Below are 58,688 nucleotides of genomic sequence, written 5' to 3' on the forward strand. Positions count from 1 at the left end.
GTATGGGCCTCCAAAAAATATTTACAGCCTAGTACCCCCCACTAACATACCAGTTCCTATGCTGTTGTAGCATGCTTTGCTGTTGCTGTTTTGGTATTTTGGGAGGGATTTTGTTTATTTTTCTTTTGGTGTATGGCTTTTTGGTTTCTTTCCTGTTGCTGGCCTTTTTTTCTGCTGTGTCCTTTGCCGCTGTTTGCTTTGGTATAGTAGGCTGGGCACCTTATTTTATCTGTTGTAACAGTTTGCCATTTAGTGCACTCTTGGTGCTTGGCACTTGAAATATATGCAGTTTCAAAAAAAAATTAGCGTTTTCCCCTTTCCAAAACACATTGTATGAATGAGCCTCATTTTACTTCCGGCACCGAGCCTCCAAATTCGTTGGAACGGCCCTGCTGTTCCTTATTGGTTGCTGAACGGTGGAGCATGTTGGTCCTCCATAACCTAAGCTTGGAGAGGCTAACATTTTTGTTTTGTTTCTTGTTTTTTTTATTTGTGCTAATAATGAAATTTATTGTTGAATAACGTACATGTTTTTTTCTTCTTTCTTCATAAGTTGAAACATAGAGTAATTACATTGGTTAGAAATTGGAAATTAGGCAGAGGATGAATGATACTCGTTGTATGGTGGAGAAATGAGATAAAGTGGTCGGTGAAAGAGAGAGGAATCTTGTCTTTGTAATCTTCAATTAGAGAGATAGTGACATATCATCATGTGGTGAAACTATTCACTTTTTTTTTTTTGAAACGGCCAAATTATATTAACCAACGAGCCCGTGCGAGAAGCACTAACAAGCTAGGGTGGAGAAAAACATACAAAAAGGAGAAATCGGTTGTCATTCAATCACCAGGCTCGAACAAAAACCCCTTTAAAAACCACCCAAAAACCCCTTGAAACTATTCACTTATCACTCCTATTATTTGTTTTCACCTATGGTATCATATGGTGAAACTTTTCCTCCACCTTTACAACAAAGACACACAAAAAAAGAGTGCATTCTTATTAAATGCCAATTTGATGTGAAATCTCCTTCTCAACCTTTCGCGGACCATCTTTTTTCCCCAAAAATACATCTATTCTTTTTTTTTTTGGTTACAAAAATACATCTATTCAAATTCTAGAATCCTTTGTGTTTTTAGTTTCAGATTTTAGAATTCGGAGCTTGTTTTTATGATTTGGAATTCATAATTTGTATGCATAGTGGAACCGTAAAACAGAAAGAGTTGTGTTATTTGAACAACCATTTTTATGACAACTTTTGGTACAGACATAAATTTACAAAGAAAATGAGGTATTGACACAAAAACCAAAACAATATAGAGATAAATAAAAACATAACGTGAGTATCAGAAAGAAAATTGTCACAATAGTTGTAAAAAAATAGTTGTACAAATATCATTTCCCAAACGGAAAATACCATGACTAACACTATTAAATAAAATTAATTCAACAACAAAAAAATTCATGGATTATGATAAACACGCAATTGATTTAAATATCATGAGATGAATTAAGAAGCTAAATTAGCACCGGAGACAATTGAACTTGAGACCTTCAGGAGCAGCACACTCTCAGGTCTCAAGTCAATACCACCATACTAACCCAAATGGGTTGACATTCAAAGACTTAATATGAAACAAATACAAATTCTTTCACAAACCATCACTTTAAATCCTATAAAAAAAATCCTAAATAAACAATAAAAGACTCGATAAATACTAAAATATATGCTATATGACTAAATGTAATCACTTATCGGAAGCGTGGTACATTGACTAACTAATATTGTGATTATAATGGATTTCAATAATTAGCTAATTAACCTTTTAAAACAAAAATTGCAAATTAACCATTTCCACTGTATTTAATACACCTAAGAGCATTTAGGTGATATGATAAGGGATCTCTTCCAACTTAATCACATGTCATTGGTTCGAATCCAATCCCATGAATGTAGTAGTTTTAAATTTTATTGAAAGAGAACTTTGCTACGAGTTGTTGTTCTATACTCAACGAATTAATCTTTATAGTTGTGCATTGGAAACATCTAGTTCACACCAAAGAATATTCAATACAAAATCATGGCTCATTTTTTCAAACAATAATAAATAAATAAAATTTGGTACAGATAAATAAAATACTACAACACATTACATCTTGACTTTATTTTATTTTAGAAATTGATTGATTCAAAACATTGGCATTACATGATCCTGATAGAATTTGGATAGAGGAAGTTCTTGGGTCCATTAACTTGTATCATGACAATTTCATTAACTTATATCTATACTTTATATAAAGAAAATGGGTTCAAAATACATGATTTTGAGTTGGCTTTTCTATTACCTATTTTACCCTTCATTTAAATTATTTTATTTACTATTTTATCCTTTAATAATGTATTATTTTAAATTTTAATTAAAAAATTAAATCTCATTAAAATTTGAAATATCTCAGTACAATAAGAACAATATTATCAATTCTTTCAAAAACAAAACAATATTATCAATATTATATATGAAGAGGATTGAGATTTTGAGCTAAATTTTTTATAATTTCAATTATACACTTAAACAAATTTTCCTATATTAATGTTTTATTGTTGGTGGTATTAAAAAAAACAAGAATTTATATTATATTTGTTAAATTACAGTTGTTATTGAAAAAGATAGACATGATTTTTTGGGTTTGTTACAATTTGAAAGTCACAAATATTTATATTTATAAATTTAATCTGATCAAAATCAAAGATTCATACAAAATAAAATATCATTCAAAATTTACACACGTTAACGCAATAAAAACAGTGGAAAAACGGACACGTTGGTACCCGTCTTTCGCTAGTAAAAGTAATAATAATATAATAGTCCCCTTAAGTGGAATTCAAGGTGGTTGGAACCAAACTTGGGCAATCAACGCGTTCCTTGAATTTCGTTGCATGCTAGTTTGCACAAATAAGAAAATACAACAATTTAGGCTGACATTTTCATTTTCCATTTTTATCCTTCATTATTTTATCTTTTTTATAATATTACTTAAATTACTAATTAAAAAATAGTTAAATCCCATTAAGATATTTTTCTATGAAAATTATATATTGATGGTGTCCTTTAAAAGGATAATCATATTGATACAATTTAAAATCACAAATATCTATATGTATAATTTTAATTAAAAAAAGCGGATGAACCACCTTGTGTGAGATGAACCATCTTTGATGATTTAATATATTCCATTTTGACTTGTTAAAACAAAAACAAAAAAAACAGACAAACGGGTCTAAACGCTGGTTAATATAATGTTTCTTTGTTTCCGGAAGAAAAAAATGTTAGGTACCAGAGTAACAAAATATTATCACGCAGCTAAAATAAGAGACGAGAAAAGAGGAACTGAACACACAATATTTTACGTGGAAACCCTTCAACAAATAAGGGGAAAAAACCACGGGGCAAGAGTAGAGAACTTTCACTAAGTGGAAGAAATTATAGGACCTCTCTCTAAGTACAAGGAAAGTACAATTATCACTCTCTCTTATAAATAGGAGAATACTAACTAACACAAACTAGGAGAAACCTCACAAGAAACTATTTTTTCTCTGTATATTTTTCCTCTTGCTACTCTATGAGAACAAGTACTAGTTGTGTTACTTTGTTCTGGTGTGTATTTGCTCATCACCGAAGCCTTCTATTTATAGGGTGATAATCCATTGCCTCACCCACTTACATTTATGGCACGGTAGAAAATAAACACTATGCCACCAATGTGTTTGACTATTTATGCACCGAACACTATGCCAACCATTTATTTACTATGTTGCATGCAAAGTTCAACAAAAGGTGGCTTTACAAGTTCACACATGTTCACAATCTCCCACTTAAAGTCACTTTTGTGAGCATTCAAAATCTCTCTACCTTGCTAACTCCAGTTGTTACGTTTCCAATAGGCCATATGAGGATCGACACCATACAAACTTGTCAGTGTTGATCGGCTTTGTCATGACATCTGCTAGGTTATCATTGGTGTGAATCTTTTGCATATCCACACTCCCCTCCTCTACTACTTCTCGAACAAAATGATATTGAACGTCAATGTGCTTCGTCCTTGAATGAAAAGCTGGATTCCTTGCAATATGCAAGGCACTCTGACTGTCACAATACACAGTAATTTGTTGATGCTTGTGCCCGAGTTCCTCCATTAACTTTTGCATCCAAATAGCTTCCTTGCATGCTTGGGTAGCTGCCATGTACTCAGCTTCTGTCGTTGACAGAGCTACAACACTTTGTAACTAGGATAACCAACTTATAGCTCCTCCTGCAAGCGTGAACACATAACCAGTAGTAGATTTTCTTTTATCATGATCACCTGCAAAATCTGAATCAACATAACCCCTGACGGTTAACTCTGATCCTCTGAAACATATTGCAACACCTGAGGTTCCTTTAATGTACCTCATGATTCTCTTAACAGCATTCCAATGCTCTTTTCCTGGATCCGCCATAAACCGACTAACCACTCCCACTGCTTGTGCAATGTCTGGTCTTGTACATATCATCCCATACATAAGGCTTCCCACCGCCGATGCATACGGTACTTGAGACATTTCCATCCTCTCTGCTTCATTGCTAGGACTCATACCTGAGGATAATTTAAAATTCACAGGAAGTGGGGTAGAGATTGGGTTACAGTCTTGCATGATGAAGCGGCGCAAGACTTTCCTTAGATAATTCTTTTGAGAAAGCCAAATCTTTCTATCTTTTCCGTCTCGGTGAATTTGCATCCCTAAAATCTTGTTTGCTGGTCCCAAGTCTTTCATATCGAACTCCCTAGCCAACTGTGCCTTCAATTCCTGGACTCGATCTTTGTTGGGGCCTACCACCAACATGTCATCCACATACAACAGCAAAATGATATAATCATTATCTTCAAACCTTTTGTAGTACGTACAATGGTCTGAACTCAGCCTATTGTAATCGAGGCTAATTATGAAAGAATCAAATCTCTTGTACCAACATCTGGGCGCCTGCTTTAGACCGTATAGAGATTTGGTCAACCTGCAAACCAAGTTTTCTTTTCCTTGTTCCTTACATCCAACTGTTCAAGATGTAAATCCAATGCAGCACACATTGCCAACACAACTCTGATAGTAGTAAGTCTGACAACCGAAGAAAATATCTCATTGAAGTCAATACCTTCTTTCTGAGCATATCCTTTTACCACCGGTCTTGCACGATGCCGTTCCACTTGATCATTGCCATCACGTTTGATTTTGTATACCCATTTGTTTCCAATGGCTTTCCGACCCTTTGGAAGTTCAACAAGTTCCCATGTCTTGTTCCTATGTAAGGCCTCCATTTCTTCATGCATTGCTGTCATCCAATGAGAAGCATCTGAACCATTCAACGCCTCTTGAAAAGTTGAAGGTTCACCTTCTTCAGTTATAAGACAATATGCATCGTGGCTCGTCATAACATAGTCTGATTGCCAAGATGGTTTCTGCGTCTGACGCGTTGATCGACAAACACCATCATTGACCTCATTTGGTCCTTTTTCTTCGTACACTGGTTCTGCTTCAGAAGAATCACTTTCTTTGGAATTTTCTTCCATCTGCACTATAGCAGTCTCTTTAAAAGTGCTGTCATTTTTCTGCTCACTTTGCAGTTCATTTTCTGCAAAGACTACATCCCTGCTAACAATAACCTTGCGGGCAGTGGGATCCCACGGGTGATATCCCTTAACATTATCAGCATAACCCAAGAAGATACATTTCCTAGACTTTGGGTCCAACTTCGTTCTTTATTGGGAGCTGTACATTACATACACAGGACAACCAAACACATGTAGAGAAGAATAATCTACTGGCTTTCCTTTCCACATCTCCATTGGTGTCTTCAAATCAATCGCCGTTGATGGTGAGCGATTTATTACATAACAGGCGGTTTCACTGCTTCTGCCCAGAATGAATTGGCCATTCCAGCTGTTTTCAGCATAGCTCTTGTTCTTTCTAGGAGAGTTTTATTCATCCGCTCTGCCACGCCATTCTGCTGAGGTGTATTTGCAACAGTGAATTGCCTTACAATACCCTCTTATTTACAAAATGCTAGAAACTCGCCATCTACATATTCTCCTCCATTATCTGTCCTCAAGCACTTAATCTTCTTCCCAGTTTCAAGCTCTATTTGTGCTTTGAATGCCTTGAATACTGGAAACACATCTGACTTCTTCTTGATCGGGTACACCCATAATCTTCTGGAATAGTCATCAATGAATGACACAAAATATCTTGCTCCTCCCAGAATGTATGTGTTTGCTTCTAGTAGTTAGCAAACTTCAATCTATTTTGCTCGCTTATCACACAGTGCTCACAAAATGGTAAATTTACTGTCTTGAGCCCGTGAAGGAGATTGCGTTCCGCAAGGACTTTCAAGCCACGTTCTGACATATGGCCTAGTCTTTGATGCCACATCATCGTTGTTTCTTCATGGCTTGCTGCTGCAACTGATGCATCCGCCTCTTGCAATGTATCTCCTAGAAGCTTGTATAGATTACTTGTGATCTTTTCTGCTTTCATCACCACAAGATTGCCTTTCACTACTTTCAAGATTCCACTTTCAGTGTGGATCTTACACCCGAGATCATCCAATTGTCCAACAGACAATAAGTTCTTCTTCAACCCTTTTACATGACGTACACCTTGTATATTTCAAACAGTACCATCATGCATCTTTAATCTGATAGTACCGACTCCAGCAATTTCTAAGGCATGGTCATTTCCCATGTACACTGATCCTTCTGAGATAGGCTCATAAGAGTAAAACCAATCTCGGTCTGGAGTCATGTGCCATGTTGCACCTGAATCCATTATCCAGACATCGTTGAGTCGTCTTCCGCCTTTAGAATGGTTGCTGCTTTGCTATACAGGATTTCCCCATCATCTGAGGTACTTGCAACACATCCTTGAGATGTTGAAGCTTCAGAATTCTTCTCTCCATTCTTCTTGTTATTCCAACACTCCTTCTTTACGTGCCCTCTCATGCCACAACCGTAGCATTTGATATTCTTCTTTCTTCGAGATTTTGACCTACCATGATTTTGACTCCCACTGGGGCCACGTTCCGTTGATCTGCCTCTCGTCATCGCCAAAGCCTCTGCTTGCTTTGAACTCTCTGACCTTTCTTCCTTATTCTTGCACCTGGATTCTTCTCCAAGGATTGCACCGGCGACATCATCAAAGTGAAGAGTGTCAGGTATGTTATTATTTGTAATTTTGATGATGAGTTGATCATACGAATCTGGTAAACTCTGAAGTAGAAGTTCAGCATGCTCATTTTCTGCTATACTGAAATCAGAAGCCGTGAGTTGAGAAAATAGCGTATTCAGGGTTTTGATGTGATCTGTTACGGATGTGGATTCACCCATTCAAAGAGTGTAGAGCATTCTCTTTAAGAATATTCTGTTATGGAGTGATTTGACCTCGTACAATTTTATTAGAGTATCCCATATCTCCTTTGTTGTCTTCTTTTCAGCAATACTTGACAATACCGAGTCTGCCATCGCTAGGTGCAAATTGGCAACGACATTATCATCCATCTCTTTCCACTTTTCGTCAGTGATATCTGCAGGTCTGCCATCTATTGCGTCTAGGCAATTATCTTTTCTTAAAATTGCCCTTATCTTCAATTTCCACAGGGAAAAATTTCTCCCGTTGAACTTCTCTATCTCAAATTTTGCTGCCATGGTTTTACACCAAATATTTTTTTTTCCTTCAAACTAGACCGGAATAATAAGAATTCTTTTCTGATGTGGAAGATCAGTTTAAACCGCAACCACAGAGCATACTAAGATTTTTCTTACCACACCACTAGTTTATCGCAGCGGAATAACAACTACAAACCAATGGCTCTGATACCACTGTTAGGTACCAGAGTAACAAAATATTATCACGCAGCTAAAATAAGAGACGAGAAAAGAGGAACTGAACACACAATATTTTACGTGGAATGAGAACAAGTACTAGTTGTGTTACTTTGTTCTTGTGTGTATTTGCTCATCACCGAAGCCTTCTATTTATTTTATAGGGTGATAATCCATTGCCTCACCCACTTACATTTATGGCACGGTAGAAAATAAACACCATGCCACCAATGTGTTTGACTATTTGACTATTTATGCACCGAACACTATGCCAACCATTTATTTACTGTGCTGCATGCAAAATTCAACAAAAGGTGGCTTTACAAGTTCACACATGTTCACAAAAAATGCCATGTGGACCAGCTAGATAATTTCTTGATGGAGTTATATTTAACCCTAAAACCTCAAAAACATAGTTCCATAGTCTTTTGCCCTAGTTCCTAAACATGAATTCCAGTTTATCAATGTTATTGCGGCCATCACACCACATTCTCAAATTCTTCACGAAGATGATGACAACACAAACCCAGGGTTCCCCATTGGATTCCATCAACACAACCAGGCTTTTTGAAAAACACCTCATGAAAGTAGATTGGTCCTCCATCCTGTTTCAAATGACTCTCTACCCTGGTAACCCGGATGATCTACTGACTCCACCTTTCGATTGAATGATTCCCCTTGTCAATCGCCTCATTCGCCATTATAAATCATTTGACACTATTATCTCAAAGTTGAGAAATATTCTATATTTCTATCCAAAGGAAAACTCTCATCTACATGGTTTAGCCTTGTTAAGGTTTTTGTCGCATACAGGTAACCACGATCTGCTCGTTCATACTTATCACCACTTGGTAAAATTTGATGCCTTTGTTCCAAATACCTATGCTTCAAATTTACTTATGGATTCTCTCTTTACAACTGGTCAATCCCAATTTGCTTTTTCTGTTTTCGAACAAATCAATTCCCCTAATTTTTTCACTTTGGACATTGCACTTTTTCATCTTTCCAATTTGAATGACATTGCCAAAATTTCATATGTTCTTGCACACATGTTGTGGATGCCTTATTTCCCTAGTCACGATACTTTAAATAAACTTCTGTATTCCTTTTGTGAAATGAATGCCATGCCGCAAGTGTACCAACTTTTAGGTCTAATGGTTGTTAAGTTAGGGCGCCTTAAAATCCATGTCAATGTTTGGACTTTACTCATGACTAAGCTCATTGAATTGGGAAGGTTCAATGAGATGAATGCCATGCTTTCTGAACGTTTTGTGCCGAAAGATAAAGCTAGTTGTGTTGCGCACATACAAGCAGTTTGTGGTGAAGTTAGGAATGTTGCGGTATCTGGTGTGCCCGTTTATTTTATTTAAAACAGGTGGTTGAAATAGTGAAAAAATGGTGAAATAATGCTTCAGGAGCTCTTTTTTAACCAAAGATTATATTTAAAAGAGTATTTTTTGAAAGAGTATTTTTTTTTATAGAGTGATAAATTAATGCTTATGATTAATATATTTTTAATTTTAAGAATATCATAACAACATATATTAAATTGAGTAAATTACACTCCCCTCCCCTCAAAGATGCTTGAATTACACTCCCCTCCCCTCTTATGTTAAATATACACTCCCCTCCCCTCTTATTTAAAACATATTATAAAATATTTCACTCCCCTCCCATAAAAGAAGCTTCAATTACATTCCCCTCCTCTCTTATGTTTAAACCTACACTTTACTCCCTCAATTTTTTTTCTTTCTAATAATCTAGCAAAAATATTAATAATCTAACACACTTAAAAAAAAAAAAAGTATTGTGGGTCTATTTTAATACAATCAAAATTTGAATACATATTTTCCCTATTTTTTATTCACAATTGCATTAACATTTAGTTTTAAACCCTATTATAAAATATGAAATAACCTAAAATAAAATTAAAATATGTGAAAAATTACTAAAGACAATAAAGTATGGTTATTTAAGGTAAATTATAAAATTAATAGGAAAATATTTAAATTTAATTATCATTGACATTTGAATTATAAAGAAATGAATTTATTTTTCTTAATGGTTGTTCAAATTTTTTATATATCATAAAAATAATTATTTCTATTAAAATAAATTAAAGTGTAGTGCATATTTAATTATTAAGGGAAGGGGTTGTGATTCAAGCATCTTAAAGGGGAGAGGAGTATAATTTATCTTTTCAAAGGAGGGTAGTGTATATTTTAACATGAGAGGGGAGGGGAGTGTAATTCAAGCATCTTTGAGGGGAGGGGAGTGTAATTTACTCTATTAAATTTGAAGAATTCATATAAACCCTCCAAAACCCTCCTCCAATACAATTTTTTAGTTCCCCAAATAAAGAGGGTTTTATATTTTGAAGAAAAATAAGTCCCCCAAAGCTCCAATACAATTTTTTAGTTCCCCAAATAAAGAGGGTTTTATATTTTGAAGAAAAATAAGTCCCCCAAAGCCCTTCATTCCAATGTCCTCTATTCTTCCTCTTACTCTTTCCTTATTTTGTAAGTCTTTCCTTCCCTTCCCCTCCAAACTCGCAAACAAAGCTTTAGAGAACTTGGTAAAATCTTTTGGAAACTGTGACCTCAATTCATATATATGCAGTGTGTTTCATAAAGTTTCATAAAGAGAAGTTGCCAATAGGCCGTTGCAACAACTATGACATATGGTAAATGTTATAACTATTTAAACCATTTAGAACTTCGAGTACAAAATTATTTGAATTGTTGTGTCTCTTCACCAAGTGATATAAGTTTCTATATAAATTGAGAGACACTTGGGGAGAAGTATGGTAAACAAATTTGGCAACAACTCAAAGCATTTTCTCCCCCATTTACATTATTCTAAATCATCCTTCATTCTTGATAAAAAAAATAAAAATCATCCTTCATTTCTCTAATGCATGAGTGAAATGTAGTAAAAAAAAAGTTGTCAACTATTATCAAAAGATAAAGCTTGTTCTGTTTGTGCACATCATATCAAGGTTTCCAAAGTATCCTGAAGAGGATTCGCTAATTAACTCGTTTGCATCCAATATATTGAGATTGGTGGGGGGCAATGGAACCTAAAGTTTAGTGTGATACACGCTTTGGAATTTCTTCGAGCAATACTAACAACTTCGTACGCTAAACGTCATCATCTTCTTCTTATTCTTGGTTTTTGCAGCAGCCCCACAACAAATGTTCTTACTTTATCTGACCTTCGTACTCTTTTTCTTCCTCTACTTCTCTTCCCGATTTGTTTAGTAGCTACCTCTAAGGATTGCAAAAGTGACCGATCCGAGACTAGGTCGATTGTTGACGGAAAATGAAGATTAGATTACGTAACCTACAAGATTTGATATTATCTTGTATTCGTTTGCTGATTTCACATTTGGTTATTAATATGTATTTATCGGAACCTCCTTTCCTTTTGGATTAGATATGGTACATGTAGCATTATGTAATGCCTCTTGTTATTTAAATTATTGCAAATTCAAGGATAAATTTAAGTGAAGATTTTTATATATACAATGATTATAGAATTTCAAATGAATGGAGTTTTATCTCCTTCCCTGAAAATTGTTTGTAAGACCAGTGAAATGTTATAAAAATTTTGTCTATCATATTTAAAATTATTATCAAGTATAATTTTTGAAGACATAGAAAATGATGATTTTACAGTGAAGTCATGCAAAAATTAACATTTTATTTATCATTTTTTTATTTAATTTACTATTAATTAAAATAGGTGTTAGACTAATAGTTTTTTTATATAAGAAAAACTAATAAATTATTTTGTCTGCAAAGACTTTGTTTTATTTTATTTTTTTGGTCTAATAAGTTGCTATCATTTTATTACCCTGCATATCTAATTTTTATTTAAACTAGAAAATTGTGCTTGACAGTGAGACAAAACAACAACAAATTGCGGTTTGTAGTGATGGAAGTTGCAGAGCATCTAGATCTTACATCGAATGTAATGTTGATATGGAGATGAAGAAAGAGAAGAAAGATGGGTTGGAGGTTGGGAAAGAGTAATATGATATGAATCAAATAAATATATTTTCCATTTAATATGAATAATATAACAAATTTATCTTTATATATCATTATTATAAAAAAAAAATTGTTTAAGGGTATAATTGATATAACAAAAAATCCAGCTTAAAATCCCCCTAAATCCTCCTGTTTTCCTCCTGTTTTCTTTATATATAATATAAATACAAATGCCATTGTATTGATAAGTAGGATTGAACTACACTAATTTGTACTGCAAGCTAGCTACTATACTAAACTAACTCATTTGTGTATATTTGTTCATGGTGTAATATCCACCTACAAGTTGGAGGTTGATAAATATCTATCATGGCTAACATGGATAGTAGATTGTTAAAAGGTTGAGGAAGAAAAGTGTCAAGTGTTAGTATACTTTATTAAGTAAATGACACCCAATTGAAGATACTACAGGCTCCTTCGTTAAACGGTTAAAACATCTACAATAAAAGATGGGAAAAAACGGAAACTATATGTTAGATACCTCTTTCCCGTAATATTAAACAACATGGTGTGGAATCGGGATAAACTGATCTTGGTGTGGGAAATTCATTTGACTTCAGCACAATTTTGTTCGTCTGGTCAAAGTTTATCCTTCATATGTATGGAAAAATCTGCAAATTGGGTGATTTGGAGGGGCACGAGAAGTTGGGAGGATGGGAAAAGAATTTATGTAGTGTTTTTCATTTAACACTAGCGAAAAGAAGGGCACTCACGTATCTGTCTTTATGCTCTTTTTATAGCGCTAACGTTTGAAAATTATGAACGGTGTTTTTTTTTTAATGAAATTCTGATTTTGATTAAAACTAAAAAAACATAAATGTTGTTGCTTTCAAGTTATAAAAAATCAAACTAACCATGATTATCTATTTCAAATGACACCGACAATAATACAATATAACAAAAAAATATAATCTAAATTCTTTTTTTAATGACACCAACAACAATTTTATTATAGAGTTTAAACGTATAATTGGAATGATGAAAAAGTAAGTATAAATATACTTATATAATGTGTTACACTTTTTAAATGATAAAGGTCAAAAAACAAAAAAATATACATTTATATCGTGTTTGTTACATTTGTTTTAATATTTAAATTTATTTTTATCTATTTATTACATATGTTATTTGTATTGAAAATTAAGGGTATTTTTGGAAGAAAAAAATTCAACAAAGGAGTATTGAAAAGGTAGTTTTCTTTATATATATAGTATAGAATATTATAGATACTACGTGCCCGTCTTTCTGCTTTTTTTTATTGCGCTAACATTTGAAAATTATTAACGGTTTTTTTTATGAAATTTTGATTTGGATTAAAACAAAAAATATAAATGTTTGTTGCTTTCAAAAAAAACATTATTTATTGCAATGACATCAACAATATAACAAAAAAATATAATCTAAATTCTTTTTTTTAATGACACCAACTACGATCTTTATTATAGAAAAAATTTGTTTAAGGGTATAATGGGGATAATGAAAAAGTAAGTATAAATATATTCATCTAGTTTGTTACACTTTTTAAATGATAAGGAAAAAAACAGACATATATATATTCATATCATGTTTGTTACATTTGTTTTAATATTTAAATTTATTATTATCTATTTGTTACATGTGTTATTTGTATTGAAAATTGAGGGTATTTTTGGAAAGAAAAGTCCAACCCAAAAGTGTTGAAAGGAGTTGTTTTCTTTATATATAGTATAGATATATAGTATAGATATCCACGTAGGTAGTTATAAATGATAAGCAGACATATATCTTTTTAACTGACAGGATTAATGTGGTTTTGTTTTCCACGATTTACGTTGGTTAAAAACCATATAAATATCAATCAACTATGGGCAAAGAAACACAATTCATTCATTCATTCACTTAATCGAAGTTAGGGTTAGGGTTACGGGTAGAAGAAAGAATGGCATTCAGAAAAAGAATTGCAGCAGGAGGAGGTGGAGGTTTACCCGATGATTGCTGGGAATACGTGATATCGAAACTCGTCAACAACGAGAACCTTAGTGTCGAGGACCGTAACCATTATTTGGAGACTCTATCCCTTGTATCCAAACAATTCCTCTCAGTCTCAAACCGATTCTTGTATTCCTTCAAATTAATCTACAATCAAAATCTCTATCGCCCGTTTCAAAGGTTCCCAAATCTCACCTCCCTCGACCTCTCCACCTTCCGCGGTGACCTAAACGTGCTCCTCTCTCGAATCCCGGGTTCTATTTCCCTCACATCCCTCAACCTCTCCAACCACCCCACCTTCCCCGTCTTAGGGTTGCAAACTTTATTAAAAAAGACTACTACTAAATCCACCTTGACCTCTCTCACATGTTCCAACATGGCTTCCTTATGCCACACTGACATATCCTTGATCGCCGATTCATTCCCTTTCCTCCAACAATTGGATATCAGTTTCCCTAAAACAATAACTGGTAATGGCGAAAACAGCGACATTTATAACAATGCTTTACAGCTTCTTACTCAAAAGCTTTTAAAACTCCGCAAGGTTAATCTCTCTGGTCATTCCTACATTAATGACTCCTTGTTTTTTCAACTGTGTGTCAACTGTCAGTTTCTACAACAAGTGGTTATGTTCGATTGCCATTCCCTAACACATGCTGGTATTGCTTCTGCAATCTACCAGAGACCCACTTTGAATTCTTTATCTGTTAGTAATTTTACGGAAGCAAAGGGATTCAATAAAATTACTCCATACTTCGTTGATTCATTGGGGAGTTTGAAGGGATTAACTTGTCTTGATTTCTCTTTCTCACGCATTTCTGATTTCATGCTTTGCTCTTTAGCACTTGAATCTCTTCCTTTAACCAAACTCGTCCTCCAAGGTTGCTTGGATTATACATATTTTGGAATCTATTATCTACTCTCAAGGTCTCGATTTCTACAGCATCTAGATCTTCAAGATGCAACCTTTTTGAATGATCAGTGTATCAATGACTTGTCTGTTTATCTTGCTGATTTGGTGTCTATAAACCTCAGCCGTTGTTCCCAGCTTACCAATTCAGCCTTCTTTTCACTCTTTAGGAACTGTCCTTTGCTCACGGAGATCAGGATGGAGTTTACAGATATTGGAAGAAGACCGTCCGCGGATTTGGATTTGGATTTTGTATACAATCAAGTGAAGTCTCTCCATTTGGCTGACAATCCACGTTTGCAAGATGAAGACATTAACATGTTTGCTTTCATGTTCCCTAACATGCAACTTCTTGATGTGCGCCGTTGCAATTCTATATCTGAAATAAGTATTGATACAGTCTTAAAAAGATGTCCTAACATTAGGAATTTGAACTTTGCCTTCTTCTCACAGGTTAATTCATTTTCGATCAACCATGAAGCTTCCAAACTGGAGGTCTTGAACTTGTCACATTCAAGAATTGATAATAGAGCATTGTATGCAATCTCAAAGATTTTCCCTCGCCTTCTACAACTTGACCTGGAACATTGTTATTGTGTCACAGAGAGAGGGGTTAGGCTTGTGGTAGAAAAATGCACAAACCTAAGAGAGATTAATCTGGGATCTTGTCGTAAAGTTTCTGCTAATGTTGTTTCCTGGATGATATTTTCAAGGCCATCACTGAGAAAAATAACGGCTCCACCTCATTTTCGTCCCCATGACTGTGATAGGAAACTCTTCTTCGGCCGATGTCTTGTTTGCTAGTTGTTATTAATAACGGCTCTGCCTCATTTTCGTCCCCGTGACTGTGAGTTTTTTATGTTTCAAATGTTATTTCTCTTAGATTTTTTTCTTTTCTTTATTTTGTCGAAAATGTATGTCAACTTCCATTGCATGATAACTGCACGTTTATGCGTTTTATTGCTATTATATATTTTATTAATAATACATTTATTTTCTTTTGAGGTGCTAAATTGTTGTAGGATCCTCATTCATACTTGCCAGAGCTTTGAAATCTATATTGTGGAAGCGATATAACATTTCATCCCTACAGTAGAAAACCTATTTTAATTAGAGGGGTTATCACAGTGTAAGTATATATAAGTCACATGAAGTCATGCTTTCCTTTACCTTCAAGCTAGCTATACTCTATAATATGTTTTGCTTTAAATAACAACAATGGTGCTTGCTTGATTTCAGCGTCGTTTTCAACACATTGTTTGGTTTCAGCACAAATCTATAGATAGAAATGTCAGCATTCAACATAATTGGCCTTGCTAGAGTCGGTGAGTTTCCCTCTGATTTTTGACCTATTATTAAAAACAAAAAAATGTTATTTGGTGCTGAACTCATAATGTGCCCGAAAATGTTGAAAACGAGATTGATAAATGAAATGTAAAAAGTTTTTTTTTTTTTTTTGAAGAAAAATGATATGTAAAAAGTTAAATGACAAAAGTGGTAAAAAAAATTATTTGGTGCAATTATTGGAGCAGCAACAGGTGGCTAGATTAATGACGTTTTCGGACGTAAGAAGGCCACACTTAGTGCTGTTGTTGTCTTCAGTCTTCACTCTTGGATCAGTTGCTATGACTGCCGCGCCAGATGCAATATTCTCATTCTTGGTTGTTATGACTGCCGCGCCAGATGCATATATTCTGATACTTGGTTGTCTTCTTGTTGGCTTTGGTGTGGCGTAACTTTTGTCACTGCTCCTGTATATATCATAGAATCCTCACCATCAGAAATAAGAGGTTCATTAGTTAGCACAAATGTGCTTATGATAACTGGTGGATAGTTTCTTTCTTACTCATAAATCTTGCCTTTACCAAGGTTAGGTCTATCTTTCTTTGCTCTCTTTAAATCTCCTAGAGTCCTAGTCATGCTCAATGTAGTCATGTTCGAGTTTTTAAGTAGGACAAATATTTTTCCAAAACAACTTACAATTTAGGACAGAAGGAGTAGTTTGTAGGAATGTGTCTGGGTATGTTTCCTTTGATTATTTTTTAGAAGTTTAAAGAGGTTAATCTATCTATTTAGACTTCCCAAAAGGTTCGAGGCAAAAAAATAAAAATATAATAAGCAAATATAATGAAAGAATAAATCAGATATTTTGAGGTCATTGATGACACTCTATCATCTCTCTTTTGTTGGTCATTTTTATGCATTTTTTGTGTTGAAACTCATTATTATTATCGGAGTTGGAGACTAAAAAGAACACAAAGCAGGAAGCGCAAGAAGTCACAATCGGGTGTTGCAATCGGGCGCTGATTTTAGGCCTTAAAAGACCATTTCCTTTCGACATTTTTCGGGCGCCGATTTGGACAAATCGGGCCCCAATTTTGTAGGAGCAGGCAGATGAATTTTGAACTTTTAATGATTTTGGGCGCCGATTTGGACAATTCGGGACCCGATTTTTATTGTATCTATATAAGGCAAACAAATTTTTTGAAGAAGGGTTCGAAATTTTAGAGAGAAAAAACATATTTTGAAGCTCAAGAACTGGAGATCCGGTGGAGACCATTAGTCAGTCCTTCTATACATGTATGAATCTTTATTTTGAATTAGTTATTTGTACTTTAGCTATGAGTAACTTATCTCCTTGCGGTTGAGACTTACTCCCTTCGTTACTAATTATAAGCAAAATTCACTTTTTAGGTTCATTCAATTAATGATGTATGTGGTCCATATTAGAACAACATACATCATTAATTGAATTAACCTAAAAAGTCAAATTTGCTTATAATTAGAAACAGAGGGAATAGATGAATCTGATGTAATTGTATGGCTTCCTAATTTGTATGAACTCTCTGTAATATCAATGAAGTTCTAGTTTTATTCATATTTTCTTGTGTTTAATGTTGTTTGTATGATTATGACTCACTACTAGCACTAGCATCTTGTATCTATGAATTGATCTTAGAACTTGAATGACCACTAGCCATGGCTTTTGAATATGACCTAGGAAATATGTTTAACCTAATTAATTAAGCTAGAGATAGACAATTATTAGGTTATGATTTAGGGATTAACGGATTGTTAGAACCTCCAAAGGTTTCGAATTCTCTTAAGAGATTAAGGGTTCTAGGTCAAGAGATTGAGTAAAACTATTTTGTTAATCTATCGTTAAATTAGGTGAACATTGATTGAACAGTGGTGCAAATTATCATATAAGAACATCAGAGGATTTGAATGTCTTAACAATAATACTCATAAATTTCTAAAACCATATTTATTCGTCTTTTCAATCGCTTATGTTACTAAAACCAACCAAACTGCCTGGAGCAACCTTGAGTTTAATACATCCTTTCTGTTAATGACATTTGATGTGAATCCGCAAGCGTACGGTTCTATCGAAGTAATAAAAGACTATCGATCCACATGGAGTTATATGTAATTATCGATTTCCTTTTTAATTGTGATTAGCTAGAAAAATTAAAGTTTAGAAATTCAACAGTTTCAGGATTAAATTCAGATTATAAAAGCGTCTAGGGATTGTTGGTTAGTGGTAATGACAAATCACTAACATTCCAAGTCTAAATTTTTATCTTTAGGTTAAATTCTTTTCAAAAAGCAAGAGTCTCTCAGGTATTTTATGTTTCCTTTCAGAATACATATGTATCTCAATAACAACCAATCTTATTCTCATGGTTGATTATTATTGAGACCTTTAAGTGCGACCCGTATTACCTCAATACTTCACAAAACTATTCACTTGGGGTGTTCCCATCAAGTTTTGTGTCATCGTCTAATTTCATTTGTTCCAATATCAAACTTCATTTTTCGATCTTTCGTTTGATATTTGAGATGATGAAATAACAACTATTAAACTTCACCTTTCGGTCCTTCGTTTAACGCTTGTTACCAAGTTTGAAAACAATGAAATTAGATTAGAAAAAAGAAGTTAAACAAATAGATATTTAGACTTGGTTTGAATAGGATTAAGTCATTAGTCTATTCCAACAATCTCAAGACTAAGGGTCTACTCACTCATGTTCATTGATTAAAATTAAAGCGACGGAATATAAAGGCCTGGAAAGTAAATTGTTGAATGTAAAATTGCAGAATTGTAAAGAACAAGAAAGTAAAGAACAAGAAATTAGGGTTGCAGAAAATTAAAAACCTAAAATAAAAATGCAAATTTGATTCAATGGAAACAATTGTCAATAAGTATTTATCTAGTAGTGAAACGCGGGAAAAAAAATGAAATGAAGAGCTAACAAAATCACAACAAGGAGCAAAACAAGTTCATGATGTATTTCGTAAGGGACCCCTTTTCTCATATTATGCCTAAGGCCCGTAAAACGCTATGAACGACCCTGGTGAAGTGGAGTGAAGTCGACACACCATTGTTCAAGTGTACGATGTCACTCCTTCGTCTCATATTAAGTGTCTCCTTTAAGTTTTACACCCTCCGGTCACTATTATAAGCAAAAATCCACATTATAGATTCATTCAATTAATGATGTATATGGTCGTTATTATAGACCACATACATCATTTGATGAATGAATTTAAAATGTTAGATTTTTGCTTATAATAATGTCTGGAGGGTGTACATTGTTATTAAAGAAGTGATTAATAATGCTGATTTTAATGCCAAAATATGTACATCATTTACTAAAACATTCATATTAATTTTAGTTAGTGGAATAGTTATAGATGATTGAAATGCAATAAATAAAAGTATGTTATTGGAAGGAAAAAAAAATACTAAATGTTGTATTTATATTGTAAATGGACAAATAATTTGAGACAAAAAAACTAGGAAATATAATATACCTAATGTTAGATGGACGAAGTATTTGTCATCGTGAGCTTAGCACAGTTCAGTTGGGGTAGGAATAATGCATAATATATGTAAGGTCCGGTGTTCAAACCCCGGCCACCACCAAAAAAGATGGAGGTTGTATTTTTTTTATTAAAAAAACGATATTCATTCATTCAAATTGATAGAAAACATCGATACAATATATATTCTTTCAAAACAAAAAGAATAAATCATCAAACAAACTCACAACATTCATATTAATAACACAAAACAACAATATGGCACAACACAAAACAACAATATGGCACAACACAAAAACCAATACTCTCTCCGTCCCAAATTGTAAGGAAAAAAAAATAATCACACTTATTAAGAAAACTAAAACATAAGAATTTGGAGTATGATTTTTTGTGTTTTTTTGGAAAAAAAAGTTTTATAAGAAGATGTAAAAACAATTTTCATTGGCTATTGGTTATAAAGAAAATGAAATAGAGAGAAAATTGAATGTAATTTGCATTTAATTTTATGAGAATAAACAAAAGTTTTTCTTGGAAAAGATGATTTTTTTTAAAAACAAGATTAAATAGGATAAAAGTTTGTCTTTTTTGCTTACACTTTGGGACAAAGAAAATGAGTTTTTTTTACATTTTGGAATGGGTGAAGTATATGATTGTATTCAAATGTATATATTGTTTTTAGAAAAATGATAGTTGAACATTCATTTTTAAACAACTCTTATTATAACTCTATTTCTCTTACTCTTATCGTTCAATGAAAAGAGAAGAAAAAAAAATATCATTAAAGTTGTTTAAAATTGATTGTCTAAATTTTTTTCCTGTGTTTTTAATTTGACAAATGCTTATTATAGTGAAACCGCGTATCACGGTTATCGAGCGAATGGTGTGGCATAATGCATTGATGTCGCACTAACATTCTTTACTTCAACCAATTCATCTTGCAACCCCACAACACAACCCCATTTTTCTGCGTAGTTACCTCTTGTTCTTTCTTAACTTCCTCTCAACTTCACCCTTCTTTCCCATCTCTTTCCTCTCTATGTCACCTTTGTTTTTTTTATTTTGTAAGGAGACATTCGCTCACCTTTATTGATATTTATTTATATTCATAAATGTTAGGAGAGTTGTTTATTTATATTCATAAATGTTAGGAGAGTTGTGTTAACAACAATATCTTTTCAATTTCTTTAAAAAACAATAAACAATATCTTTTCAATTCTCTCTTTAACATTCATTTTATTATTGAATTTAATCAACATGGGTTCTACATTCTAAAAATAGGACCCATATAAACGTTGAGACGTATATGATTTTATCCAATAAAATAGTGAGTATTAGATAAAATGTTAAAAAAAGAGTGTCATGTACAGTAGAAACTCTTTAATTTAATACTCGGTAAATTAATAAACTCTCTAAAATAATAAATTTGTCCGGTCCCGACTTGGGCCAATGTAAAAAATTGAAAAACTCGATAAAATAATAAGATAATAATTTTTTGGAAGATCCCTTTATAATTTTCGGTCCCAAGAAAATCATAAATTAATAATTCATAGAAACTGAAAAAAATATATTAAGAATACATTGAACACATTTGTTCATCTTGTTTACATTTACTGTACTTCAAAAGTCATTATTGATTTCCAATGCATATGAACACAATAATTACTAATTTACGTTGAGTCCCAAGGTTCGCTGCAACGTAATTCTAAGAGGCATAGACTAATTTGCCTTTTTGTTTGGTATGTACAATATAATTACTTAAAAACTCTTTAAATTAATAATTATTAATTTATCAATAAATTAATAACTCTCTAAATTAATAAATTTCTCCGGTCCTGACATTATTAATTTATAGAGTTTTAACTGTAGTTAGTACTACTCTAATAGGTCTATCAATTATTTGTGAATATTTAAATTAGTCTTGAAATTGATAAAATTTTAATTAGGTACCAAATTATATATTTTTTAAATTAAGTCCTTCCATTATATGTTAACTACATGTTGATTAACGATTGACTAACAATAGTGTACTGGAAGGATCTAATTACCAAAAAACATATTAATTTAATGGTCTGATTACAACTTATTTTGTTTAGGAGCCTCTTTAATAATTGTCAAATGGAACCCACAAAATAATTAAACCTAAAACTAAGAATTCACTTATAAATTCAACACATAAAATTTTAAAACTATATTGAAAGAAAAAAAAAATCACAAGTTTCTTTTAAGATGAGTGGCATAAACACTTTATTTCCAATATTTATCTAACATAGATTTTTTATGGAGAGAAATCTATGGTGGGATACCTATGGATTTCATCAAATAAGATTGTGTGTATTAAAAATTAGGGTAAAATATGCTTTTCGTCCCTGTAATTATAGGCCATTTGAATTTTCGTCCCTGAGCTTACTAATCCTCCCATTTTGTCCCTGTAATTATTAATCATTTGAGATTTCATCCTAATTACAAAAATTTGCTGAGGTGGAGGGTAATTAGTGACGTGGCATCTGTTTAATTGATGAATTTCGAGCGAAATTACGTTTTTGCCCCTGTCTTCTTCTTTTCTTCTTTCCCTCCCTCTTTTCTTCTTGCCCGTTCTTCTTTCCTCTTTTTCATTCTCTTCCACCACCACCAACACCAGATCTCTTCCATGTCCACCACCACCAACACCATCGAACTCTTCAATCAACACAACCAACACCGTCCATTCTCTCTCTGTTGTCTCCTCCGCCGCACTCCGTTGTCTCCGCCACCGTTTCCGAAGAAATTGAATTGTGTTGTTTGCATCCTTCAAAGTAACCTTGTTTCGTCTTTCTTCTTTCCCTCTTGTGGCTGATGGAAACCTCTGTACTGGTGTTATCAGAACACAGTCTTCTCCACCGTTCGTGTGGTTGTTATTGTTGGTGTTGCCGTTGTTGTTGTTTTTGTTTTTCTTGGTCTTTTTCTTCGATTTTGTTGCCCATACATTGTTATTTTTTTCTTTGTCGTCGCTGTTCCATTCACCGGTGTGGTTGTAGCCGGAATTGACACAGCAGCAGCAGCATTGTTAACCTCCGGCAACGAAATTGGTTCTTCCTTGACAGGGTTCAGAGAGGAAAGTTGCTTCTGCTTCTTCGGAAGCGGTTCTTCTTCATCTTCATCAGGTTGTTCTCTTTTCTGTTTCGGTGAATTCTTCTGTTCGGCAGAGTCGTCGGAGGGTTCATCGGAGGGATCGGCGGGAAGCTCCTTCTCTCTGCTTTCTTCTTCTTTTCGTTCCCCTCTTCTTTCTTTTACTTCTTTCAGTTTCAAAATTTCAATTTTATGTACAAATTTTGTAATTATTTTAATTGATTTTGATTTTGTGGATTTTTGTTTTTGGAGAGTTTGATTCCCTGTGTTAGTTTTGAAGAACAGATTTTGTTTAATTGTTCATTGTTTGTAGGTATCTGAGCTTTATAATCAGGGAAAACAATGTTTAATTGCTGAACAGATTTTGTTTAATTGCTGAATTTTATTTTCATCTTGTTGTTGTTGTTGTTGTTGCTGGGTTCATAATTGAGATTGATGGTGTTGGTGGTGATGGAATACATCAATGGTGTTGGTGGTAGTGGAAGGAAGAAGAAGGAAATGGTATAATGGAGGAAGAAGGAAGGAAGAAGAAGAGGATGAGAAGATGTCGTGAAAAGAAGAGGAAAGAAGAGAGGATAAAAGAAATAGAAAGCCAGGGGCAAATAAGTATTTTCACGTGTCTCATATTTCATTAAGGGCAAAATTCTTAATTAGGACCAAATTTAAAGTGATTAATATTTGCAGGGAAGAAATGGGAGGATTAGTAAGGTCAGGGACGAAATTTCAAATGACCCCTAATTACAGGGATGAAATGCATATTTTACCCTAAAAATTATTATTTCTAGCTCTAACTGTTCTTTCAATGACATCATAAACCCGATTGATTATCCCAACTAAACTGCTTTGAGTTTTTTAGGTTGGTTTGGATTCAACTCAACCGAAAAAAAAAAGAAAAAAAAACTTCTTATCTAACAAAAAGAAGAAGAAAAAAACTTGTGTCAAACCATTTGGGTTAGGTCGGATCATGGGTTTAATGGGGTAGACCCGTATCCAATCTCTATTTTAATTAATAATTTGAAAATATGGAGTATTATAAACACTCTTTTTCTAAGTGAAATTCATAAAATTGTATTTTTTAAAAATGGATCTCATTTAAAGTATTGAAATACGTATGAGGTTCACTAAATAAAAAATTAGTGTTTTTTTTTTTTTGGTCAAGCAAATAAAAAATTTGTGCTACAGAAAGTGTTTAATATTTCACTTTAATTTTTTTTTTTTTTTTGAGGAAAATATTTCACTTTAATTAAAAAGTATAAAAGTAAGTGGGCGTGCAGAAAAGACGCGTAACACGGTGTGTATGGCGTATTTTCACCTAATAAAATCCTTCTCTCATTGCAATGAAATCTATCTACCAAAAAAAAAAACTAAACCGATCTCAGCTATGGCATGCATCAACTTTCAAATTGAAAACAACTCTCTGCATCACAAGCTTTTCTAGTTCAAATTCACCGGACTTAGATTTCCTTCAGTAAAAATGCCACGCAGTTACACGCTGTAGTGGATAACAACCATTGCTTTAAACACAGTTTTAAGTAAAGTGATTTCAGACAGCCATTTAAAATCGGACGGCCCGGATCAGCTACAACACCCTGCTGTAACTGTGGGAAATCCAATTCAAACTTCAGCATGTCAAAATCATCTAAACTGTCAGTGCTAGAAAAGTGGAACAATATCTTCTTCTTTTGTTTTTGATTTTGTTTCTGTTTTGGTTTTAATTAACTTTAAAATTAACACAACACATATTTGTTTACTTGTGTTTTGCAGATTTTGCAGTGGAATTGAGCTTGCATCAATGGTGGCAAGTTCTAGTATACTTTGTAAGTCATGGAGTACTATCTCATCTGAATCTGATAATGAAGACATTGTTTCAAACGATGGTGTTGGACTTTCTTGGAAAGTTGATAAAGAACGAGGTTCAGATTTGACCATTATAGCATTTAAGGCTGCATTAGATTCTTCTAATGTTCAACCTGATTTGATTTCTTCTTCTGAACTTAAGGAGGACAATTTCCATGACTTTGACTTTCTGTGTTCTACAAGTATTCCAACCTTCTCTCTTAACAAAACTGCACTTTCACTCTTTCGTGACAATCATCACCAACTTGATATATTGAAATCTGAGGTACATATCTCAAATATTTATTGCATTTATTTCATTATTCTGGTTAACAAATTTCCTGTAGTTGTGTGGCTATGGCTCATTATTTGCTATGTAACTATTGTGTTCTTGCAGCTAAATTATGTGTATCTGCTTCATTCTTTGGTTTGCATAGTTTATGAGTTCATATGTTTTTATTTTCTACGCATCTCTTTACAAATATTTTGCATTGTAACACTGAATTAGGTGTGCCCCGGTGTCAGACACTGACACGACATGACATATATGATTACACTTAATTATGTCATTTTCTCAAATTATTATCCGGTGTCCGTCTTTGTGTCAGTGCTTCATAGGTAAGTAATACATGTTCTTGCTGCTGTGCTTTGTACATATATCTTGTATCAAACTATGTATCTAGACTCATCTTTCTAGGCATATTGCCTTTTCACTACAATCCCTTATGTAACAATCTTAATGCAGATCGTTAGTTCAAATCCACGGACGCCGTTGATTGTTACTGGGCATGGTCTTGGAGGATCAATTGCTTCTCTCTTTATAATATCACTATTAAATAGCATTGGTTCAACAAAGAATCGTCCACTCTGCATCACCTTTGGTTCACCCCTTGTTGGAGATAGGAGATTGCAACAAGCCATCTCACGTAGTTCTATTTGGAATTCTTGCTTCATTCACGTTGTGTCACACAGAGACCCACTTCCAAGGCGCTTCATTACAAGTCCAACCAGTACCTACATGCCTTTTGGAACATTTATCATGTGTTCCGATGCAACCTCTTTTGAGAATGCAGAATCTATCTTGGCAATTTTTGTGGCATTGGCCTTAGTCCATGATAAAAATCAAGGACCTGAAACTATTGATTATGGAAATGTAGTAAAAAATATCTATCTTAAAGCAACTTGCATAAATTTTTCCATTCAGGCTGAAAACATGACTGGTCAAGATTCACTAGCAACTGGCATTAGTTTGCAGTTGGCAGCTCTAGAATTGACACCACAAATGCAGGTAAGTGAATATCTTCTCTTTTTTCTTGAGCCGATTGAATCATACTAAATAGGTGTGGCTCTCATTTACAACATACGTTGAACAAGTGAGAGTGATTAAGGTTCGATCACCAAAGAACAACCCTCTTTTGAGAGGGATGAAGAGCTTTGAATGTGATCAAGTTCCAGACTGTGGATTATTTCCAAAGCCAACTCACAAAGTCGAAGCTTGTAGGGATAATCTGGGTCTCACTAGAGAGCTAAATGTTATAATTACAGTGGATTAAATAAAGAGGCTAAAAATTGTCTAATGAGCTTTATTTATACTACAAATGTGTAATTACACTACTACCTGAAAACTCTAATTTTTCATGACCTCATTTCTGAAATTGACTTGGCAACAGGAACAGGAGAACAGTGAAATCAATACTCTGGACACAAAGTTAAAAGAACTAGAAGAAAGATTCATCCTACAGAAGAGGATGTCATTTGATCCAACAAGGAAATTGAATGAAATGAAGGTACATATGGCCCAACTTGAATGGTACAAAAAGGAAACTAAGAATCAGCAAGTAGGGTACTATGACAGCTACAAAAACATGAACTCACCATTTGACCACGATGTTGTTCAATTCCATAAGAAGCTCACCAGTTACTGGGAGAAGATGGTTGAAGAAGTTGAAATGAAGCCTCAAAAAGAAGGTGCTTCTTTTCGTACTCGATGGCTATATGGCGGGACTACTTACAGGCGAATGGTTGAACCTTTAACTATTGCTGACTACTATAGAGAAGGTGGCAAAGACTATGTTAATAATAAAAGGTCCAAACACTTCAACCAGTTGGAGAAGTGGTTGATGGAAGACTCAAAAAAGGCCACAAGTGATATAAGCAGTACAAGTACAAAGAATATGGATGCTATTTTGACTATTGATTCTTGCTTTTGGGCACATGTTGAAGAGGCTCTCCTTTTATGCAAAGAGTTGAAGGTTGCCAATGAGAGAGAAGAGACACTGAAGAAATTGTTTGAATTTGAGGTGTATGTTTATGGGTTGCTCAAGGATTATGCAGTATCACCAGATATTTTCTTGGCACAAAGCAGCTACATTCATTGGTGGGATGAGTATAAAGAGATTAAGGGATCGTCATACACTTCAGCACTCGCGAACTTCATGAACGATGATACAAAAATTGAGAAGTATGCTACAGGAGCTTATGATTTCCCCTGAACTTCATATGTTTCCTTTCTTTGGTTTGATAGATTAGGATGATGATATGGTTCTTTGAGAAATTCATAGATTGAAGTGGAATGTTTTCATTTATTATTCTTTCAATCCGAGCTTCAAATTCTGTCTATTTCTGTTTTAGAGCTCTGGATTTTTGTGACTATTATTCATATTTCATATTCTACACTTTCAAAGTTCTGCTCTATTTACAAAGGCATTATTAATAGTTTTATCTGAGAAAATCGCTCAAAATTAAGGTTGAGACTTTATATTTGGTATTTTCTACAAGATTTTCCACATTCATCTTAAATCATTCAATTCCTTTTTCTTTTTTTTTTTCCTTTTCCTTGTTTTACTAAATTATTTTGTATATCATGTGCCAATGATAATGTGGCAGAATGTGCGATCTTATATTTATAGATTTTGTAATTGAACACATTCTTGATGTTGCTTTGTTGTGTACAATTATTATATTTTTCCCAAAAACTACTATTTATAGTGTTGTGAATTTGAAGCCTTGAAACCAACAAGACAACACATGGAGCTAGCTAATAACAATGAGAACCAACAAATGAATATAAACCAACAAGACAACACCTGGAGCGAGCTAGTGTTTATTATAAGCAACAATGTTTCCAAGCCTGTAAAATGCAAATTCTAGTTTCTCTGGTCACACCTTTAAGCCTTTGAGTTGCCAAAATTGGAATCCGCGTTTCAGGATGTGAAAAATATATTTATAGAAAAAGTAGCTCATGTGCGCCGTGTAGGGCTCTACGTGCGCCGCGGCGCTATTTCAATGCGAAAAGACTTTGTAGTTTCATGAGGGTGTGCACGACGTGCGACCCATCTCTTGTTTGATAAAAACTAAAATACATCATATGATGAGGGGTCATCACATACCGATCTCTTCCTTGCTAGAACTTGTAATAAAGATATTGTCCACATAGAATTAGGGAGATAATGACTTTCTCATCCCTCTTCAATATGTAAACACAATTGTCATACCTGCTTCTCATAAAACTAGTTTCCAAAAGAAACTCATTAACTAAAGTTATCATTTCCTACAGCTCTGTTTCAACCCATACAAATATTTCTTCAGAAGAAACATCTTATTAGACTTATCCTGTAAAAAATCATTCTGCTCTTCCATATAGTAACAATGTTTTACATAGACGAGAAAATCTCGTTGTCATAAATTCCCTCAACCAAAGTAAAATCCTTTGCCAAAAACCTACATTTGTACCTTGGTTATTAAATCCCAAAATTACCTTCCTTCTTCTTGAAGATCCATTAGCATCCAACTACCCTTTGTTTCAAAGTTAGATCCACAATATTTCAAGTTTGGTTCTCCAATGAATGTATTTTGTCATTCACTACCTTAAACCATTTGTTGTTATCATTGCTCTCAAATGCCTCCTTGAAGGTCTTTGGTTCCAAGTCTTGTGACTCTTCACCCATGTTTAGAGCATAACAAATCATATTATTAATTATCAATGCATCTTTTTTTTGCCAACAATTAATATTCCTCTTTCCCCTATCTCTCTCAACTTATATTCTATGCAACTCTACACCTTGTTTCTTTTAAAAATCATTAAATTCATTTGAAATAAACTTCATGTCATTGTTAGTTCTCAACACTTTAAATTTAGTTCATATTTAATTTTCCATAAGAGTATGTAATTCCTTAAATATTATAAAGGAGTCACTTTTATGTTTCAAAATATGAACTCATACCCTTTTAAAATAATCACCAATCTTAGTAAGAAAATAGGAACTACCATCATGAGTTGTCACTCTTGTCGGACTCCAAAGACCCGAGTAAAGATACTCAAAAGGTCTGCTAGAATTATGCATATCACTCCCAAATTTAACTCTATGGTGTTTGCCTAGTATGCAATTATCACAAATTCTAGTTTGTCAAATTTATTTTTTCTTAGCAAACATTGTTTAAGTAGTTTAGCTAAACCCCTTTTACTACATGTCGTAACTTCAAATGTCACAATTTGGTTTTAACATGAGTGTTTTGAATAGATACAAATGCATGACAAATATTAATATAATCATCCAAAATCTATAAATCACATATTTTGGTACCTTTACCAATTATCAATGCTGATCCACTGAAATTTTTTAACATGCCATACTCAATTCTAGTGCAATAGAATAACCCATCCAACATGATTATGGATAACAAATAGTGCTTCAGTTCAGGATCATACCTCAATTTTGTAAAAGAAATTTACGGTTGTCACACATCTTAAGACGAATGCAACCCATACCTTGAACCTTACAAGTTTTATAATTTCCATGGCAAACAACTACACCTTCTTTTAGCTTCAGAGTTTCAAAGTATTTCTTCCATGGACACATGTGATCAGAGCATCCTAAGTCCATGACCTAACTTTTTTCAATGTCCCAACTAGTAGTAATCACCATAACCCTCATATGAGGCAACTGTAACTTGAATGGAATTGTACTACCATATCCCTCCTCTCATGACAATATTTCTTGAAGTGATCAGTCTAATTACAAATGAATCATTTGATATTTGTTTTGTCAAACCCCCATGACTTTGATTCAGACATGGACTTCTTTGTCTTGTTGTTTCCTCTACTCTCACTTCTTTCTCTCAAAACATTTAATTCTTCACCATTATCTTCAACATTCAAGTCCTTAAACTTGATTAACTCCTATATCATAAGGTCCAACTGGACCTCGTCCAAGATGATAGTGTCTTCATTTTCATAAAGAAGTGCATCCTTGAAATGGTCAAGCATACTAAGATTAAAGCTTTATCCTTGTCATCAAGGCTCACTTAATTTTATTTTATTTTGCAAATCATCAATGATTTTATTGAATTCATTAAATTATTCGACAATAGGTTATGACACTACAATGATCAGAGTTGTTGTTTCAGACATAACTTATGAGCTAATGTTTTGGTCATATTTAATGATCCAACTTTGTCCACATCGCCATCGTAGTCTTCTCCTTCACGATATTTTTCAACACTTTATCTCCAAGGCATAAGATAATGTCATACATTGTTTTATCAATCATCTTGATTTTATCTGATTCTGATAGATTATTTTAAATTTCATCCTCACCATTTATATCATATGCACATTTATGTTGAATCAAGTTTTCTTGCAACTTCACTTTTCACAACTTGAAATCGTTGTTTTCAAAAAACAACTCTCAATATCTCATTTGGTACCCATGGTGCTCAGTTGAAGAATTTGTTTGTTTCCCCATAGTAGGCGCCACTTATTGTGAATTCGAGCCCATGTGCAAAACAAACAAGACAAGATCTAGAGAAAATAACAATGATAACCAACAATCAAATAATTTAAATAATATTCAAACAAGAAATTCAAGGACAAAGAGAATGAAACATATCATTCTAAAAGAAGCAGAGGAATTTCGAATGAACTTTAAACGACATTAACCAAATCAAGAAACACTCCAACGTCTATGATCAAACTTCTCAAAGATTCTTTTGTTGTGTTGTCACTCTCCAACGTCTCTTATATTTTCCCCCTATATAAAGAGTTGAAGACTTGAAGAAAAAAACAACAACACTACTCTAAATTTTACAAGTAGTCTTACTCTGTCAAAATCAAAGTGCACAAAACTCTTAGAGAATTTCTTACAAACTTTCATATCTTACAAATTCTTAAGTCTCAGAGTCAATCTAAATTGTAATTGTATTATACCTCTGATTGTATATCAAATGTAAAAATCAAACAATCTTTTATTTGATTAAGTTAGATTGTAGAAGTCTGTTTCAGTTGTGATTGAGTAAAGGAAGTCTTTTTCTTGTGTGATTGAGCATTAGAAGTCTCTTGCTTGTGTGCTTGAGTATATTGTAATATTTAAGATTATAGTAAAATTTCCTTAGAGGTGCAAGGTGACTGGACTACTCTCTTTCTCTCCCTCACTCTTGTAACACCCCGTTTTCCCAACATAAAAATTTCATCATAAATCAGAGTTTTTCTTAAATCATAACGGAATGTCACATACTTCATGATAATCATAAAATAGATAATAATAATTATCTCTTGTTATACCCTAATTTTGGACCTAAAAATACCAACTCAATTCTTCTTATCTTGCATTTCAAGTCATTGGATATGTCTCTGATCAATTGCATCTTTCTCTGCATTTTATTTCAAAATTGCTTGCAAAATTCACACAGAAGGGTATTTTGGTCATTTCCTATGTCAAAATCTCTTTCAATCTTTAAAAATTTGTTTGAGTCCTTTCAAATAGTTTGAATAAGTCCTCATTTCCTTCTATGTCAAAACCCTTTCCAAAAGTTGCATTTGAAGTCATTTTAAGTCAGTTTTGCCCCTAGGGGCATTTTGGTCCTTTCATGTGTCAAAACCCTGTTCAAATCTTAAAAAATTGTCTCTGAGTCTTTTAAGTTGGATTAAATAAACTTTTGTTTCAATTCTTTGTCAAAAAATCCATTTTAAAATTTGCATCTGAGTCTTTTTTAGTCGTTTTAGCCCTAGGGGCATTTTGGTCATTTCACACGAAATTTTGGCAGAGAGAGGTACTTTAAAGTACCTCATTTAGGCCATTGGTTCGTTTTAGTCCGTTTTGTCAAATTTTAATCGTTTCGCTTTACGTTTAGTCAAATTACCATTTTTATTCCAATTTTATTTTTTAGTTTTCTTAAGTCCAAAGTGTCCAAAATTACATTCAAGTCCTTTTTTTAATTTTCTTTTTTAGGCCTTTTAATTTCGCATTTTGCATATTAGTCCTTTTTTTGTTTCAATTTTTTTTCTTAAGTCTTAAAAATTGCATAACAGTCCAGTCCTTTAACTTCAACAAATTGCAGGTTAGTCCATAGTCCATTTTTAGTCCAAACTTGGTCCAGGGCACGTGTCAGCATTTCATTGGGCAAGAGGAACACTTGGCACCTATAAAACAGTGCCATCTCAGGTCAAAGTCAGAATAATCACCATTCATCAGATTACACATCATCAACAACACAATCACATTTCTCTCTCTCTTCCAACTCTCTCCACCGTAACAAACTATTACGGCCACCACAGTCACCACCGTAACAGAATACAGCCACCGTAACAGAATTGAAAAACCACCACAATAGAACCATAAACCACCATAACAAACTCTCAAATTAGCATCAATTTTCCATCAAATTCATACAGAAAATCAATACGAATTCCCAGAAAACAAAGACTGAAGCATCCAATTCGAAGAAGTACTTCTTAGAATTAAGTTTGTTCTCAGTTGATTTTCCACGAAAATCATCATCATCGAACGTTTTTTTTTGCATCTTCTCGCAATTCAAGTTAGAAACGATCACAAGAAGAATGTTCAAGAGAGAGAAGAAGAAGAATTGAAGAAGAATTGAACCAGTCAAGAGAGAGAAGAAGATTCACCGATTTATTTTCGGTCACAAGAGGCTTCGAATACTCACCAGAACAATCAAGAACGAACGCAGGATCTTTTTTGTTCGAATCTCCAAACAAATCCAGGTAAACTCATGTAAACCTTCTCGTTTAAGTTCGTAAATCATCATCGAAGGTTCTAAGCAGAAGATAAACGGTGAATTGAAGTGGAAATTCGAAAAGATTCGAAAGAGTCGAAACGAAACCCTAATTTCAAAAAAATCATGAAGATTTACCGTTTATCTTTCGAATCAAAGTATAGATTCGTCATCAGCATGTAGAGTAGGACGAGTTAGGGTTTGATTTCGAAAAGATTGAAGAAATTTTTTGAAACCCTAAAACGTAGAAACAAGCGTAGATCTGTTCAAATCCATGCCTTATTTTGAAAAACGAGTTTGAGAATCATAAAGAGGAGATTCAGACGAACACAATCATGTAAAAAGTTTTGAAAAAGGTTCAGGAGTGGTGGCGCCACCGGCGAGCCACCACGCCTCCGCCGTTGTGTTCGTCGGAGAAGATGAAGAGAGATTGCAGAGCATCTCTCTAGAAACTTTCTAGTGAGAGAAAGGGAAGGGAGAAGTGGACTGGACCGGTTTCATTGTGCTTATATAGGCACGTGAACCGGTCTGGTCCAATTCGGTTCATCCCACTCCTCAATCTCCTTCGTCAGATCCTTGATCCTCCACGTGGATGATCCTGATGCTTTGTTTCTATGTTCCTGATTGATCTTATGGTGTACTGCGTGTTTGTGTCCGTTTGATCTGCTTTTCAAATACGTGTATGGTGCAGATTTAATCTTTGTGCGTGTCTGATATGTCTTATGGTACGCTGTACGTTCTTGACTGTTCGATCTAGGTTAAAACTGATCTGGATCAATCCAACGCCTCTGAGGCACTTGGATGATCCAGAATCCGTTTTTCCCTTGGGCCTGGGCCTAATCTTCTTACAGTCTTCGTTTTGCCTTTATTCCTTGCTATTTTGACACTATAATTTGTTATTTGCACCACTGCAGGTTTAAAAATGTTTTGATAAGATCCTAGAAAAATTTGTAGAGTTTTCTTAGTATGTTTGTGATGTTTTTTGTGTTGATTTTATGCTGAAAAACTTGAAAAAAAATATTGTGATGGTTTCTAGGGTTATTTCTTGAATTTTATGTTAAAATTGGGGGAAAATTGGTTTAATTTTGTTTCTAATTCTTGATGTACACTTGTGATTCATGATGTGTGATTTTGTGAAAAATTTACCATAGTTTGGATGTGTTTTCTACTGGTCATGTGCATATGTTGTTTACTTGCTTGCTTTGCAAGTAATGTTGGTGAATAAGTAGTGTAAAATAGGCCTAAATTCACATTAAAATGTGAGGCTTACTAACTCTCTTGAATTCTCATTTTTAAACCTGGATTTCATGTCTTGAAAATATGTTGAACCATGAGAATTATAGGTCATAGTTAAGCCTTACCTTGGTGAGGAATTTTAGGTCTATTTTACATTACTTTTGCTTATTTCATACCCATTTTTTTTCCTCCTTTTGGTTATAATAGCTTTACTTGCTTATGTCTCTTCTTTTTATGCCTTATATTACTAACAATTTCCTCTATTGTGTTTCATACATCATGAGCATTTCATTTCCCATCTCACATTCTTTTACACTTTAGAATTCATGCCAAGTTTAGAATGTAAACACTTAGGAGTTTTTGTATTTTACCTTTATGCCTTTTTAATTCCTTGCAAGACCATAGAATGTATCTAGGCCAATGATGTAATAAGGACAATGGACTCTAATAATGTACACCGACACAAGCACCGACACATGCACCCACACCACTTTAGGTATATAGCTTGAATATGCATGCTTAGATGTATGTTTAGGATTGTATGTTTAGATGAATGCCTAGGGTTATACTTAGAAAAATCAATTTCCCAAAGAAACTTAAACAAACTTCACTCAAATCATTTTTAAAACAAACCTTGGGATCAAAATCCCATTGCATTTTCTTTTTTTCATTTTCTTAATCAAATCTTGAAAAAATCTTAACCATACTTAGACTCTTTTGCAAGTAACTAATTTCACCTCATTTTTTTTCAATCCCATGCCCTTGAGGCCTCTCAATCTCCATTCTTCAAAATTCCAATTTTCAAACTTAAAATCAATCAACAAAAACAAAAACATTTTTTGGAAGAGAACTACGGTGGATTTGATCCCTTAAACGGGTACGTAGGCAAGGAACAAAATTCCTTCAATTCAAATAAAATAAAAATCCAAAAACATTCTTCTCCCTCCAATTCTTCACTTAGAATACCTTTAGGTTTAATAAATACTTTCAAAATAGCATTTAAAAATAGAGCGCGCGCGTAGAAATTAAAGACGGTTCCTATAGGATACTATAGTCGTTATGGGTGCCTAACACCTTCCCGTAGCGAAAACAACTCCCGGACCTCGATTCTCAAGGGTTTTGCTTACTTTTTCCCTTCCCAAGAAAAAATAAGATATCACCGGTTTAAAAGGTTCAAACGTAATCAATGTTTGACACCCGAAAACCAAGATAAAACAGCTGGCGACTTCACTGGGGAATCGAGAGTTACGCCTAGTCTTTATTTCCACGCTTGCGCTTCGTTCTTACTTGTTTCCTTTACTTGCTTTCCTATGTGAATAAATGTTTAATTTCTTGCGAACGTGTGGGGTGAGAATATCAAAAGTCCTGCACCCGGGCTGAGTGAACTTAGGATTTAGGAGGGATATAATCGACAATTCATTCCGGGGGTTGCCTCGTGTTTTGGATTATGCGATCAATCCCACATAGCTGAGGCATTTTGGGGGTGATGTTGTCGGCGCGTGTTGTTGCGTTTAGGCACTTTACTTCTAATTGTTCTATGACGCTATGAACCGTAGATAACCAAACCCATCCATGGCCATTTTCTAGGATGTAGTGCGGAGGCTAAACCGAGTGTTGTCTCGAGTTTTAGTCGTCACGCGATACTACACTCAAGTTAGACCTTCCACGGATAATCATGGAGCGAGTGTTGTCTCGTGACACCGTGATATACGTCGGAGAGGTTGCAACTTGGGAACCTTTTTAGAACCCGGTTACTATATCCTAAAGCCCTAGTTTCACCGGACGTCGTGTCCACCCGTGACTCCTCGACTTTGAACTTTAACCCATCATGTTTTCTCCGAACTTGAACATAATCATGCATTCATGCATACATGCATACATGCATAAACTTTTGTCATGCATTGTTATCGAAGGGCTTAGACAAATTGAATTTGTAAACATTGTAGGAATGAAGATGACTAAGTCCTACAAGTTCAAGGAAGTGGATTTGGCTAGTTTGAGAGATTTGGCACTCAAGGTCGAGGATCCGACTGGCTTCCGACATCGTTACGGGGCTTTACTTTCTATTCTCCAGACTAATGTGGATGAGAAGCTTGTGCACTCCTCATCTATGGACTCATTCTCTTTCCGAATCTTGACGACTTCGTGGATATGAATGCTATTATGATCTTCCACTCCAAGAATCCGGTTCCTACTTTGCTAGCTGACACATATCATGCTATTCACGATCGTTCCTGCAAAGGTCGTGGATACATTCTTTGTTGTGTGCCTCTCCTCTATAGGTGGTTTATTTCGCACCTTCCGAAGTCTTTCCATGACAATCCGGAGAATTGGTCTATTTCACAGAGGATTATGGCTCTCACTCCCAATGAAGTGGTTTGGCTCACTCCCGCTTCTAGGGTTAAGGAAATCATTTTTGGTGGTGGGAAGTTTCTTAATGTACCTCTTCTTGGTACCCGGGGTGGAATCAACTATAACCCGGAGCTTGCTTTACGACAATTTGGTTTCCCGATGAAAGATAAGCCCATCAATCTTGCTACGGCTCCTTACTTCTTTCACTACTCTAATGCTCCCACCGGCATAAGAGAGGACTTCATGGAAGCTTGGACTAAGCTTCGGAAGAAAGAGGTGAAGCATATGGGTGTAAGGTCCGGTATTGCTCATGAGGCCTATACACAGTGGGTGATAAACCAAGCTGAGGAGATTGGTATGCCTTACCCCTCTATGAGATATGTGTCTGCATCTATTCCTACCATGCCTTTGCCTCTACTCCCACCTACCCAGGAGATGTATCAGGAGCATCTAGCTATGGAGAGTCGGGAGAAGCATCAGTGGAGGGCTAGATACTATGAGGCTGAGAACTTGATCATGACTTTGGATGGAAAGGATGAGCAGCAGACTCATGAGGTCTTGACACTGAAGAAAGAGTTAGCTAAGGCTAAGAGAGAGATTGAAGAGAAAGATAGGATGCTTATGAGGGACTCCAAGAGGGCTAGGGGTGCCCGTGACTTCTATGCACGATACTGCGACTATGAGTCTGAGTCTGAGGACGATGCTTCCACTTCCTATGCTTGAGGATCTCCATTTCTTGTTGTTATTTCCATTTGTTTATGTTGAAATTGTCTTGTAAAACTATATGTTGGTTGTTTGTTTCCCCTTCATATTAATTGTTGTTAGTAATGTTTACAAGTTTCTAGTTTGTCTAAAACCCTTCGATAATACAAAAGGAGTCTTTTTGCATATGCATTAACACATTTCATGCATCATATGCATTCATTGGTCACAAAAAACTTCTCTCGTGCTCATTGCCTCCTGGTTTTGTCCGCCGCAGTCTGAAAAGTGGCTCGTACTCGCAAAGTCTACCAACCAGATAGAGTTCATCAAACAAGATTTCACAAGAGAAGGATGATGACTAATTTTGAAGAAGAAAATGCTCAGCTCCGTGCCGAATTGGCTGCTATGAAAGAAGACTTGGCCAAGGCTCATGACGCTATGTCCACTATGATGGCTGCACAGGAACAACCGGCCACTTCTGTTCCAGCTACTGCTGAGGTGATTCCCTCTATCCCACTGTCTACCGTGGCTACTGATGCTCGGTTTGTTATGCCCAACGGCCGTCCTAATGGACTCCCACCTTTTTATTCTCCTAATACTGCTGCTGGTGTCTCTGGTTTTGCTGGTCAAGGACAGATACCTGTGTCCACTGCTATGCCTCAGGTGACTACTGTTGTTACCGATCCTATTGTACACACTGTGCAACAGGTGATTGATGTTGACACTCCTCGTGGACAAGATCCCGTAATGGAAGCTATGAAGAGACAGTTAAGGGAGTTGGCTGGAGAACTCCGTGAGGTCAAGGCTAGCCGGGGAAGCAATGGTGCTCCTGCTAAAGCTCGTGATCTATGCTTGGTATCCCGATTTGAGGTTCCTAAGAAATTCAAAGAGCCAGAATTTGACAAATACAATGGAACTTCTTGCCCACACAACCATGTTATCCGGTATGTCCGAAAGATGGCTAACTACGCAGATAATGATGCACTGATGATCCACTGCTTCCAGAGTAACTTGACAGATGATGCAGCAGATTGGTACACTAGCTTGAGCAAAGACAACATCCATACTTTTGAGGAACTCGCTGCTGCTTTTGAAGGTCAATATGAGTTCAATACTCGTCTGAAGCCGAATAGGGACTCTCTTAAGGCTCTGTCTCAGAAATCAGATGAAACCTTCCGTGAATATGCTCAGAGGTGGAGAGGGGCAGCTGCCCGTGTTTCTCCTCGACTTGATGAGGAAGAATTAACACAGACATTCCTGAAGACTCTGAAGAAGGAATATAAGGAGAGAATGATAGTCTCTGCTCCAAATAACTTCTCTGATATGGTTACAATGGGAACTCATCTAGAGGAGGCTGTCCGAGATGGTATCATTGTCCTTAAGAAGGGTGAATCTTCATCCAGTGCACCGAAGAAGTACGGTAATGGTCATCATGAGAGGAAAGAATCTGACGTAGGGATGGTATCTGGTAACCCGTCTACAGCTGCCACACAATTACCTTTGCCCTATCACTACATGCAGTACTCTCAACACCCTTTCTTCCCACCATTCTACCAGCAATATCCTCTGCCATCGAGTCAACCACCAGTGCCCGTCAATGCCATTGCTCAACAAGTACAACAACAGTCTCCTGCTCAACAGCAACGGCAGCAACAACAGGGTCCCCGACCCAAACCTTCTTTTCCACCAATACCAATGCGGTATGGTGAGCTGCTCCCAACTCTACTGGCCAAGGGACACTGTGTCACCAGACCAGGCAAGCCTCCGCCTAATCCATTGCCTCCCAGGTTCCGACAGGATCTAACATGTGAATTCCATCAGGGTGCTTAAGGCCATGATGTTGAAGGTTGATTTGCTCTGAAATATATCTTGAAAGACCTGATAGAAAAGGGACGGTTGACTTTTGAGAACAGTGTTCCTCATGTCCTTGACAATCCACTTCCGAACCATGCTGCAGTTAACATGATCGAGGCTTTCGAAAGAATCCCCTTGGCTCAAGAGGAACCCATGTTGGATGTCTGCAATGTTGTTACTCCCTTGGTACCGCTACATGTCAAACTTTGCCAGGCTTCTTTATTCAATCATGATCATGCTTCCTGTTTAGGATGTCTCCAGAATCCTATGGGCTGTTGTGTAGTGCAAGGTGATATCCAGAGCTTGATGGATGACAAACACTTGATTGCCAGTGACGTATGTGTGATTGTGCCAGTGTTCCACGATTCCCCAGTTGAAAGTGTATCTCAGACAAAGAATGTTGAGCCTTTGGTGATCAGGTTACCTGGTCCGGTGTCTTATGCCTCTACAAGAGCAATTCCTTACAAGTACAATGCGACCATGATTGAGAATGGAGTGGAGGTGCCTCTGGTATCACCAGCTACAGTTGATAATGTTGCCGGTGAAGTTACAACTCTGAGAAGCGGAAAAGTCCGTCCACCCTTGTTTCAAAAGAAGGTGGTGACACCTATTGCCTCAATAGCTCCACCAGTCGCTCCTCCTGTTGATAAGAACCCCGGCCCATCAGGCCAGTCTATTGACGAGTCTAACCTGGATGAAATTCTGAGGCTTATCAAGAAGAGTGACTATAAGATTGTTGACCAACTGCTGCAAACTCCGTCAAAGATATCCATCTTATCTCTGCTCATGAGCTCAGAAGCTCATAGGAAGGTGTTGATGAAGATACTGGAGCAGGCCTATGTTGATCATGAAGTCTCTGTGGAGCAATTCAATGGAATAGTGGGTAACATTACCGCTTGCAATAGCTTGGGATTCAGTGACGACGAACTCCCCGAAGCGGGGAAACACCATAACTTGGCTCTACATATCTCAGTGCACTGCAAGTCTGACATGATATCCAACGTGTTGGTGGACACTGGATCATCGTTGAATGTAATGCCTGAGTCCACACTAAGGCAATTGAGTCATCATGGAATTTCTCTGAGGGGTAGCAGCTATCTGGTTAAAGCTTTTGATGGATCCCGCAAAGACGTTCTCGGGGAGGTAGACTTGCCAATTACCATTGGTCTCGAGACATTTCAGGGTACTTTCCAGGTCATGGACATCAATGCTTCTTACAGTTGTCTCCTCGGAAGACCGTGGATTCACGACGCTGGAGCGGTAACTTCTACTTTGCATCAGAAGCTCAAGTTCATGAGGAATGGTAAGATTGTCACTGTGCATGGTGAGGAAGCATATCTGGTTAGCCAAGTGTCATCTTTCTCTTGTGTTGAAGCAGGGTCCGCTGAAGGGACGTCATTTCAAGGCTTGACTGTTGAGGGTGCAGAACCCCGGAGGGCTGGTGCTAGCATGGCTTCATTGAAGGATGCCCAGAAGGCTGTTCGGGAAGGGCAAGCTGCTGGCTGGGGCAAGGTGATTCAGATCTTGGAAAACAAGCGTAAAGAGGGCCTTGGATTCTCCCCGACATCTGCTGTTTCAAAGGGAACTTTCTGTAGTGCTGGGTTCATCAATGCTATTACTGAAGAGGCTGCTGAGAGTAGCCACGTGCCTACATTCGTTATACCAGGAGGCACTGTGAGAAATTGGGAGGCCATTGATGTTCCTTTAGTCATGCATGCTTCCATGTAATGTGTCGTGTTGCTCATGTTTTTCTTTGTTTTCAAAATAACAATCCTTTCGCTCTGCCCAAGGCGAAAGTGATATCATTGTAAGGGCGTGTTTGTTTCGGCATTGCCGTTATCAATAAAAGTTGTCGTTTTTCTCACGACTCTTTGTTTTTTTTACTCTTTTTAGTGCCTTTTTCTTGGAAATAATGGTAATGCCAGAAAAAACCAAAACATCTGTATTTTCTTATTAATTTCAAAAATCTGCATAAAAAACGTTTTTTCTAAAAATCATCCCAATCATATTATGCAGATTGAACCATAATAAACCCGTTGAACACAGTGACCCTATGGTTCCTCCAAATTTTGAATTCCCTGTATATGATGCTGAAGATGGGGATGATGATGATGTAGAGATACCGTACGAGATCACTCGACTGCTTGAGCAAGAAAGAAGAGCCATTCAGCCTCACCAGGAAGAGATTGAGCTTATCAACCTGGGTACTGAAGAAAACAAGCGAGAAATCAAGATTGGTGCCGCACTTGAGCCCGAAGTGAAAAAGAAGATTATTCAGCTCCTCCATGATTATCCAGATGTCTTCGCATGGTCCTATGAAGATATGCCGGGTCTAGATCCCAAGATTGTGGAACACCGGATACCGACAAGACCTGAATGTCCTCCTGTCAAGCAGAAATTGAGAAGGTCTCGTCCAGACATGGCTCTTAAGATCAAGGCTGAAGTACAAAAGTAAATTGACGCGGGTTTCCTCATGACGGCGGAATACCCTGAGTGGATTGCCAACATTGTACCAGTACCAAAGAAAGATGGGAAAGTTCGAATGTGTGTTGATTACAGAGATCTGAATAAAGCCAGTCCAAAAGATAACTTCCCATTGCCTCATATTGATGTGCTTGTTGACAGTACTGCTCAATCCAAAGTGTTCTCCTTCATGGATGGTTTCTCCGGTTATAATCAGATACGAATGTCTCCTGAAGATAGAGAAAAGACGTCCTTCATCACTCCATGGGGAACATTCTGTTATAAAGTGATGCTGTTTGGCCTGATAAATGCTGGTGCTACCTATCAAAGGGGTATGACCACTCTGTTTCATGATATGATTCACAAAGAGATTGAAGTATATGTTGATGATATGATTGTGAAGTCAAGTGATGAAGAGCAGCATGTTGTGTATTTGAAAAAGATGTTTGAAAGATTGAGAAAGTACAAGCTGCGGTTGAATCCTAACAAGTGTACATTCGGTGTAAGATCTGGAAAATTGCTAGGCTTCATTGTCAGCCAGAGAGGCATTGAAGTTGACCCTGACAAAGTCCGAGCCATCAGAGAGATGTCGGCCCCTCAAACTGAAAAGCAAGTCAGAGGTTTCCTCGGACGTCTGAATTACATTTCAAGATTTATATCTCACATGACCACCACTTGTGGACCAATTTTCAAATTGCTCAGAAAAAATCAGCCTGTTGTATGGAATGATGAATGTCAGGAAGCTTTTGATAGCATTAAAGAATACCTGTTAGAGCCACCTATCCTTGTCCCGCCAGTGGAAGGAAGGCCTTTGATTATGTATTTGTCAGTGTTAGATGATTCAGTGGGTTGTGTTCTCGGTCAACAAGACGAGACTGGTAAGAAAGAGCATGCAATCTACTATCTGAGCAAGAAGTTCACCGACTGTGAGACTCGGTATACAATGCTTGAAAAGACTTGTTGTGCTTTAGCTTGGGCTGCCAAACGCCTGCGTCATTATATGGTGAATCATACAACTTGGTTGATATCCCGAATGGATCCAATCAAGTACATCTTTGAAAAACCTGCTGTTACTGGAAAGATCGCACGTTGGCAAATGTTGTTGTCTGAATATGATATTGTGTACAAAGCTCAGAAAGCAATCAAAGGAAGTGTCCTTGCTGAGCATCTTGCTTGTCAACCTCTTGATGATTACCAGCCGATTAAGTTTGATTTCCCTGATGAAGAGATCATGTATCTGAAAGTAAAAGACTGTGAGGAACCACTGATCAATGAGGGGCCAGACCCCAATAGCAAGTGGGGATTGGAGTTCGATGGTGCTGTTAATGCTTATGGTAAAGGGATTGGAGCCATCATTGTAACTCCGCAGGGGCACCACATTCCTTTCACCGCTCGAATAACTTTTGAATGCACAAACAACATAGCTGAATATGAAACATGCATCTTGGGCATCGAAGAAGCCCTTGATCTGAGAATTAAGCACCTGGACATCTATGGAGATTCTGCACTTGTTATTAATCAGATAAAGGGTGAATGGGAGACTCATCATGAGAAGCTGATCCCATACCGTGACTATGCAAGACGTCTATTGACATACTTTACCAAGGTTGAGCTGCACCATATCCCTCGGGATGAAAATCAAATGGCTGACGCTCTTGCTACCTTGTCTTCCATGTTTCGTGTCAATCACTGGAATGATGTGCCTGTAATCAAAGTACAGCGTCTTGATAGACCCGCTCACGTGTTTACCATTGAAAATATGCCAGATCAAGCTAATGAAGATGTGAATGATAAGAAGCCTTGGTATTACAACATCAAACAATTCTTGCAGAATCGTGAATATCCACCTGGTGCTTCCAACAGAGATAAAAAGACCTTGAGACGATGGGCTAGTAAATTCCTTCTGGACGGAGAAATCCTATACAAGAGGAACTATGACATGGTCTTGTTGAGATGTGTTGATAAACAAGAAGCTGAGAAATTGATGCATGATGTACATGATGGTACTTTTGGGACCCATGCTTCGGGTCATACCATGTCAAGGAAACTGTTAAGAGCTGGCTATTACTGGATAACTATGGAGCGTGACTGCCACAAACATGCTAAAAGATGCCACAAGTGTCAAATTTATGCTGACAAGATTCATGTGCCTCCACACGCTCTCAATGTTATATCTTCCCCATGGCCTTTCTCTATGTGGGGCATTGACATGATCGGAAGAATTGAACCAAAGGCTTCCAATGGACATCGTTTCATTCTAGTGGCAATTGATTACTTCACCAAGTGGGTTGAAGCTGCTTCCTATGCAAATGTGACCAAGCAAGTGGTTGTCAAGTTTATCAAGAATAACATCATCTGTCGATATGGCGTTCCCAACAAAATTATCACCGACAATGGTTCCAATCTGAACAATAGAATGATGCAAGCTTTATGTGAAGAATTCAAGATTGAACATCACAACTCTTCTTCTTATAGACCTCAGATGAATGGTGCAGTTGAGGCCGCTAACAAGAATATCAAGAAGATTGTTCAGAAGATGGTCACCACTTACAAAGACTGGCATGAAATGCTAACTTTTGCCTTACATGGTTACCGTACTATAGTGCGCAGTTCAACCGGGGCAACTCCTTTCTCTCTTGTGTATGGCATGGAAGCAGTTCTCCCTCTGGAAGTGGAGATTCCATCTCTTCGAGTGATCATGGAAGCAAAATTAACTGAGGCTGAATGGTGTCAAAGTCGGTATGACCAATTGAATCTGATTGAAGAGAAACGTATGGATGTTATGGCTCATGGACAGTTGTATCAAGTGCGAATGAAGAATGCTTTTGACAAGAAAGTCCGACCTCGAGAATTCAAGGAAGGCGAACTTGTATTGAAAAGAAGGATAAGTCAACAACCCGACCCAAGGGGCAAGTGGACACCTAACTATGAAGGTCCTTATGTTGTCAAGAAGGCTTTCTCTGGTGGTGCTTTGATTCTTACACACATGGATGGTGTTGAACTCCCAAATCCTGTTAATGCCGATATAGTCAAGAGATACTTTGTCTAAAAAGAAAAGAACAGCGTGGTAGGTCGAAAACCCGAAAGGGCGGCCTAGGCAAAAATGCGCTTCCCGGTGGATCGAAAACCCGAAAGGGCGATCCAGGCAAAAGTTAGGGACAAAAAAAAATGAATATGAAAGAGCTCGCTGAGATTGTACGCAACTCAGGCAAGAATGAACGCCTCGATGAGCCGAAAACCCGAAAGGGCGGTTCATGCAAAAATGAGGTTGATACAAGACAAGTAACTATATCTGGCAAATCACCATCACCCCTTGGGGCATCTGCAACTGTCAATGATTTTCTTCATCAGAGGCTTCTGTACTTGTGAATTCAAAATTTCTATGAAATGTAGCGGTCATCGTGTTCAATGTATCACCAACCAATAAAATTACCATTTTCCAAGCTTTGTAAATCCGTGAAGTCATGCCTTTGGCTGACTCTCACTCTTCTACATCAATTTGAGCCTGTGCTATTGTTTGAAACTCTACTTTTCTTTCTACTTTCAATGCTATATACAAAACATTTTCTTTCTATTTGATAAAGTCAATATCTGAAACAAACATCTTTGAAAATTGAAAAATCTTTTTCTGTCTATTTTGAAAGCAAACCTGAGCAACAGGGGACATTTCAATGAAACATGCATGAATAAATGAGTGTCAATGTCTATTTCAATACATGTTACAAGCAGGTTACTCCCCAGGATGATCTGTGGTCAATGGCAAGAATGAAAAAACAGAATGAAAAATTGAAAAAAATGAAAGCAAAAAGCTCGCTAAGTTGAAAACCCGAAAGGGCGGCTTAGGCAAAAATGAGCACCCCGCTGATTGACAACCTATGAAGGCAATTCAGGCAAAAATGGGGCAATGGAAAGAATATTATTCCCCGGTGAATCGAAAACCCGAAAGGGCGGTTCAGGCAAGAGTGGGGTTTGAAAATGAAAAATGAAAGAATGAAATATTGAAAAGCATTGACCACAGATGCGAACATCCAATGTTTACCCAGCACTGACACGCCTAGCAACGGCGACCTGTATTCAAGAACCTTCCAAGGGTCCCTCATTTACAAGTTTTATTGCCCTCAGCCATGGTTTTGATACGCCTCAATGACGGTCTCTCCAAAGAGGTTTTCCCCCCGTGAGTATGTTGCAGCACGAGCCACTACGTGCCCAATCTTCCAATGTCTTGTCTATCTCTGTGAAACTTCCCTGTCAAAATTACAAACCAATCATGCATTTCAAGCATTCATACATGCATAATCATGCATTTTATGTGCTTATACATTTAATAATCTTGTTATACCTTGCATACATGTTGCATATCCAAATCTCAACTGTCAAGTCCAATCCAATTTCCGATTTCAATCCAATTTCAATTGCAATTCCAATCCAAGTTTCAACTGTCAAACTCAATTTCAATTTCAATCTCCAATTCCAAACCAATCACAATTTCAATTTCAACTGTCAAATTCGATGCAATCTCAAATTTCCAATCTCAATTTCAATTCAATTCAAATTCGAAGCAATCTCAATTTCAACCTCAATGTCAATCTCCAATGACAATATCCAATCTCAATGTCAATGTCAAATCCAATGTCAATGTCAATTTCAACTTTCAATTCAATTCCAATCCAATCTCAATGTCAATTGCAACTCTCCAATCCAATGTTTATGTCTCTGCTCAATCTCAACTTTCAATCCCTCTGCCAATGTCAACTTTCAATTCAATTCACTCTCAATTTGCTTTCGGGCCAACAAAAATGGTCATGTCTATCGTCAAATCAAGTCAATGACAATTTACCCTCAATTGGTATCTTGTTAAACCAGACTTTCAATTTGTATCTTGTTACTGGTCAAGTGCTAGGTTCGATCCAAAAAGAACCACTTGTACCTGCTTATACACCTATGCTTCCGGACAAACGACAAGTTCAACTCAGAGAACAGTTTGTATCCAGCTCATGCTTTGTTATTGGTCAAACGGCAAGTTCGATCTAAAAGAACAGTTTGCACCTTCCCACATGACGTGGTGATAATCCTACAAGCAAGTTCGATCCAAAGAACAGCTTGTATCTACCCTTTTGTCTATGTCTCCAGCCAAACGGCCAGTTCAATCCAAAGAACAGTTTGTGTCTGCCTATCTGTTTGTATCTTCAATCAAGTGTCAAGTTCGATCCAAAGAACAACTTGTATTTGCCTATATGTCTATGTTTCCCGTCAAGTGCCAAGTTCGATTCCAAGAACAGCTTGCACCCATCTCTTGCTTTGTATTCCTTGGTCAAGTGGCTAGTTCGACCCAAAGAACAGCTTGTACCTTATTTTCTATCCCCTGGGCTGTCCACCCTGTCAATGTTCGTCTGAATCCCCAGTGACATGACATGTTCTATGGACTCCAGTTGTTTGTCTTGCATTCATAATCAAAATGTTGCATGGCATTCATGTCTTTGAAAATCTGAAAGCGTATTTTTACGTCCAAAAGCAGTGCAAATGTTAATATTTAAGTATCTTCGTCCCATCAACTCTAAGACTTCGTCTCTTGACTCTCCGGACAAAGAAACTTAAATAGGGGCAGCTGTTATACCCTAATTTTGGACCTAAAAATACCAACTCAATTCTTCTTATCTTGCATTTCAAGTCATTGGATATGTCTCTGATCAATTGCATCTTTCTCTGCATTTTATTTCAAAATTGCTTGCAAAATTCACACAGAAGGGTATTTTGGTCATTTCCTATGTCAAAATCTCTTTCAATCTTTAAAAATTTGTTTGAGTCCTTTCAAATAGTTTGAATAAGTCCTCATTTCCTTCTATGTCAAAACCCTTTCCAAAAGTTGCATTTGAAGTCATTTTAAGTCAGTTTTGCCCCTAGGGGCATTTTGGTCCTTTCATGTGTCAAAACCCTGTTCAAATCTTAAAAAATTGTCTCTGAGTCTTTTAAGTTGGTTTAAATAAACTTTTGTTTCAATTCTTTGTCAAAAATCCATTTTAAAATTTGCATCTGAGTCTTTTTTAGTCGTTTTAGCCCTAGGGGCATTTTGGTCATTTCACACGAAATTTTGGCAGAGAGAGGTTACTTTAAAGTACCTCATTTAGGCCATTGGTTCGTTTTAGTCCGTTTTGTCAAATTTTAATCGTTTCGCTTTACGTTTAGTCAAATTACCATTTTTATTCCAATTTTATTTTTTAGTTTTCTTAAGTCCAAAGTGTCCAAAATTACATTCAAGTCCTTTTTTTAATTTTCTTTTTTAGGCCTTTTAATTTCGCATTTTGCATATTAGTCCTTTTTTTGTTTCAATTTTTTTTCTTAAGTCTTAAAAATTGCATAACAGTCCAGTCCTTTAACTTCAACAAATTGCAGGTTAGTCCATAGTCCATTTTTAGTCCAAACTTGGTCCAGGGCACGTGTCAGCATTTCATTGGGCAAGAGGAACACTTGGCACCTATAAAACAGTGCCATCTCAGGTCAAAGTCAGAATAATCACCATTCATCAGATTACACATCATCAACAACACAATCACATTTCTCTCTCTCTTCCAACTCTCTCCACCGTAACAAACTATTACGGCCACCACAGTCACCACCGTAACAGAATACAGCCACCGTAATAGAATTGAAAAACCACCACAATAGAACCATAAACCACCATAACAAACTCTCAAATTAGCATCAATTTTCCATCAAATTCATACAGAAAATCAATACGAATTCCCAGAAAACAAAGACTGAAGCATCCAATTCGAAGAAGTACTTCTTAGAATTAAGTTTGTTCTCAGTTGATTTTCCACGAAAATCATCATCATCGAACGTTTTTTTTTGCATCTTCTCGCAATTCAAGTTAGAAACGATCACAAGAAGAATGTTCAAGAGAGAGAAAAAGAAGAATTGAAGAAGAATTGAACCAGTCAAGAGAGAGAAGAAGATTCACCGATTTATTTTCGGTCACAAGAGGCTTCGAATACTCACCAGAACAATCAAGAACGAACGCAGGATCTTTTTTGTTCGAATCTCCAAACAAATCCAGGTAAACGCATGTAAACCTTCTCGTTTAAGTTCGTAAATCATCATCGAAGGTTCTAAGCAGAAGATAAACGGTGAATTGAAGTGGAAATTCGAAAAGATTCGAAAGAGTCGAAACGAAACCCTAATTTCAAAAAAATCATGAAGATTTACCGTTTATCTTTCGAATCAAAGTATAGATTCGTCATCAGCATGTAGAGTAGGACGAGTTAGGGTTTGATTTCGAAAAGATTGAAGAAATTTTTTGAAACCCTAAAACGTAGAAACAAGCGTAGATCTGTTCAAATCCATGCCTTATTTTGAAAAACGAGTTTGAGAATCATAAAGAGGAGATTCAGACGAACACAATCATGTAAAAAGTTTTGAAAAAGGTTCAGGAGTGGTGGCGCCACCGGCGAGCCACCACGCCTCCGCCGTTGTGTTCGTCGGAGAAGATGAAGAGAGATTGCAGAGCATCTCTCTAGAAACTTTCTAGTGAGAGAAAGGGAAGGGAGAAGTGAACTGGACCGGTTTCATTGTGCTTATATAGGCACGTGAACCGGTCTGGTCCAATTCGGTTCATCCCACTCCTCAATCTCCTTCGTCAGATCCTTGATCCTCCACGTGGATGATCCTGATGCTTTGTTTCTATGTTCCTGATTGATCTTATGGTGTACTGCGTGTTTGTGTCCGTTTGATCTGCTTTTCAAATACGTGTATGGTGCAGATTTAATCTTTGTGCGTGTCTGATATGTCTTATGGTACGCTGTACGTTCTTGACTGTTCGATCTAGGTTAAAACTGATCTGGATCAATCCAACGCCTCTGAGGCACTTGGATGATCCAGAATCCGTTTTTCCCTTGGGCCTGGGCCTAATCTTCTTACAGTCTTCGTTTTGCCTTTATTCCTTGCTATTTTGACACTATAATTTGTTATTTGCACCACTGCAGGTTTAAAAATGTTTTGATAAGATCCTAGAAAAATTTGTAGAGTTTTCTTAGTATGTTTGTGATGTTTTTTGTGTTGATTTTATGCTGAAAAACTTGAAAAAAAATATTGTGATGGTTTCTAGGGTTATTTCTTGAAATTTTATGTTAAAATTGGGGGAAAATTGGTTTAATTTTGTTTCTAATTCTTGATGTACACTTGTGATTCATGATGTGTGATTTTGTGAAAAATTTACCATAGTTTGGATGTGTTTTCTACTGGTCATGTGCATATGTTGTTTACTTGCTTGCTTTGCAAGTAATGTTGGTGAATAAGTAGTGTAAAATAGGCCTAAATTCACATTAAAATGTGAGGCTTACTAACTCTCTTGAATTCTCATTTTTAAACCTGGATTTCATGTCTTGAAAATATGTTGAACCATGAGAATTATAGGTCATAGTTAAGCCTTACCTTGGTGAGGAATTTTAGGTCTATTTTACATTACTTTTGCTTATTTCATACCCATTTTTTTTCCTCCTTTTGGTTATAATAGCTTTACTTGCTTATGTCTCTTCTTTTTATGCCTTATATTACTAACAATTTCCTCTATTGTGTTTCATACATCATGAGCATTTCATTTCCCATCTCACATTCTTTTACACTTTAGAATTCATGCCAAGTTTAGAATGTAAACACTTAGGAGTTTTTGTATTTTACCTTTATGCCTTTTTAATTCCTTGCAAGACCATAGAATGTATCTAGGCCAATGATGTAATAAGGACAATGGACTCTAATAATGTACACCGACACAAGCACCGACACATGCACCCACACCACTTTAGGTATATAGCTTGAATATGCATGCTTAGATGTATGTTTAGGATTGTATGTTTAGATGAATGCCTAGGGTTATACTTAGAAAAATCAATTTCCCAAAGAAACTTAAACAAACTTCACTCAAATCATTTTTAAAACAAACCTTGGGATCAAAATCCCATTGCATTTTCTTTTTTTCATTTTCTTAATCAAATCTTGAAAAAATCTTAACCATACTTAGACTCTTTTGCAAGTAACTAATTTCACCTCATTTTTTTTTCAATCCCATGCCCTTGAGGCCTCTCAATCTCCATTCTTCAAAATTCCAATTTTCAAACTTAAAATCAATCAACAAAAACAAAAACATTTTTTGGAAGAGAACTACGGTGGATTTGATCCCTTAAACGGGTACGTAGGCAAGGAACAAAATTCCTTCAATTCAAATAAAATAAAAATCCAAAAACATTCTTCTCCCTCCAATTCTTCACTTAGAATACCTTTAGGTTTAATAAATACTTTCAAAATAGCATTTAAAAATAGAGCGCGCGCGTAGAAATTAAAGACGGTTCCTATAGGATACTATAGTCGTTATGGGTGCCTAACACCTTCCCGTAGCGAAAACAACTCCCGGACCTCGATTCTCAAGGGTTTTGCTTACTTTTTCCCTTCCCAAGAAAAAATAAGATATCACCGGTTTAAAAGGTTCAAACGTAATCAATGTTTGACACCCGAAAACCAAGATAAAACATCTCTCAAAACTCAACTTCAAAATATAAAATCTTGCAGCGGAAATTAGTTCAACATGATCAAAGTCTTGGCACGCAGGCCTTATTAGAAAATCTCATAATTTTAATTCAATACTTAATCACAAAAAGGTTCATCAAGGACACGTAAGGAATAGAAGTAAAAGCAGGTTCCCATCCCGTTACGTATCAGAGCACCTAGACACAATGTGAGCAGTCTACTCACGAACACAGCTAGTCCTAGTTACCTGCGCGTTACCAACGTGAGGGCAACATTACAACACAAGGGGTGAGATTTCTCAAACAATAATATTAAACATATAAATCATATAAAGTACATTCAACAACTTAAACATCATTAACATATCTTAAACTCCATTAACTATCATCATTAATCACCTACATTGGTCATATACTTCATCAAATAACTTCAATTATTAACAATAAAACATCATCAAATAATAGTCGCAACACATTATCATAATCATATAACATCTTATCATAAATCACATAACATCTAACATCAACATTAATAATAAGCATCAACATCTAACATCAATAATAATAATAACCATCAACATCTAACATCAATAATAATAGGCATCACCATGTAATTCACGTAATAGCATTATCAAAACATAGCATTTATTGGAAACAACTTCATAACCAAGTTCAATAATCAACTTCATAAACAACATCGTCATTAAATCATAATCACAATCAAATACCATCATCGAGTATCATCATTAAATCATCATTAAATATAAGTTATGACGACTCTACAATGCAACAACAACTTCAACAACAACTTAGACAACTTCGTTAAGCATGTGGTACCACCAGGGCATTAAGCCCCCTTCGCTAAGGTCATATTTGGACCTGTCGGGCATTAAGCCCCCATCGCTAAGGTCATAAAGAACCTGTCGGGCATTAAGCCCCCATCGCTAAGGTCATAAAGAACCTGTCGGGCATTAAGCCCCCATCGCTAACTATGCAACAACACAATCTTCCAACAACTTGGACAACGACGTGAACATCTTATACAATTCCATTAAAATGGACAACTTCTTAAATCATGACAACTTAGACCGACTTATACATCTTCACTAAAACTCAACAGCAACAAAGACAACGTATGGACAACTCACAACATATTATCATCATTGAATGCATTACACTAACTTTAAGCATCACAAGTATTTACTTAATGTATTTATAACAACGTCACTTTACATATAACATTAAATCAAGGTTCAACAGCAACAAACAGCGGCAAATACACCATATAACAGTGCTTGAATATCATATCATCATTAAAGAAATGTATCATATCAACTTAATCATCAAAAAGAATCACATAAAGCATATTTACCAATATCATATTAATCACAACCTATGCCATATTAGTTTGGTTTCCTGGACAGCTCCTAATGTCCTATACAATCTTCATCTTACTTCTAGTATCAACTCATAACTATTAAGGCACTCAAAACCATCTAAAACTTGGCCTAAATGCAACATCATGATTTCTGCCGGTTACTCGCCACTGCGAGTGATTTGCTCGCCATTGCGAGCTTCTGGTATTACTCGCCACTGCGAGCGATTTGCTCGCCATTGCGAGCGGCGCCTACTGGTTACTCGCCATTGCGAGCGATTTGTGTCAGTACGGCCAGAATCCTAAATATCTCAACTTTTCATCTATTGTCATGTTTATAACCATCAAACTACTTCTAATAACATTCCTATGGGATATCTAAGGCATGTTCATGATTCTCTCATCAATTCTACGGTTCTTCATCATTTAATCATCAAAATCGCTCATAAACCCTAATCCTATTAATCTCACAAATTGCCCCCAACTTTGTTAGATGTAATCTAATGGTTTACAGACTTAATATTAAAGCAAGATAGTCTCACCCTTACCTTAGATTAATTCCTGAATCAGCAGCAGCGTTCTTCTTTCCTAAGGTCTTCTCCTCTTCTCTTGACTTTTTTCTCCTCTTCTCTTCTTTCTTGTTCTCCTCTTTTCCAAAAAGCGGTTTCCGGTAAACTCTTTCTAACCTAAGCTTCTCTATTTATAATACTAAAATATTCTTCCCAAATCTATTTAGGCCCAACAACTTATTCTTCTTTCTATTCTAACACCCAAATCCACTCACACTAATAATCCTCATATTCTAATAAATAATATTTTTCTACTAAATATATATCTCTCCCACTTGTTAATATTAATACACCAAATAATAACAAATATATTTCTGAACCAAATAACATATATATTTCTACACAAAATAACAAATATATTTCTACACCAAATAACATATATATTATGCTAGTAAATACCAACATATAACATAACAAAATATCACTCAACAAAATATATTAACTAAATTATAAAAAGACATCTAATCTCAATAAATCATATATCCCTCATATAAATCATATAAATACATAAATATATTCTAAAACTAAGTAAAATAATTATATAAAAAGGAGGGTGTTACAACTCTCCCCAACTTAAAAGAATTTCGTCCTCGAAGTTCAAGCACAATAGAAAATAAATTTAGTCATTACTTCTTCAAACAAAACACAAAACCACATCAAGTTAGTCAGTTAAACATGATCATAAAAAAACTTAACTACTAACTACAAAACATGACGACACGACACAACGACTCATCTACTTGGCCGGACGGACCGACCTGCTCTGATACCAATTGTAACACCCCGTTTTCCCAACATAAAAATTTCATCATAAATCAGAGTTTTTCTTAAATCATAACGGAATGTCACATACTTCATGATAATCATAAAATAGATAATAATAATTATCTCTCAAAACTCAACTTCAAAATATAAAATCTTGCAGCGGAAATTAGTTCAACATGATCAAAGTCTTGGCACGCAGGCCTTATTAGAAAATCTCATAATTTTAATTCAATACTTAATCACAAAAAGGTTCATCAAGGACACGTAAGGAATAGAAGTAAAAGCAGGTTCCCATCCCGTTACGTATCAGAGCACCTAGACACAATGTGAGGAGTCTACTCACGAACACAGCTAGTCCTGGTTACCTGCGCGTTACCAACGTGAGGGCAACATTACAACAGAAGGGGTGAGATTTCTCAAACAATAATATTAAACATATAAATCATATAAAGTACATTCAACAACTTAAACATCATTAACATATCTTAAACTCCATTAACTAGCATCATTAATCACCTACATTGGTCATATACTTCATCAAATAACTTCAATTATTGATAATAAAACATCATCAAATAATAGTCGCAACACATTATCATAATCATATAACATCTTATCATAAATCACATAACATCTAACATCAACATTAATAATAAGCATCAACATCTAACATCAATAATAATAATAATAACCATCAACATCTAACATCAATAATAATAGGCATCACCATGTAATTCACGTAATAGCATTATCAAAACATATCATTTATTGGAAACAACTTCATAACCAAGTTCAATAATCAACTTCATAAACAACATCGTCATTAAATCATAATCACAATCAAATACCATCATCAAGTATCATCATTAAATCATCATTAAATATAAGTCATGACGACTCTACAATGCAACAACAACTTCAACAACAACTTAGACAACTTCGTTAAGCATGTGGTACCACCAGGGCATTAAGCCCCCTTCGCTAAGGTCATATTTGGACCTGTCGGGCATTAAGCCCCCATCGCTAAGGTCATAAAGAACCTGTCGGGCATTAAGCCCCCATCGCTAAGGTCATAAAGAACATGTCGGACATTAAGCCCCCATCGCTAACTATGCAACAACACAATCTTCCTACAACTTGGACAACAACGTGAACATCTTATACAATTCCATTAAAATGGACAACTTCTTAAATCATGACAACTTAGACCGACTTATACATCTTCACTAAAACTCAACAGCAACAAAGACAGCGTATGGACAACTCACAACATATTATCATCATTGAATGCATTACACTAACTTTAAGCATCACAAGTATTTACTTAATGTATTTATAACAACGTCACTTTACTTATAACATTAAATCAAGGTTCAACAACAACAAACAGTGGCAAATACAACATATAACAGTGCTTGAATATCATATCATCATTAAAGAAATGTATCATATCAACTTAATCATCAAAAAGAATCACATAAAGCATATTTACCAATATCATATTAATCATAACCTATGCCATATTAGTTTGGTTTCCTGGACAGCTCCTAATGTCCTAAACAATCTTCATCTTACTTCTAGGATCAACTCATAACTATTAAGGCACTCAAAACCATCTAAAACTTGGCATAAATGCAAAATCATGATTTCTGCCGGTTACTCGCCACTGCGAGTGATTTGCTCGCCATTGCGAGCTTCTGGTATTACTGGCCACTGCGAGCGATTTGCTCGCCATTGCGAGTGGCTACTGGTTACTCGTCATTGCTAGTGATTTGTGTCAGTACGGCCAGAATCCTAAAAATCTCAACTTTTCATCTATTCTGATCTATTCTGATGTTTCTAACCATCAAACTACTTCTAATAACATTCCTATGGGATATCTAAGGTCTGTTCATGATTCTCTCATCAATTCTACGGTTCTTCATCATCTAATCATCAAAATCGCTCATAAACCCTAATCCTATTAATCTCACAAATTCCCCCCAACTTTGTTAGATGTAATCTAATGGTTTACAGACTTAATATTAAAGCAAGATAGTCTCACCATTACCTTAGATTAATTCCTGAATCAGCAGCAGCGTTCTTCTTTCCTAAGGTCTTCTCCTCTTCTCATGACTTTTCTCTCATCTTTTCCAAAAAGCGGTTTCCGGTCAACTCTTTCTAACCTAAGCTTCTCTATTTATAATACTAAAATATTCTTCCCAAATCTATTTAGGCCCAACAACTTATTCTTCTTTCTATTCTAACCCCCAAATCCACTCACACTAATAATCCTCATATTCTAATAAATAATATTTTTCTACTAAATATATAACTCTCCCACTTGATAATATTAATACACCAAATAATAACAAATATATTTCTGCACCAAATAACATATATATTTCTACACAAAATAACAAATATATTTCTACACCAAATAACATATATGTTATGCTAGTAAATACCAACATATAACATAACAAAATATCACTCAACAAAATATATTAACTAAATTATAAAAAGACATCTAATCTCAATAAATCATATATCCCTCATATAAATCATATAAATACATAAATATATTCTAAAACTAAGTAAAATAATTAAATAAAAAGGAGGGCGTTACAACTCTCCCTCTCTCTCGCAGTGTGTGTGTGTGTGTGTGTGTTTAATCCATTGCATTTAACTATGTTTTAGAACCTGAACAAAACTCTGTTTTGATCATACTTTAAACCTGTTATCACAAACAATTTAGAAAGTTTTAGAAAAGGACAACATAATTCAAACCCTTTCACATGTTTTTCTTACCTTCATATAATCCTAATGTATTGCTATTAAACAAATCATATGTATAGCTATTAAAAAAACTTAGCATATTTAAACTTAGCAATGAGTTTACTTCAATCCTTAAATAAAACCCTAAATTTCATAAAATTTAATCCTAATGAATTGAATTTGGTTCAAAAGTATTTTTTTTCTTTCCCTAATAAAGTGGACTAATTCTCTATTTTAATCTTAGACCATAACCATCGCAAAAGACGGAAAAAAAATAAGGAAAAACGAACAAACCTTAAGATGACATATTATGGGGGCGACGATGAAGCAGAGGTGGTCAATGGTGGCGGACAGCAGCGGAAACTGATGGTGGTGGGTTTTGGGTTGAAGTGGCAAGGGAGAGGAAAGGGTAATGAATGGCACTGTAGTGTTCTGTGTTTTGTGTTTCTAAGTGACATACTTCTAGATGAAGTCACTCACCCAAGAACCAATCACAGGTATAACAATTTCAATATTTCAACTACTGAAAATTATCATGTCTACATTTCTTTTTTAAATGAGCACTTAAAAATACAAAAAATAATTCACAACGCAGGTCTAATTCTAGTTTAAAATAAATTGAAGAAATAGATACTTCATCAACATAGCATACAACAATCGATAACAATTTTAAAATATGCAAATAGTTCATTTCAAATATGAAAAGAAGAAACTACCCAAGAGATAAACAAAACAATATTCAAGGATAAATGCTTCACCAACATAAAGCACAACAATAGACGAATGTGAGTAAAAAAAATGTCTAATAGCCAAGAGGGGCACTTAAAGCAGCCTTAGTTTTTAAAACTTGTGCCTCTTGTTGAATAATACTCTCCAAAGCAGCTTTTGAGGACGTCAATTGATGCTTAAGATCATCCACATATTGAGTAAAATTGTTTATCTTCAATAGTATATCTTCAACTTCCTTGGTGACATGTTTCTTGGAATCCAATATTTCTTGCAATGTATCTTGAGAGAACTGTAAATCAAGAAATAAAGCGCGCTTTTCGACACTATCCAACCAATCCTTATCAAAACCAAATTTATGCACACCTTGTAACAATTCAACAAAATCAGAGCGGCTTGAACCTAACACATCCAACATACTATGGGTTTGGAGGAATTTCAATAGCTCACTAAGGCAGCTGTAGGCATAACCCTTGTATCTGTTATTAAGTGAAGGGTCCCTTAGAAGAACTGAAGGATGCTTTACCAGGAAATCAGTCAACAAAGGCAAGTTCTCGTAATCCAAATACTTCTTGGAGACCAGTTTCTCAAGCTCCCACGTGACAAGAGAATGAGAACTTGAGTCTTCCACAATTTGAGAAGGGTTCCCTGACAGTAAAGAAAAAACTAGTTTAGCCTCTTGAGAACCATAACAAAATCGTTAAAAACATGATTAAGGGAGAAAGTACCTTCAGAAGGCATTGAAGGACTCTGATATGTAAGAGGCAAAGGAATGTTATTGCTTGGAGAGGGCTTACATTCTGGAACTTCACAGTCATTATCCTTAGAAAACTGTTCCTCAATCGTTGAGCTTACTTTCATCACAACAGCATCATTTAGAGAAACTGAAAAGAAATAAGAGTGGGGGAGAAGAAAGTTTTACTTCAAAATGAAAAGACGGATGAGGTAACTTAAAAATAATAGTAATCCAGAGAAACTCCACCTTCATCATTATCTTGAGTGGTAAGAGACTCTGTCGTGGTAATTGGAAAATAAGGTATGACTATTTGGCCATCATCATATTCCTAAACAAATTCAAATAAACAAATGATATCATCATGAAGTCTTGAAATTTTGTTGGTTCATCCTCACTGTATAGCCTGACTTCATTATACAACTCATCTATTATTGTTTCATCTATTGTTAAAGTGTTAAATATTTGACCTTTCAAGTTTAGTTCTTAAATAAATTATATTCACTTTTAATCCATAATTTGTCATTGGTGCTTTTAATCCTCCAAAGTAGTCCCTATGAAAATAAAAGTAGAGACTACAATTAATAATTTTTTGGGAGACTAAACGTTATTTTACAAGAACAAATAAAAGTATAAAAAGAATGAAAAAAAATCAGTACTAAGCCTCAACAACTATTTATCAACAATTCCCATAAACTTTGGATACAAATGTCAAAAACTTGTAAACATTAGTCTTTTTCTTCAAAACAAAATTCTCTTCATATCAAAAATCAAAATTATTTTACAGCTTGATTCTTATAAGTCCAATCCCATGGAAATTAATTATAAAAAGCACGACAGGAATAATACATGTTAGCTGAAGACCATCTTAATTTTAAGGCTTTGCAACTTAAATTAAACTCACCAGTGAAGATATTATGGACTTGGAAGTAGCTAATGGACCAGATGATGAACTAGCTGATTCTAAATTAGTTGAGGATGTTATTGTCTTAGCTGATTTGGTTCCTTCTTCACCCTGCTTATT

General features: G+C 35.6%; 3 protein-coding genes across 3 annotated transcripts in view; 2 read left to right on the plus strand and 1 right to left on the minus strand.

Annotated features, from left to right (window-relative positions):
* The first annotated feature begins 13,876 nt into the window (after positions 1-13,876).
* LOC146939266 (uncharacterized) lies at positions 13,877-15,891 on the plus strand. Its single transcript, XM_085757926.1, has one exon. The coding sequence runs from the start codon at positions 13,880-13,882 to the stop codon at positions 15,641-15,643; it is 1,764 nt and encodes a 587-aa protein (XP_085614052.1). The 5' UTR covers positions 13,877-13,879; the 3' UTR covers positions 15,644-15,891.
* An 8,226-nt stretch (positions 15,892-24,117) lies between these two features.
* On the plus strand, positions 24,118-27,290 carry LOC146939267 (senescence-associated carboxylesterase 101-like). Its single transcript, XM_085753009.1, has 4 exons — positions 24,118-24,417; positions 24,536-24,893; positions 25,353-25,895; positions 26,278-27,290. Exons 1-4 carry the CDS (start codon positions 24,398-24,400, stop codon positions 27,097-27,099), a joined length of 1,743 nt encoding a protein of 580 aa, XP_085609135.1. The 5' UTR covers positions 24,118-24,397; the 3' UTR covers positions 27,100-27,290.
* Positions 27,291-56,703: 29,413 nt separating this feature from the next.
* Positions 56,704-58,688, minus strand: part of LOC146939268 (uncharacterized) — a 9,802-nt gene continuing 7,817 nt past the window's right edge. Inside the window, exons 9-12 of the mRNA XM_085753010.1 lie at positions 58,569-58,679; positions 57,914-57,995; positions 57,660-57,815; positions 56,704-57,579 (exon numbers count right to left, since the gene is read on the minus strand). Coding sequence (XP_085609136.1) covers positions 57,008-57,579; positions 57,660-57,815; positions 57,914-57,995; positions 58,569-58,679 — 921 coding nt within the window. The 3' untranslated portion in view covers positions 56,704-57,007. The remainder of the gene's footprint in view (positions 57,580-57,659; positions 57,816-57,913; positions 57,996-58,568; positions 58,680-58,688) is intronic.

The sequence above is a fragment of the Medicago sativa genome, chromosome 3, assembly GCF_051527215.1.
Source record: "Medicago sativa cultivar Bolivia chromosome 3, Bolivia_mono, whole genome shotgun sequence".
NCBI classification, from domain to species: domain Eukaryota; kingdom Viridiplantae; phylum Streptophyta; class Magnoliopsida; order Fabales; family Fabaceae; genus Medicago; species Medicago sativa.

Bases quoted from the DNA above. Each gene is read 5' to 3' on its own strand.
- LOC146939266 (XM_085757926.1), top strand. From the start codon at position 13,880: ATGGCATTCAGAAAAAGAATTGCAGCAGGAGGAGGTGGAGGTTTACCC.
- LOC146939267 (XM_085753009.1), top strand. From the start codon at position 24,398: ATGTCAAAATCATCTAAACT. The intron at 24,418-24,535 runs GTCAGTGCTAGA...TGTGTTTTGCAG, and splicing joins ATGTCAAAATCATCTAAACT to ATTTTGCAGTGGAATTGAGC. The intron at 24,894-25,352 runs GTACATATCTCA...ATCTTAATGCAG, and splicing joins TTGATATATTGAAATCTGAG to ATCGTTAGTTCAAATCCACG.